At 33.4% G+C, this 72089-nt stretch overlaps 3 protein-coding genes across 5 annotated transcripts in view; 2 read left to right on the plus strand and 1 right to left on the minus strand.

Moving 5' to 3' along the window:
* LOC131992080 (huntingtin-interacting protein 1-related protein-like) overlaps positions 1 to 26742 on the plus strand; it is a 30526-nt gene extending 3784 nt beyond the window's left edge. Inside the window, exons 5-33 of the mRNA XM_059357471.1 lie at positions 975 to 1055; positions 1146 to 1222; positions 1310 to 1371; positions 3235 to 3375; positions 5365 to 5422; positions 5507 to 5582; positions 6779 to 6904; positions 6995 to 7117; positions 8173 to 8356; positions 9375 to 9463; positions 9978 to 10094; positions 10196 to 10297; positions 11598 to 11792; positions 12640 to 12750; positions 12840 to 13034; positions 13125 to 13272; positions 14546 to 14632; positions 14719 to 14826; positions 16875 to 17011; positions 18360 to 18470; positions 18568 to 18626; positions 18712 to 18742; positions 18934 to 18996; positions 19947 to 20047; positions 20132 to 20237; positions 22097 to 22220; positions 22312 to 22373; positions 24218 to 24985; positions 26416 to 26742. Of these exons, the coding sequence (XP_059213454.1) occupies positions 975 to 1055; positions 1146 to 1222; positions 1310 to 1371; positions 3235 to 3375; positions 5365 to 5422; positions 5507 to 5582; positions 6779 to 6904; positions 6995 to 7117; positions 8173 to 8356; positions 9375 to 9463; positions 9978 to 10094; positions 10196 to 10297; positions 11598 to 11792; positions 12640 to 12750; positions 12840 to 13034; positions 13125 to 13272; positions 14546 to 14632; positions 14719 to 14826; positions 16875 to 17011; positions 18360 to 18470; positions 18568 to 18626; positions 18712 to 18742; positions 18934 to 18996; positions 19947 to 20047; positions 20132 to 20237; positions 22097 to 22220; positions 22312 to 22373; positions 24218 to 24985; positions 26416 to 26451 (3678 nt within the window). The 3' untranslated portion in view covers positions 26452 to 26742. The remainder of the gene's footprint in view (positions 1 to 974; positions 1056 to 1145; positions 1223 to 1309; positions 1372 to 3234; positions 3376 to 5364; positions 5423 to 5506; positions 5583 to 6778; positions 6905 to 6994; positions 7118 to 8172; positions 8357 to 9374; positions 9464 to 9977; positions 10095 to 10195; positions 10298 to 11597; positions 11793 to 12639; positions 12751 to 12839; positions 13035 to 13124; positions 13273 to 14545; positions 14633 to 14718; positions 14827 to 16874; positions 17012 to 18359; positions 18471 to 18567; positions 18627 to 18711; positions 18743 to 18933; positions 18997 to 19946; positions 20048 to 20131; positions 20238 to 22096; positions 22221 to 22311; positions 22374 to 24217; positions 24986 to 26415) is intronic.
* A 2877-nt stretch (positions 26743 to 29619) lies between these two features.
* Positions 29620 to 55226, plus strand: rilpl1 (Rab interacting lysosomal protein-like 1). 3 transcript variants are annotated; one of them, XM_059357480.1, is made up of 9 exons: positions 29620 to 30162; positions 38625 to 38772; positions 39982 to 40100; positions 42389 to 42634; positions 43495 to 43653; positions 46169 to 46219; positions 46318 to 46472; positions 48120 to 48224; positions 54504 to 55226. In XM_059357480.1, the coding sequence occupies exons 1-9, from the start codon at positions 29875 to 29877 to the stop codon at positions 54640 to 54642; spliced, it is 1410 nt and encodes a 469-aa protein (XP_059213463.1). In that variant the 5' UTR covers positions 29620 to 29874; the 3' UTR covers positions 54643 to 55226. The 3 variants fall into 3 exon arrangements, with proteins under 3 accessions (XP_059213463.1, XP_059213461.1, XP_059213462.1); XM_059357478.1 differs by lacking the exons at positions 43495 to 43653; positions 46169 to 46219; XM_059357479.1 differs by lacking the exons at positions 43495 to 43653; positions 46169 to 46219; positions 54504 to 55226 and adding an exon at positions 51991 to 52405.
* An 11292-nt stretch (positions 55227 to 66518) lies between these two features.
* The window catches only part of kmt5aa (lysine methyltransferase 5Aa), a 13382-nt gene continuing 7811 nt past the window's right edge, over positions 66519 to 72089 (minus strand). Inside the window, exons 5-7 of the mRNA XM_059357482.1 lie at positions 71819 to 71878; positions 70240 to 70430; positions 66519 to 66869 (exon numbers count right to left, since the gene is read on the minus strand). Coding sequence (XP_059213465.1) covers positions 66659 to 66869; positions 70240 to 70430; positions 71819 to 71878 — 462 coding nt within the window. The 3' untranslated portion in view covers positions 66519 to 66658. The remainder of the gene's footprint in view (positions 66870 to 70239; positions 70431 to 71818; positions 71879 to 72089) is intronic.

Raw genomic sequence — 72089 nt, forward strand, 5'->3', positions numbered from 1 at the left:
GTTGCAAAAAGCATAGTTAACTTATAGTTAACTTATAATAGATGAGCAATAAAGTATATTTTAATATCAATAAGCAAACAAAATAAGTCAAAATTATAAGTCAAAGTTATATATTTATAAATAAGATTAATAAAGGCATGGCAAAGACATAATGGGTGGGTCATGGGTGTTTGTAATGCCATTATTAACACTTATATAAGCTTATAAACACACAATAATGTTAATAAGCATCTTGTAAGGACTTACAAGGGCCTTATTACTTGTTAATTAATGGTTATCACAAGGACCTTAATAAAAAAACGAATTTTTAAATGTTGAATGTCTCTCTTTGTCGCTCTCTTAATAAAAGGATTTTTCCTCATAGGCCTTAAATATATTAAATAAAATATATTGATAAAAATAACATTATAAAAAATATTACAAAAAAAAAAGAGTGGATTGTAAAAAAAAAAAAAAAAAAGGACCCCAAAATTTAACAGAAATATTTTTATTAACAAGAAAAATGCAACATGTAAAAATTGACAGAACAGAATATTTTCTCTTAGGTTATTAAGTTTACTGATATACTGTATTTTTGATGTTTGTTTGTGTCTAGTTTTAGTTTTTATGTTATTTAATGTGTTAAAGTTCTTATTTATTATTGTTGTTTTATTTATTTATTTAGGTTGGTTTTTGTGATTTTGTTGTTGTTGTTCTTTTTCTTTTTTTTTTCTTTTTTACTGTGTTTGTCCATTGGTGACTTATGTTGTGTTTTTTTAATTAATAATAAAACATTTTTTAATTTAACATTATAAATTACATAAATATAAAATGTGAAACACCAGACTTGTTAAACAGAAATTTGAGGAGGAAGGATAATTCCAATCTTCAACTTGGAGAACTTTGCTCTCATTTAATCATCTTTGTCTGTCTGTTCTGTGCAAAAACCAACAAACAAACAAATCAATGATAACTTTATTTTTTTTTTATTCCAGGGAAAATTGCATGATCGATACGGCCACATTGTCGCCTTGTCTGCCAAGTATCTCTGCTCAAAAATGGAATTTCATGCAAAGGTAACATAAATATTAGTTTTATTGTTTTCTATAATGATATGTGACAGACTCTGAATAATAAAAATATTTAATTACCATAAACATTCACAGCACAAAGTGATCCCAGGCAATATGGAGGCCAGTGATGAGACTCTGGACAGGGAGGCAGGAAACGACATGACCAAAGTGTGAGTTTACTTTAATCCACACGTGATTTCAGAGTGTCTCATTAAAGATTAAATGTGATTAATGCATGTTGCTTTAATGTGCTGCAGGTTAGACATGACACAGGAACTGATGGACTGCTGGGACGCTGGGCTGAAGATGGAGGAGACAGGTGAGTCTCTCTGAGTTCTCATGTTCCCTTCTTGGTCTTGAATGTTTGGATTCAGTGGCGGTTCTTCTTCCCTGCTGTGGCCCCTGTGTCAAATTAATAATAAAATTATCAATTTATAACAATGAACAATGGAACAATTCTAACCTTTTTTTTGGTTCAAACAATATCTCATTGTACACAAAAGGAACCCAGAATGTTACATTGTATAATAGTTTAACTCTATGGAGTCTTATTGGGATATTTTGTCCATTTTTGGATCCTTGAATCCTTTGAATCTTTACATGTCTTTGTAAGTCATTTTGTCTTTTTTGGTCATTTGTGTCTTTTTGTGTCTTTTTTTGTGTCTGTTTTAGTTATTTTGTGTCTTTTTTTTGGTCATTTTGTGTCTTTTTTAAATCATTTTTATGTCTTCTGTGGGGTTTTTTTGGTTATTCTGTCTTCTCATTTTGTGTCTTTTTGTGTCTTTTTTGGTCATTTGTGTCTTTTTTTGTTATTTTGTGTCTTTTTTTGTCTTTTTTGTGTCTATTTTTGGTAATTTTGTGTCTGTTGTGTCTTTTTTAGTTATGTTGTGTCTTTTTTTAATAATTTTTATGTCTTCTGTGGTTTTTTTTGGTTATTCTGCCTTCTCATTTTGTGTCTTTTTTGGTCATTTTGTGTCTTTTGTGGTCATTTGTGTCTTTTTGTGTCTTTTTTGGTCATTTGTGTCTTTTTGTGTCGTTTTTGTGTCGTTTTTGTGTCTTTTTTTGGTAATCTTGTGTCTGTTGTTGTGTCTTCTTTAATTATGTTGTGTCTTTTTTTTGTCATTTTGTGTCTTTTTTGTCATTGGTGTCATTTATGTGTCTTTTTTGTGTCTGTTTTAGTTATTTTGTGTCTTTTTTTTGGTCATTTTGTGTCTTTTTTTTAATCATTTTTATGTCTTCTGTGGTTTTTTTTGGTTATTCTGTCTTCTCATTTTTTGTCTTTTTTGGTCATTTGTGTCTTTTTGTGTCTTTTTTTGGTCATTTGTGTCTTTTTGTGTCTTTTTTGGTCATTTGTGTCTTTTTGTGTCTTTTTTGTGCGTCTTTTTTTGGTAATTTTGTGTCTGTTGTTGTGTCTTTTTTAGTTATGTTGTGTCTTTTTTGTCATTGGTGTCATTTATGTGTCTTTTTTGTGTCTGTTTTAGTTATTTTGTGTCTTTTTTTTGGTCATTTTGTGTCTTTTTAAAAAATCATTTTTATGTCTTCTGTGGGTTTTTTTGGTTATTCTGTCTTCTCATTTTGTGTCTTTTTGTGTCTGTTGTTGTGTCATTTTTAGTTATGTTGTGTCTTTTTTTTGTCATTTTGTGTCTTTTTTGTCATTGGTGTCATTTATGTGTCTTTTTTGTGTCTGTTTTAGTATTTTGTGTCTTTTTTTGGTCATTTTGTGTCTTTTTAAAAAAATCATTTTTATGTCTTCTGTGTTGTTGTTTTTTTTGTTATTCTGACTTCTCATTTTGTGTCTTCTTTTGGTCGTTTTGTGTCTTTTTTGTGTCTTTTTTTGGTAATTTTGTGTCTGTTGTTGTGTCTTTTTTAGTTATGTTGTGTCTTTTTTTGTCGTTTTGTCTTTTTTGTCATTGGTGTCATTTATGTGTCTTTTTTTGGTCATTTTGTGTCTGTTGTTGTGTCTTTTTTAGTTATGTTGTGTCTTTTTTTGTCATTTTGTGTCTTTTTTGTCATTGGTGTCATTTATGTGTCTTTTTTGTGTCTGTTTTAGTTATTTTGTGTCTTTTTTTTTTGGTCATTTTATGTCTTTTTTTAAATTATTTTTATGTCTTCTGTGGGTTTTTTTTTGTTATTCTGTCTTCTCATTTTGTGTCTTTTTTGGTCATTTTTTTCATGTCTAAAGTTCTGCGTCAGCTCGATGCCAACGGAGCCAAATCCACGACTCCGGCGGGCCAGTGCAGACTGACTCCTCTGATCCCGCTCATCCTGGACTGCAGCTTCCTCTACCACTTCTCCGTCCTGCTGATGTTCAAACTGCACAGCCGTGAGTGATGCAGAAACATCTTTTCTACTGTCTGAGTATAGGAGCACTTCTTGGATTCAAATTGAGTTTGTGTGAGGAAACATGAGAACACATTCTCACTACCAACTCGTTAGATATGGACACACAAAGGACCCACAAGGCAGCTGTTCTCAACCTTGGGGTCGGGACCCCAAATGTGTTTTAGTCTTTTTGGTCACTTAATGTCTTTTTTTGGTCATTTTGTGGTTTTTTTTAGTCATTTTGTGTCTTTTTTGGTCATTTTGTGTCTTTTTTTTGGATCATTTTGTGGTCGATTTGTGTCTTTTTTGGTCAATTTGTTTCCTTTTTTTGGTCATTTTGTGTCTTTTTTTAGTCATTTTGGGTCTTTTCTGGTAATTTTGTTTCTTTTTGGGGTCATTTTGTGTCTTTTCTGGTAATTTTGTTTCTTTTTGGGGTCATTTTGTGTCTTTTTTGGTCATTTTGTGTCTTTTTTGGTCATTTTGTTTCTTTTTTGGGTGATCTGAACTGTGCGTGTGAGATTCTGTTCAGTGAGCGGGGGTTGCAGACAACATGCATATTAAATTGGGGGTCGCGACTCAAAAAGGTTGAGAACTACTGCCACAAGGGACGGCATTTCAGTTTCCACTCTTTATATGAATTGTGGCTTTTCAAAATAAACCTCCAAGGCTTGATTAAGGTTAGAAAAAAAGAACAGGGTTGGAGTTTAAAAAAAACAATTACTTCCACACTGGTCTACTGGACAAAGTTGACACCAAATAACAACATTGACTCTTGGCTTCACATCTCCCCTTCTACCCTCCTTAAATGGACATTTGCACAATTTGCATTACGCTTATTGCTCAGAATTTCAAATAATGACACAGATTTATTTATATTGGAGCTAACGAAAAGCCTTAATGTGTCTCAAACGGATGCTAAAGGGTGTCTTGTGTGTCCGTATTAGACACAGAGGGCTGTAGCAAAGTGTTGGTTCCTGACCAGTTGGGTGTTGGAAAAAAAAATCCCAAGAAAACTCAGAGACTCTTTCTATCTAAACCAGCTGTTCTCAACCTTGGGGTCGGGACCCCAATTGGGGTTGCGAGATGATTTCTGGGGGTCGCCAAATCATTTTGGAAGTCAGCTCTGTCTCCACTGTGTTAAAGTGTTCATGTGTTAATGTGTTTTAGTCTTTTTGGTCACTTAATGTCTTTTTTTTTGTGGTAATTTTGTGTTTTTTTTGTCATTTTGTGTCTTTTTTGGTCATTTTGTGTCTTTTTTTTAAATCATTTTGTGGTCATTTTGTGTCTTTTTTGGGGTCATTTTGTTTCTTTTTTGGGTAATTTTGTGTCTTTTTTGGTCATTTTGTTTCCTTTTTTTGGTCATTTTGTGTCTTTTTTTAGTCATTTTGTGTCTTTTTTGGGTCATTTTGTTTCTTTTTTAGGTCATTTTGTGTCTTTTTGGTCATTTTGTGTCTTTTTTGGGGACATTTTGTGTCTTTTTTGGGTCATTTTGTGTCTTTTTTGGTCATTTTGTTTCTTTTTTTGGGTAATTTTGTGTCTTTTTTGGTCATTTTGTGTCTTTTTTGGGTCATTTTGTGGTCAATTTGTGCCTTTTTTGGTCAATTTGTGTCTTTTTTTGTCATTTTGTTTCCTTTTTTTGGTCTTTTTTTTTTTTTTTTGTATGATCTGAACTGTGCGTGTGAGATTGTGTTCAGTGAGTGGGGGTCACGTACAACATGCATGTTAAATTGGGGGTCGCGACTCAAAAAGGTTGAGAACTACTGGTCTAAACAATTAAAATGGCTCTATTGTCATGGCCTCGTGGTCATGCAAGACCTAAAAACAAACTCTGAGGCATTGAACCTTCCACAGAGAGTCAGAAACACAAACAAAAATGTGTGAAAGCTTGATGCAGATCTGTATCACAGTTTGATTTTAGGTCTAATATATATATATTTAAACCATTCTGTTTGAACCTTAAATCATAATAATCTTGTCGTCTGAATTATAGGTATCGCTCCAGATGTTCTTCTTGGACATCGAGAGCGCTTCCGTGATCTTTTTAACAGGTACGTTATCTTTATTATTGGGCAGAAACACCCTTTTTTTAATCTGTTATGAGTTCTGTTAATGACTGTGTGTTTCCTCTGCAGCCTCACACAGTTCTTCGACAGAGCGAGAGAAACAGAGTTCTTTAAAAGTATCATCCAGATCCCAGATCTCCCAGATGTGAGTAACTTTATCACAACTGATTTGTGTCATTTTCAGTGTAGGAGAAAATATTCATATCCTGAAAGTAAAAGCTAGAGTAAACATACTTAGTTAATCCAGTGGCGGTTCTAGACCAGTTTTACTGTGGGGGCCAAGGAGGGGCCAGTGTTTAATCAGAGGGGCACATTAGCACATGAAAAAATGGCAAAGATGATATTTAAGCATTCAAAATCTTTGAATGTCTTGAAAAAGACACAAAATGACCAAAAAAGACAGAAAATGAGAAGACAGAATAACCCAAAAAAACACACACAGAAGACATGAAAATGACAAAAAGACACAAAATGACCAAAAAAAAAGACACAAAATAACTAAAACAGACACATAAATGACACCAATGACAAAAAAGACACAAAATGACAAAAACACACACACAGAAGACATGAAAATGACCAAAAAAGACACAAAATGACCAAAAAAAAGACACAAAATAACTAAAACAGACACAAAAAAGACACATAAATGACACCAATGACAAAAAAGACTCAAAAAGACAAAAAAAACACACACAGAAGACATGAAAATGACAAAAAAGACACAAAATGACCAAAAAAAAAGACACAACATAACTAAAAAAGACACAACAGACACAACAGACACAAAATTACCAAAAAAAGACACAAAAAGACACAACAGACACAAAATTACCAAAAAAAGACACAAAAAGACACAAATGACCAAAAAAGACACAAAATGAGAAGACAGAATAACAAAAAAAAACACACACACACAGAAGAGATAAAAATGACAAAAAAAAAACACAAAATGACAAAAAAAGACACAAAATTACAAAAAAAAGACACAACAACAGAAACAAAATGACCAAAAAAGACACAAAATGACTTACAAAGACATGTAAAGACATGAAAAGGATTCAAAAATGGACAAAAAAGCCCAATAAGACTCCATAGAGTTAAACTATTATACAATTTAACATTCTGGGTTCCTTTTGTGTACAATGAGATATTGTTTGAACAAAAAAAAGGTTAGAATTGTTCCATTGTTCATTGTTATAAATTGATCATTTTATTATTAATTTGACACAGGGGCCACAGCAGGGGCCAAAGGCTTCTTCACAGGGGCAGTGGCCCCTGGAGGCCCCTGGTTAGAACCACCACTGAGTTAATCCTACATGCATTTTGTTCATCAAACAGGCTCCTCCAAACTTCCTCCGAGCGGCGGCGCTGGGTGAGTACAGGAGGCCGGTGGTGGTGATGCCCAACGAGGAGCGCCCCGAGGAGGAGGAGGTGGAGCAGGAGGTCAAGGAGGCGCCACAGCAGGTACAGGTTCATCACATCAACACATTAATTATGTATTCCAGCTGTTTCTCAATCATCAGGGCTAATATTTATGTTTTTCCTTCATGACAGTACTATTTGCTGAGCCAAATGGGAGCAAATGAAGTTCCAGTTGAGCCGAGAGAAACAGGGAATGAGAGTCTGAAGAGAGAGCTGGAGGTGCTCAAACCAGAGCTGCAGCTCATCAAGACTGAGGTGAGCTCACAATGGACACATGTACACATTGTGGTGTTAATATTTTTTTTGAACAAGGTCTTTTTATTTAAGATTTTCACATTATACAAATTACAAACATAATACAAACAGTAACTAATCCCTAGTTGCCACCCCCCCCCCTCCCATCCACCAGACCTGCACCGCTAAATCAAAGACAGTGATTTAATGTACTTGTTGATAGGGTGAGTCACGTAAACAAAAATAATGGAGACAGAAAGAACATATGTGAGACTACAAATAAGAGGTTAACATGTATTACAGGGTGACATTTTCTGCTTCCATTTGGTCCACAAAATCCAAGAAAGGCTGCCAGGATGCATAGAATTTCAAAACAGACCCTTGGAGAGAGTATCTTATTGTTTCTAGCTTCAGATGTTGCATCGTATCTCTAATCCAATGGGAGTATGAAGGAGGAAGAGTCTTTCCATCTGAACACAATCAGTCGTCTGGCCAGTAGTGTGCAAAAGGCCACCACATTAGACTTAGAATTATTTAAATTCACAGCCTGTGGGGCGACACCAAATAGAGCAGTAAGAGGGGATGGATCTATCGGCTCCATTAATATTTTAGAGAGAGTATTGAAAATTGACGGCCAGAAGTGGTGTAATTTTGGACATGTCCAAAACGTGTGTAGTAGAGTTGCAGGAGCTTGCTTGCATCTATCGCAGGTAGGGTTTAACTCCGGTCTAATTTTGGACAGCCTAACCTTTGACCAGTGAAGCCGGTGCACTATCTTGAATTGTACGACTGTATGCCTTTGACAAATAGATGATGTGTGAATTCTCCTGATAACTTTCTGCCATATTGCATCTGGGATCTGTTCATTCCCCCCTCTGTGTCGGATGGAGCCTTTGTTGCCACACTGTGCTGTGCCCTTTGCTTTTAAATGTATGCTGTCCTGAGAAAAACCTGACTGTGTGAGAACAATTATCCCTTTGAGGACAATAAAGAACCTAACAATAAATACTTCTCTCCACCTCATATTACCTTAGCTGTGTAAGATGTTGGGTGTTAAATATTGAATGTGTCCTCAGGCTAAGCGGTGCATCACTGAGCTGAAGTCTCAGGTGAACCGTCTGGAGGCCGAGGTGGAGGAGCAGCGCACACACAAACAGATGGCCATGGTGGAGAAGGAGCACCTGAGGATGGAGGTGGAGGCTCTACGCTCCGCCAACGTCGCCAACGTCGGAGCTCAGATCGGATTCAAGGAGGCAGACAGTGAGTGAGCACGCCCAGTGGGGGTTCTCCACAGGGGCCTCCAGGGGCCACTGCCCCTGTGAAGAAGCCTTTGGCCCCTGCTGTGGCCCCTGTGTCAAATTAATAATAAAATGATCAATTTATAACAATGAACAATGGAACAATTCTAACCTTTTTTTTTGTTCAAACAATATCTCATTGTACACAAAAGGAACCCAGAATGTTACATTGTATAATAGTTTAACTCCATGGAGTCTTATTGGGATATTTTGTCCATTTTTTAATCCTTTTCATGTCTTTACGTGTCTTTGTAAGTCATTTTGTGTCTTTTTTGTCATTGGTGTCATTTATGTCTTTTTTGTGTCTGTTTTAGTTATTTTGTGTCTTTTTTGGTCATTTGTGTCTTTTTGTGTCTTTTTTTGTGTCTTTTTTGTGTCTGTTTTAGTTATTATGTGTCTGTTTTGGTCATTTGTGTCTTTTTTGGTCATTTGTGTCTTTTTGTGCCTTTTTTGTGCCTTTTTTGGTCATTTGTGTGTTTTTGTGTCTTTTTTGTGTCTTTTTTTGGTAATTTTGTGTCTGTTGTTGTGTCTTTTTTAGTTATGTTGGGTCTTTTTTTGTCATTTTGCATCTTTTTTGTCATTGGTGTCATTGATGTGTCTTTTTTGTGTCTGTTTTAGTTATTTTGTGTCTTTTGTTTTGGTCATTTTGTGTCTTTTTTGGTCATTTTGTGTCTTTTTTTTAATCATTTCTATGTCTTCTGTGGGTTTTTTTTGGTTATTCTGTCTTCTCATTTTGTGTCTTTTTTGGTCATTTTGTGTCTTTTTCAAGACATTCAAAGATTTTGAATGGTTATTTATCATCTTTGCCATTTTTTCATGTGCTAATGTGCCCCTCTGATTAAACACTGGCCCCTCCTTGGCCCCCACAGTAAAATTGGTCTAGAACCGCCACTGAGCACACCCGTGAGTCCAGGTGGAATAACTGCCAGAGAGTGAAGCTGGATAATAACTGTGTGTCTTGTTTCTCTCTCCGTCTCCAGACAGAGCTCAGGCTGCAGAGCTGAGATTCTCTCAACTCAAAGAGAGACACGCAGAGCTGATCACCAGCCACGCCGACCTCATGAAGAAGGTGAGCTCACCCGTTAGACACAGAGTTTTGTCTTTTTAATGGGAAAAAGGCTATAAATCTGTGTTATGTGATGGGTATCTATGAAATACAGAAGCTGTCAAAATCAAAAGTAAATAAATTAATCCATTAAACCATAAGAACCCAGACCCAAATATCCTTAAAGGAACATTATGGGGGATATACCACAGATTTAGAACACATTTATGATGTTTTAAAAAAAATACTACCCCTAAATATCAAAGATCTGTGATGTGACATAAACGTTACATTGGGCGTTTATGTTATTTGTGTTCATAATATTTCTTATTTTAAATTAAATAAACTAGACAAATTTTCTGCTTACAGAAACACTTTTTCTTTGCATCTCCACAACATAATTATATCAAAATTGTGACATTAATAGTGCTGTTTAACAACAAATTGTTTTTCGATCAAATCAGCATATTTCTGTCAGTTTTACTATTAAAGTGAGTCCTTCTAGTGACTCTGAAATGTTGTGTTTGTGTTTGTGCAGAATGCAGAAACAGTGAAGTTGCTGTCAGGAACAAAACACGGTCAGGATGATTTGGTGAGGAACAAACAGCAGCTGGAATACGAGCTGGAAAATCTACGAAAGGAGAACATGAACATGGTGAGAACTTCTGACTGCAGACATTCCAGCTAATAACCCGACTGATGCTGTCTGTCCCACTACAGCAGCAGGATTGATCGGTGTGTTTGTGTCCCGATCAGATGAATCAGCAGCAGCAGGAGGCTCAGCGTCTCAACCAGGAGCTGCTGGAGCAACGAGCAGAGCTGGCTCTCCTCCGCAGCTCTCTGGATAACAAGGAGAAGGTGAGAGTCAATGCAAAATATACACACAAATATGCACTTATATTTGAAGCATTAAAAATTGCATTCAATGATTAAAAGGATGCACACAAAATCTACGTTGCACTCTGCAATATATCATAAAGATCACTCAAAACAGAATAAATAGGGATGATAAAAAATATAATTGCACTATTATTTCTTTATCAGGCACGGTAGAGCATTTAAAACCAATATATCACTCATAATGTGAATAGAGACTTATTTTAAGTAATTATCGCAGGATTAAACAGTCAAAGCCATAAACAAACATAACAAAAAGTTTCAAAAGCACTGTACTCTGAACAGAGAAGCTACAGTATATTTATAGTAAATTATTTATCATAAGGGAGAGTTAAGAACAAATTTAACATTTATAATCATAAACTAAATTAGTCAAACATCCTCTTTAACCCTTTATCGGGCAAATAACTATATTTGGTAACTTCAGGTAATATTTCGAGAAAAAAGTTGCAAATTTACTAGATTAAAGTGGCAAATCTACGAGAAAAAAAGTTGCAGATTTAAGAGATTTAAAGTGGCAAATCTGCGCGAAAAAAGTTGCAGATTTATGAGAAAAAAGTGGGAAAAAAGCAACTTTTTTCTCGCAGATTCACCACTTTAAATCTCATAAATCTGCACATTTTTTTCTTGTAGATTTGCAACTTTAATCTCGTACATTTTTTTCTCTAAATATTATTTTCGTATGTTTTTACACATTCTGGCAGTATGTAATATCCTCCAATAATTTACTAGATTAAAGTGGCAAATCTACAAGAAAAAAATGTGCAGATTCATGAGATTTAAAGTGGTGAATCTGCGAGAAAAAAGTTGCTTTTTTTCCCACTTTTTCCCCGTAAATCTGCGACTTTTTTTGCGCAGATTTTCCACTTTAAATCTCTTAAATTTGCAACTTTTTTCTCGAAATATTACCTGAAGTTACCAAATATAGTTCTTTGCCCAATAAAGGGTTAAAGAGGATGTTTGACTAATTTAGTTTATGATTACAAATGTTAAATTTGTTCTTAACTCTTCTTAAATCTCATAAACTTTTTTCTCAAAATGTTATTTTTCCTATGTTTTTACACATTCTGACTGTATTTAATATCCTCCAATATTCTCTAGGGTTGAAATTTGGAATTTGCAAGTATTTCAATGAGTGTCCTATTAAGGGTTAATTTGCCTTTTGTTTGGTCCACAGAAAAGTGTTATACAGCTTTATTCAATAAGTCCTTTTCATTCAGGAGCCATCATTTATTAATGAATATATTTCTGTTTTGTGCAGGAGGGATCTCAGGTGAGCAGCAGCCTGGCGGCTCTGCAGGCGGAGCGAGACGTTCTGCTGCGATCAGCCCGAGAGAAAGACTCGGAGCTGTCCTCTCTGAGGCTGCAGGCCCAGCAGCAGCAGGGCTCTCTGGACCTGGAGAGGGACCGGCTGCAGAGAGAGCTGGAAGCTCTCAGAGCTCAGCTGCAGCAGCAGGTACTCACTCACACAGCAACTTTATGCAACATAGAAAGGGAAATATGCACATGCCACTTCTCATAGAGAGCTTATGGATATGTGATGGGTATCTATGAAAGACAGAATCAAAAGTAAATCAATAAATCCATTAATGAATTGATCAAATGTGACATAAACTGACGGTAACACTTTACAATAACCCAGTAGTTCTCAACTTTTTTGAGTCGTGACCCCCAATTTAACATGCATGTTGTCCGCGACCCCCACTCACTGAACACAATCTCACACACACAGTCCAGATCACCCAAAAAAAGAAACAAAATGACCGGAAAAGGAAACAAATTGACCAGAAAAAGACACAAAATTACCCCAAAAATAAACAAAATGACCAAAAGAGACACAAAATGACTAAAAAAGACACAAAATGACCAAAAAAGGAAACAAAATGACCAAAAAAAGACACAAAATTACCAAAAAAAAAGACACAAAATTACCAAAAAAAAAAGACACAAAATGGCCAAAAGACACAAAATGACTTTTATAAAAAACACAAAATGACCAGAAAAGACACAAATCGTCATTAGTAATAAATTAAATATGAAACTAAGTACTGATTCTAGTAATGACAATAAACAGATCAATGATTCAGGGAACATCCAAAAAATAAAAAATTTAAGAAAAAAATAGAAAGAGAGAAAACAGCTGTTAGTGCTCCAACACTTTAAAAATGTTTAATTAAATACATTTAATTAACTATAACTTAAACTATAACTTAACTATAAATTAAATGTAATCATGTACATTTTTAATGTAATTTTTTAATTAAAATACATTTTAAATCAGGCTTAACTTTGCCTTGCTGCAGCTTGCCATCAATGCAGAGCAGAAGCTGGAGATCGACCGGCTGAGACGAGAGCTGGACTCGACTCGAGCCGAGTTAAATCGTGCAAACGGCGCCCTGCAGAGCAAAGAAATGGTGGAATATTTACACTAACTTTTCTCACATCATTTAAAGGTCCTGTTAACAAAATAAAAACACTAACTGATGCATGTTTTGGTCCTCAGAGCGGCACCCAGATGAGCAGCTCGCTGGCGGGGCTGCAGGCGGAGAGGGAGGTGCTGCTCCGCTCCATGAGGGAGCAGGAGGCGGAGCTGAACTCCCTCCGGCAGCAGGTGCAGCTCCACCACAGCTCCCTGGAGCAGGAGAGGCAGAGGAGCAGCATGGAGCTGGGCAGCCTGCACAATCAGCTGCAGCAACAGGTGCAGCACACACTCTACCAGCTGCAGAGTGGACCTGTTAGCAGTGGTGACTTACACATGTGTGTGTGTGTGTGTGTGTGTGTTTATCAGGCCTGTCGTGAAGGAGAGCTGTCCCAGAAGCTGCAGGAGGAGCAGTTCTGTCTGCTGCAGTGTGCCGTGGTGGAGGCTGAGGGCATCATACTGGACGCTGTGGCCAAACTGGATGACCCCATACATGTCAGCTGCATCAGCTCACCTGGTAAAACATCTCACCACACCTAAAGCAACTACAACTTTCATTTTGTGTTGATTTTAACGCCCCTTGTGGACAAAAGCGCATTTGCTGTGAGTCAGTAGTGTATATACATTAAAAAAAATAACTAATTGGATGAACTCAATTCAATTGTGGGCAGAATTTCCATCCAACAAATATATGTAGCCCAAACTCAAAACAAGTGCATCGATGCAATATAATGTATTTAATCTCACTTCTTTTTACATTTGGTCGAACTCAAATTAAAAACATGTATGTATTGTATTTAAATTGAGTTACCTCAACTCATTTATGTCGAGGAGAGCTAAAATTAAAAAAAATTGTGTTCGTTCAACCTAAAAACATAGAATTGGAAAACTGAAAGTCATTCTTTTTGGGTTGAAGGGAAGAACAGGGGAGTCAATTAATACATTTAGGTTACACGTCTTAAACTACTTTTGATTTGATTTTAATTGATATATTTTCATTAGATAAACAATACATTAATGTGTCACATCTAAGAGGGGCTTGAATCATTTTTTTGAGTGTTCTATACTATAGTGTAGTTCTACACAGATGTTAAAGCTTCTCATATGAAGACATATTTTATTTATATTATTACAACTGTGTTTTATTATATTGTCATTCCATTAATGGATGCTTTACAGGGGGAGTTAGAGCTTCTGACAAATACATTGTTAAACACTAAATATACTGGTAACGCTTTATATTAAGGTCCTTGTAATAACCATTAATTAACAAGTAATAAGGCATTGTTCTCGCTTTAGATCCCTTTAGCTGCAAAAAGCATAGTTAACTGTTAACAAGTGCATAGTTAACTTATAATAGATGAGCAATAAAGTATATTTTAATATCAATAAGCAAACAAAAGATTAATAAAGGCATGGCAAAGACATAATGGGTGGGTTATGGGTGTTTGTAATGCTATTATGAAGAATTATAAGATACTCATGAGGCTTTTATTAATGTTCTTATTATACATCTCTTATAGCCTGCTGTTAGCTGTATTGTAATGCCATTATTAACACTTATATAGGCTTATAAACACACAGTAATGTCAATAAGCATCTTGTAAGGACTTACAAGGGCCTTATTACTTGTTAATTAATGGTTATTACAAGGACCTTAATATAAAGCGTTACCTATCATATCATAAACCAATTATTAATTGTTTATATATTGCTTATAAATACTAAATAGAGTGTTAGAATTTAGATTTTTTCATGCAGTTTTTCTCCCCTTCTTTTTCTTTTTTCAGATTATTTGATTAATCGAGCTGAAATCACTCTATCTTCTATCGACAAAATGCAGCAGAGTCACGTTGTGTATCTGGGAAACAGGAACGGTGAGTGAGCTGTTTGTGTTTTTATTCATTAAGTTAGTCTGTGTTTAGATTTGAAGTGTGATCTGATGCTATGATTCTGTTTTCAGATGCCAGCGGTTTGTTGAGAGCCGTCACACAGTTCTCTCACCTCGCTGCTGACACCATCGTGAACGGATCAGCCACGTCTCACTCTGCTCCCACCGACCAGGCCGACCGTGAGACACACACACACACACACACACACACACACACACACACACACACACACACACACACACACACACACTCACTCTAACTCAGGGGGGGCAACCTTTACTAACTAAAGAGCCACTGTTGAAATGAAGATTAAACAGCCTAATAAGTCTAAATGAGCCAACCTGGTCTCACAGGAATCCGTGACATAGCCACGGATTTGCTTAACTCAAAATCCGTGGAATAGCCACGGAATCACTCAAATTTCCGTGAAACTGACATGGATTTCATATCCCGTGGCTATTCCAACATACAATGTGATTATGTACATTCACTGAGTGAATATTTAGAAAATAAAACATATATTTCTCGTAGAAATGTGATCAAAATCCATTTTTATGTAGAAACTAAGTCAAAATATTGATTTTTTTTCACTAAAAATGAGAGAACTGTCTGCCATGTTTTTTGTTCTGACCGCTGGGACCTTGAAAGTCACGTGACTTGGAACAAACCAATAGGAACAAATATCCATGGAATAGCCACGGGATATGACTGTCATTAACTTGCATTGTAGCGAAATCCGTGTCAGTTTCACGGAAATTTGAGTGATTCCGTGGCTATTCCACGGATTTTGAGTTAAGCGAATCCGTGGCTATTTCACGGATTCCTGTGAGACCAGGTTCAAATGAGCCTACCAACATTATTAATAGTCATATTGAGCATTTATTAATATGATTTTAAAAATCTTGGGGAACTCAAAACTAAACTCAAAGTTGGCAAAACTTTAATTTTAAAGCACCGGGCCGCAGACTTTCGTAAGCTATGAAGCACATTTTAGTTGACTTAAATGTTATTAAAACTTTTTAATTTGCTGTAAAAAGGCTATACAATTTTACAATTGAAGATTACAAATAGTTTTTGGTCTACACCATTGATAAATGAAAATTTTAATGTAAAAAAATATATATCATTTTTGGTAACACTTTACAATAACCATCTAAGTGATGTTTATAGATGGTTTATAAACCAATTATTAACCAATTACAAAATTCTATAGATATTTAATCTTTAAATGTTTTCAAACAATTTCTTAAAGGTATAAGAATCATTTTGTAATCATTAACATACTTAATATGGTGTTAAAAATGTTCAAATGAGTGCAAAACTATTAATAAACTAATAATTATAATGTAATTGTTTGTTTATGGTAAAGTAACTATCAACTTACATTAATATACCATCTATTTGGCATTTATTGAGCATTTATTAATACGATTTTAAAAACTAGTCTATCTCGGGGAACTCCAAACTAAACTCAAAGTTGGCAAAACTTTAAGGTTAAGGCGCCGGGCCGCAGACTTTCGTAAGCTATGAAGCACATTTTAGTTGACTTAAATGTTATTAAAACTTTTTTAATATGCTGTAAAAAGGCTATACAAAGCCTGTCATCACATATGTGAGTACCCTCACCTCTCTGGACCCCAACTGAGTTGATCTGATGCATCCAATTTTCATTTATTTTATTAAGGTATTTAAAAAAATATTTTTTATTTTTTATTTTTTTAATGAGCATACTTGGCATCCTGTGTTTATTTATGTATTGGTATTATTAGCATAATTGTTAATGTTTCTGTTTCTCTGCTTTTTTTGCCTCCCTATATATTATTACATATTATTATAATACTATGTTTTTTGTTTTGTTTTGTATTTATATTTTCTTTTGTGGTTCTTTGTTCTAATGTACCCTTTAAAAAAACAAAAATGTGGAAAACAGCTGTGGAATAAGTTATGTCTTGTACTGATGCTTATGAATGCTAGTTTCCAATAAAAAATATATAAAGAAAAAAAAAAGGCTATACAATTTTACAATTGAAGAATACAAATAGTTTTTGGTCTACACCATTGATAAATGAAAATTTTAATGTAAAAAAATATATGTAATTTTTTTGTCTCGGCCACTGGGAGCCCCTGCAGGCGGCCTAAAGAGCCACATGAGGCTCTGGAGCCACGGGTTGACCACCCCTGCTCTAACTGTTAGAGATCTACACTCATTCCTGTCTGTGTGCTGCAGGTTTGACTGACAGCTGTCGGGACTGTGCCAACCACTGCCTCCAGTATCTGAAGGACCTGAAGCTTCAGGCCAGTTTACCGCGAGCCGATCCCTCCGCCGTGCGCTACACCGTCCAACGCCTCCTCGCCCTGGGACAGGTGAGACACCTTCACCTGCATCAGATAACAACAGCACACAGCTGGTTATGTTTTATCAACAATGCATATTACAATATTACAATATACACAATTTATTAGCACATCCACAGGTGACATTGCAAGGGGAACGCTCTTCAGACTTGAGATTAGCAAAAATTTATTTTTTTTAAATTTGCAAGGACTTTCTATTTACTATATTTCTATTTAGAAATTACTTTGATGATGCAGCTGATAAATGTGGATCTCATATTATTATTTTATTTTTATTTTTTTTATATTTATTTATTTTTTATTTTATAAAAATGTATTTATTTATTTTTATTTTTATTTATTTTATATACTTTAAAAACATCACAATTTATTTCTTGTTTATATTTTTTTTGCATATTATTGCATTTTCAGAAAAGAAAAACAATGCATTACTATATCAATAAACATAAAAAATATATAACAAAATAAAGCAGAATAAAAATACACAAAAAGTGTTTAAATATATCAAATAAAACATAATAATATTTAAAAAATATATTTATAAAAACATTAAAAATAAAATCTGTAATATCAATAATAAACAAATAAGAAATGTAGTTAAAATACATGAATGAAAAATGCACAAATGGATGTAAAAAATAATAAAATATTAACAATAATAATAATAATATACAATAAATAATAAACGATTTGCACAGAGGCATGTGTATGTGTGTGTGTGTGTGTGTGTGTGTGTGGATGAGGGGCAGATGCTACAACATATATATAAATATATATAACATGCCTCACTTATATTTATAACACAATGAAAATAAATAGGCAAACAAAGCAAGAAGAGGGAAGGGAGAGGGAAGAGGAAAGAAAGAGAGAAAACAAATAAACAAGAATATATAAAATAAACAATTAAATAAATAAAAAATACAAAAAAAAATAATATTAAAAATAATAATAATAATTATATATATACACATACATCTGTACATAAAAAAATATAAATAAACAACATATACTATAATATATAATATAATAACACAGCGGGAGGATGGGAGACCACCACACAATATAACATGTGTATGTGTTTTTATTGACTGGAAAAAATAAAGTTTAATAAATAAATAAATACATGAATGAAAAATACATAAATGAATGTAAAAATGAATAAAATATTATTATTATTTTTTTTTTTATTATTAATAATAATAATAATAATAATAAAAAAAAAATAATAATAATAATAATATAGTAATAAAAAATAAAATAATAATAATAAAAAAAATAATAATAATATATAATAAATAATAATAAATATCACTTAATCATCACGGGGTAAAATAAAGTGTTGTGTTCCATGTGTTAGGATCTGCGTCCTAAAGGCCAGGACGTGCTGAAGGAGGAGCTGGGACACATGGTGGACAAAGAGATGCTCGCTACATCGAATGCTATAGAAGAGGCCGTGCTGCGGATGGACGTAAGGACGCATCAGGACAGAGAAACATGACAAAATCTGGACTTTACACACTTTACATGATGCTGAATATTTGTGTCTTTATGTTTATGTGTCTCAGGAGATTCTGAGTCAGGCAAAGAAAGACACATCTGGTCTGAAGCTGGAGGTCAACCAGAGGTGAGATGAACATAAAATCATTATAAATCGTCAGTTTTTAAGCTTCTCTTCTTCACTTTCTAACCTGCAATCTGTTTTTCCACAGTATTCTGGGATCCTGTTCAGACCTGATGAAGGTGAGAAGTTTCTCTACTTTTAGAATGAATGTCTGTGAACATCTTTGTTTCATTTCCACTGAGTGTATAGCTCTTATTGCACTATACCCTGATTGTTTGCTTTTATTCTTCCTGTAAGTCGCTTTGGATAAAAGCGTCTGCTAAATGCCTAAATGTAAATGTAAATGAGTGTTTGTTGTGTGTCTCTGCAGGCTGTTCACATGCTGGTTACAGCAGCCACCGACCTGCAGAAAGACATTGTGGAAGGAGGACGGGTGAGTTTAAACTATAGTTTAAACTACAAGGCAGTTTAAAATGTTCTCCTGGGCCCATATTAATTATACTCTATTTAATTTGTATTTTATTAAGTATTTGCATTTATTTTATTTTATTTAATTTTTTTTATTTATTTATTATTTATTAATTTATTATTTCCATTTTCCCGAACTTATTTATATATTTATTATTGTCTTTATACAATTATATATCAATTTCTTTATGCTTTATATATTTTTATAAATAAATAGATTAATATGGGAATGAATACAAAGCTTAACCCTTTATCAGGCGAAGAACCATATTTGGCAACTTGTAATATTTAGAGAAAAAAGTTGTAAATTTACTAGATTAAAGTGGCAAATCTACAAGTAAAAAAAAAGTTGCAGATTTAAGAGATTTAAAGTGGCAAATCTGTGTGAAAAAAGTTGCAGATTTACGAGAAAAAAGTGAAAAAAACAACAACTTTTTTCTCCCAGATTCACCACTTTAAATCTCATAAATCTGCGGATTTTTTTCTCGTAGATTTGCCACTTTAATCTCGTAAACTTTTTTCTCAAAATATTTTTTACACATTCTGGCAGTATGTAATATCTTCAAATATTCTCTAGAGTTGAAATGTGGAATTTGCAAGTATTTCAATGAATGCCCTATAAAGGGTTAAAAAAGGCAGTTTATTAATGAATCATATAATATCCATATTAAAATATAGATTAAATTAATTGTAATGAATGCAAAAAAAACCAACAACAATAAAATAACAATTTAAAAAAATCTATAAACTCTGAAACTACTTTGTCCACAGAAATTCACCTGATCATCTGATAAATATTAATCCTTAATCTTAATTTTAACTATAAATCATACAGAAGATCTGCGTCATCAAGGAGCAGAAACCACAGTCTGTTGTTGTGTTCACTGACACATTTTTTAATCGTCCTTCCTGCAGGGTGCAGCGTCTGTGACAGATTTTTATGCCAAAAACTCTCGCTGGACAGAAGGACTCATCTCTGCCTCTAAAGCTGTGGGCTGGGGCGCCACTCAGCTGCTGTCAGTATCTAACAAGAGTCATATATTATTAATTACATGAACTGAATATCAAACTGGATGATTAACTTACTTGTCTGCTGTCAGAGGTTCGGCTGACCGTGTTGTGGGTGAAAATGGAACCTACGAGGAGCTGATCGCCTGCTCGCACGAGATCGCTGCCAGCACGGCTCACCTGGTCGCCGCCTCAAAGGTACGAACTCAGTGGCGGTTCTACCCAGGGGCCTCCAGGGGCCACTGCCCCTGTGAAGAAGCCTTTGGCCCCTGCTGTGGCCCCTGTGTCAAATTAATAATAAAATGATCAATTTATATAATTTTTTTTTGTTCAAACAATATCTCATTGTACACAAAAGGAACCCAGAATGTTACATTGTATAATAGTTTAACTCTATGGAGTCTTATTGGGCTATTTTGTCCATTTTTGAATCCTTTTCATGTCTTTACATGTCTTTGTAAGTCATTTTGTGTCTTTTTTGGTCATTTTGTTTCTGTTGTTGTGTCTTTTTTTGTTATTTTGTGTCTTTTTTTGGGAATTTTGTGTCTTTTTTTGTCATTTTTATGTCTTCTGTGGGTTTTTTTTGGTTATTCCGTCTTCTCATTTTGTGTCTTTTTTGTGTCTTTTTTAGTTATTTTGTGTCTTTTTTTGGTCATTTTGTCTTATTTTGTCATTTTGTGTCTTCTGTGGGTTTTTTTTGTTATTCTGTCTTCTCATTTTGTGTCTTTTTTGTGTCTTTTTAAGTTATTTTGTGTCTTTTTTTTGGTCATTTTGTCTTATTTTGTCATTTTGTGTCTTCTGTGGGTTTTTTTTTGTTATTCTGTCTTCTCATTTTGTGTCTTTTTTGGTCATTTTGTGTCTTTTTCAAGACATTCAAAGATTTTGAATGCTTAAATATCATCTTTTTTTTTTGCTATTGTGCCCCTCTGATTAAACACTGGCCCCTCCTTGGCCCCAACAGTGAAATTGGTCTAGAACCGCCACTGTACAAACTACAGTCACAACATTTTCCTGTTGCTTCCTGAAGCTCTCTCATCACTTTACAGGTGTTTTTCACCACAGATGTTGCTGAGAAACAATATTCTTATAAGCATAACTGGACCCATATCCACATTCATAAGCATGAAGGTGACATGAAATTTATAGAGGACGCAGGCTGGAAAAATAAAAAAATAAAAAAATAAATTAATGTAATATAAATAGAAAAAATTAAATGGAAAAAAAATTATAGATTAATTTAAAAATAATTTATATTTAGAAATAATAATTATAAATATAAATTATAAAATTATATTATATAATTATATAAAATAATTATAAATAATGAACTTAATAGTAGTGTTAATAAATAGGGTTAATACAAATAATCTAGACAAAAGTAAATAATAGAAAAGCAAATTAAAACTGAAGTATTAATTTATGTTACATTTTATTAATTAATTAATTAATTAATGGCTACTAAAAATATATAAAGTGACCCCTAGTTAGTTAGTTATTTAGTTGGTTAGGTTCTTGGTTGGTTGGTTAGGTTCTTGGTTGGGTTCTTGGTTGGGTTTTTGGTTGGTTGGGTTCTTGGTTGGTTGGTTGAGTTCTTGGTTGGGTTCTTGGTTGGTCAGTTGGGTTCTTGGTTGGATTTTTGGTTGGTTGGTTAGGTTCTTGGTTGGGTTTTTGGTTGGTTGGTTTGGTTGTTGGTTGGGTTCTTGGTTGGTTGGTTGGTTGGTTAGGTTCTTGGTTGGTTGGTTAGGTTCTTGGTTGGGTTCTTGGTTGGTTGGTTAGGTTCTTGGTTGGGTTCTTGGTTGGTTGGTTAGGTTCTTGGTTGGGTTCTTGGTTGGTTGGTTGGTTAGGTTCTTGGTTGGGTTCTTAGTTGGTTGGTTAAGTTCTTGGTTGGTTGGTTGGTTAGGTTATTGGTTAGTTAGTATTCTGATGAAGAGGGTTTTTTTTCTTTATTTCCCTTTTTTCCCCAGTAACTAGTGAATCTAAATGTGTTGTCTGTATAAAAAGCCAACTCAACCTTTGTGAATCATCTTTGTTTATTTTGCGACTCACTCTGACTTCAGGTGAAGGCTGAACGCAACAGCAAGAAGCTGCACACGCTGAAGCAGGCGTCACGCCACGTAAACGACATGGCAGCCGTGGTCGTCACCTCCACCAAACACGGACAGATGCAGATCTCCGACCACGGTGAGAGCTCCAGCTCAGATGTGTTTTCTATTTCAGTCTGGCCCAAAGTGTTGCGGCGACTAACATCTCCATAACTGTGACATGTTTGCAGGTATGATGGACTTCTCTGGCATGTCTCTGATCAAACTGAAGACAGAGGAGATGGAAGCTCAGGTCAGTCTGTTTAAAACATTACCAGCCTGTTTAACTCACTGAAGTCAAAGAATGTGTATGTATACCTCTTTTTATTACTTCAGAAACTTAGAAAATAGTTTAAACAGCCATAAAAATAATTTTCTCTCATCTTTTTAGGAGTTAATGTTGTTTAAATCAGGCTCTGAATGATTTATGAACAAACTTCTCTGTGAAAACCTTCAAAATAAAGATGGCAAATAAAACTCAACAGTTCTCAACGTGAAACTTTCCCACTCGATGACTAACATTAAAAACTATTTTTTAGGGCCACGGGGCAATCGCACCGAGCACTGGTCCCATCCAGCTATAGCTGAAGGGACCAGTGCTGCACTACTGTTATACTGTGGATTTTTTCTTCTTCCTCTTCCGGACGCAATTTCGTCCTACAACTTGAAGAGTTGCAGGACAAATAATATATCAAAACGTGCGGTTTGATCGGGATCGGTGTGCTATTACTTTTCTCTACAGAATATGAATTTTTTGCGACGTAAGAAAAACTGCCCAAAATTTTGCATTGAAATGAATGGGACGGCCGAAAAAAAATGAGCGAAAAAGAACAATAATTGGAGATTTTTAAACGTCTACTTCTCCGGCATAATTTCACCTAGAGACTCCATTTAAACTTTAAACAGTAGACACAAGTCTCGTGTATCGGTGTATTAATCCACGTTTCGATAGGTCATACAGTTTTTTATCAATCCCTGTTCAATGACCATGATCATTTTGGGAGAAATTCTGAGATTATAATGGGTGTGTATTGCACGGAATGTTCGTGTCACAGTGTGTGACATCATCGCCAGAGTGTAGAGGGAGAGAAAAAACTGTCAAAAAATTAATTTTAAAACTGCACTCCAGGCCGCAAATTCCACTCTACAGAGATAATTTATACATAAAAAAGTAGGAAAATTAGTCTTCTCCCTCACAATCCTCTGGTAAAGCTGTCAGAGTTATAGTTTGGGCGTAGGACGCACAGATGATCCACCAACACCACCAACAGCCTCATTGGCTCCCATATTAAAAACGCAGGAAGATTTCTGAAAAAGGGAGATGTAACAGTTTTTTTAGATTGCTCTAACAAAGCTATTTTTTCATTTTTCTTAAAAAAAAAAAAAAAAATGCAGACGTTCAGGAAGAACTCAGAATGCTCAAAGTGGGTCGGATCAATGATAAGTATTATGGTTTTGCCAAAAATGCTTTCTGTTCGAGGCCAGAAATTTCAGTCTGTCCACCTCTGCTGTTACTGTGCAGGAACAGGTGTCAGTTAATTCTGTTGATTGCTTTGATCTGATTGCCTTTGATCTTTGATGTGATTACAGTTACAGATACACACACACACACACATGCTCGTAAGCGTGCACACTCCTCACACATGCATACATATGCTTCAAACACACACGCACACACACACACACACACACAGGTAACTTTATGAGATTTTCGCTACACACACACACACACACACACACGAATGTGCGCGTAAGCGCGCACACTCCTCCAGATACACGTTTCACACACTCACTCACACACACAGAATTAACACCTAAATGTGTAATTTGGATGTTTTTTTTCCAACTTGTCAAAAAAAATGTCAGAAAAAAGCCCAAAATCAAATGAAAAATCAATATTTTTGCCTGTAATTTTAACTTACATACTTCTACTGAAGTAACATTTTCAAGGCAGGATTTTTACTTGTTGATTTTTACAGTGTGATATTAAAACCTTTACTTCAGTCAAGGAGCTGAATACCTCCTGCACCCTGATATTTTCTGTTCAGTATAGAGTTGAGGTGTGTGTGTGACGCTGTAGTGTGCTGTGGCTCTCAGGTGAAGGTTCTGCAGCTGGAGACTCAGCTGGAGCAGGAGAGGGTCCGTCTGGGGGAGCTGAGGAAGAGACACTACGACCTGGACCGCCCCGAGGGCCCCGGGGGCCCCGCCGACGGAGAGGACGGCGCCGACAGCTTCCCCCCGCCGCCGCCGCCCACGCTGCTCGACTCCACGCCGCCGCCTCAGACGCAGCCTTATCTCGCTTCAACCAACCCGTTTGCACCAACAGCAACACCAGCACCAGCACCAGCACCAGCACAGTCCTTCTCTGTGGCTCAGTCCTACACACCAACAAACACCTACACAAACACTTCCTACACCCCGTCCCAGACCTACACCCCGACCCCATCTCAGACCTATACCCCCACCCTGTCCCAGACCTACACCCCGACCCCGTCCCAGACCTACACCCCGACCCCGACCCCGTCTCAGACCTACACCCCATCTCAATCCTACACCCCAACTCCGTCTCAACCCTACACACCATCTCAGACTTATACTCCACCTCAGTCCTACACGCCCTCGCAGCCTTACGTCCCCGCTCAGCCTTACACTCCACCTACAGCCTACACTCCGACTACGAGCCAGACTTACTTGACTCCTCAGTCCTACTCGCTGGCTCCGCCCTCCACCCAGTCCTCCAGCCTCTCCCGTCCTCAGTCTCCGTCTCTGCAGCGGGCGGCGAGCCCACAGAACGCCACCGAGACCAAACCCGCCACCAGGAGATCCAACATCTTCACCAAATCGGGAAACTTATTGAAGAATGCGGTAAGTGCTGAAAATCCCTCTATCTCTTTACTTGAGCTGCATATTAATCATCATATTAATCATGATATCGTTAGCCTTATCGCATAATTGCCTAAGTCATTTTTTGGCCAAATTGTGATATCTGCCTAACTTTACTCTCCTACCACTGCTGCATCTTTCTATGTTCTCAGCCTATCAGAACACTTGTTAGAGTCCAAAATCACTTTCTGCCTTAGTCATCTCTGTGACTTAGGCATTTTTGCCGCTACATACAAACCAAACTACATTATTTATATGTAAGAGAAAAATTGCCTTAGTCAGGGCATATTCTGCCTAAGTCACTTTTATCTGTTATGAAATCCATGTGTTTAATTTTTTATGCAAACTTGTTCACACTTCTATTTGAACTTACTGTTACAATATCAGTTAAGAACACCAATGGGCTTACTAAAAATTGTGTATTTTCTTGTTTCCCGAAAACGTTCAAATATGACTTAGGCAAATATGCTATGAGGCTAACAATATATGCTAATTGGAATACTTCGCCTCCAAAATGACCATTTTTATATCAATTATTCACCCCGTGGAGCCCCATTCCTGCACAGGGTAATGCTTTATAATAAGGTCCTTGTAATAACCATTAATTAACAAGTAATAAGGCATTGTTCTCGCTTTAGATCCCTTTAGCTGCAAAAAGCATAGTTAACTGTTAACAAGTGCATAGTTAACTTATAATAGATGAGCAATAAAGTATATTTTAATATCAATAAGCAAACAAAAAATTAATAAAGGCATGGCAAAGACATAATGGGTGGGTTGTGGGTGTTTGTAATGCTATTATGAAGAATTATAAGATACTCATGAGGCTTTTATTAATGTTCTAATTATACATCTCTTATAGCCTGCTATTAGCTGTATTATAATGCCATTATTAACACTTATATAGGCTTATAAACACACAGTAATGTTAATAAGCATCTTGTTAGGACTTACAAGGGCCTTATTACTTGTTAATTAATGGTTATTACAAGGACCTTAATATTAAGCGTTACCCTAAAATATAATAAAACCCCAAATTGAAATAATTTGACTGATATTGTTGTAACATTTTGACTGATTTGAATTTGAATATTCTCTTGAAAAATGCCTGATTTCCAACATAATCTGACGTTTCATCTACACAATCACTCAGGTTTTTATTTAGTAAATAATCCTGATCAAAACTTTCAATCAAAGTTATTATAAACAGCAGGAAGTTGTTGATTTAGGATCCTTGAAAGTGCTTTAAAAGTGCTTGAATTTGACTCTTAAATAGCTGTATGAACCCTGTTCCTTATAGAATAATTGTTATACAAATAAGCATTTTGGGGGTGAAGTGTTCCTTTAATTTAGAGGATAGTTTGAGTATGTGGTATTATTTATAAATTTATTTTTTTTTATTTTTTTTACAGTTCAAACGAGGTGAAACAGGAACAGGAGAATCTTGAAGCTGCACTGAAGAAGAATCTAACAAAACAATCACTGTTCAATCAATGTTAAAAACACAAATTCTATTCAAACGTTATCTCTGGCTCTGTAAAAAAAAAAAAAAAAGTTAATGGAGCTTAAAATAAATTGTTTCGTCAGTTAAATGTGCAAATTAAAAACATCCATTTATTTTTGTAATCATACTGAAGCCTATATTGTAGTACTGATTCTTGTCTTATAAATTGATTTATTAAATATCATTAAATCATCTAAGACAAAATATAGTCGTATGTTTCCTCTTGTTTCTGCTAAATAGTATTTACATTATTTTAATAATAAATACAGAGTTATTAGACAGGATGTGAGATACTGGCAGTATAATTTTTTTTCACTTTATTAAAAATCCAGGAAACATATAAGATACATAAATATATCAATATTTAAAACATATACGACAAATTGTAAATAAATAAAAATACATTAAAATGCATATATATGTATATATATATATATAAACATATATATATACATATATATATATTCATATAAACATATATATATATATAGACAAATTATAAATACATTAAAATGCATATATATGTATATATATATACATATATGTGTGTGTATATATATACACATATATATACATATATGTATATATATATACACACATATACATATATATGTATGTATATATATAAATATATATACATATATATGTATATATATATAGACAAATTATAAATAAATAAAAATACATTAAAATGTATATATATATACATATATGTGTGTGTGTGTGTGTGTGTGTGTATATATATATGTATATCTGTGTGTGTGTGTGTGTGTGTGTGTGTGTGTGTGTGTGTGTGTGTGTGTGTGTGTGTGTATAAACCTGAGAATATATATTGAAAGTCTGAATATATTTATTGAAACCTGAGTTTATATACTGAAACCTGAGAATAAATATTGAAGGTTTTAACTGAAGGTTTTAATATATATTCTCAGATTTTCAAATATATATTCTCAGACTATTAATATATATTCTCAGACTATTAATACATATTCTCAGATTTTCAATATATATTCTCAGACTATTAATATATATTCTCAGATTTTCAATATATATTCTCAGACTATTAATATATATTCTCAGATTTTCAATATATATTCTCAGACTATTTATATATATATATTCTCAGACTATTAATATATAGTCTCAGACTATTAATATATATTCTCAGACTATTAATATATATTCTCAGATTTTCAATATATATTCTCAGACTATTAATATATATTCTCAGATTTTCAATATATATTCTCAGACTATTAATATATATTCTCAGACTATTTATATATATTCTCAGACTATAAATATATATTCTCAGACTATTAATATATATTCTCAGATTTTCAATATATATTCTCAGACTATTAATATATATTCTCAGACTGTTAATATATATTCTCAGACTATTTATATATATATTCTCAGACTATTAATATATATTCTCAGACTATTAATAAATATTCTCAGACTATTAATATATATTCTCAGACTATTTATATATATTCTCAGGTTTTCAATGTATATTAGATATTATACACTTACTCTCTTTTTTATTTTTATTATCTCAGTGTGTTATTAGTAGTGTTGATGAAGTGAAGCGTCTGAATCCTGTGAGAGTCTCTTCCTGCTGGAATAAATCCTCACAGCGACCTCATCTGTCTGTTATTTGTGTCATGCGCATTACAAACTGCAGTCTCACCACTATGGAAGAGTCCACTGGAGAATCCCGGAGGACCGGAGCGGAGCTGCGTCAAGCTACAGGAAGGTCACAGGGACACACACCGGAACTACAAATCAACTCCATCAAAATAAAGGCATAGAATGTGATTTTAAAGTATACTGATATTCTGGAAGAAAATATCAAAACACTTATGAAACCTAGGTGACACTCTGTAAGGATCATGTTTAATAACAATGACAACATATTAACCGAATAATAATAGGCTGAAATATAAATTATACTATGGTTGAAGTGTAAACACATCTTCAGCAGGTCAATGCATAAAAAAAAATCAACATGAGCCTGCACACTGGTGTAATGCTCCGTCAAAATTTAAGTTTTGGAAAAGTGAATTTACGCTTTGAATGCACTTTAATTTATATTAATTTATTCACATTATACAGGTAAGAAGAAAACACACATTTTTTATTTTCTGCTGACTTTTTAATCATCATAATGCAAAAGAAAATAAATACGTAAAATGCCTTGAATATTTTACAAAAATATACAAAAGCAACAACACAGAATAAATGTCTTAAATAAACTGGATGCTTCAAACATTAATTAAAAAATTTTATTGTAATTTCCTTTATGAGGAGTATTGTAGTGGCCATTTGACATGATGACATGTAATGTAATGAAATGATCACCAAAAGTGTAACATATGACATTTATTGATCATTTCACTCAAAAATGATGTAACAAAGGATGGCTATTGGCATAGTAATAACACTGTGTGTAAATTATGTAACTTAAGGGAAATAAATGACTTAGGCTATTTTTTGAACATGCCTTTGTGACTTAAGCAATATATGGTAACACTTTATTTTGAAGGTGTCTACATAAGAGTGACACAAGCCTGTCAGAAACATGACATGACAAGTATCATGAGCATTAATGTTACTTCAAAGTGTCATTAATGTTCATGACACATCTCATGTCATGTTTATGACACGCTCATGTCACTCTTATGTAGACACCTTCAAAATAAAGTGTTACCATATCTTGCTTAAGTCACAAAGGCATGTTCAAAAAATTGTCAACATTTTATTTTGACTTAGGCATAATAAATCCGCTTAAGTCACACACTTGACATAGGCCATTATCTTAAAAATCACATGATCTGATCAACTGAGGATGTAGGTGATTTTACCATAGGTGGTCGGCTCTATGAGGAGATGATTTAGGCAAAAAAAACAACTATTTTTACAAAAAATGACTGTCTTAGGCGATTATTTTAACAGTGTGACGAGTTCAATGTTGAAAATTTTAATAAAAGAAATTGGTGCGACTCATTGTTCAATCAGATTTTATTTTGAAATGTCTGACCGGACGTTGGCTGTAACAACATGGCGGACTTGACGGCTGCCGTTGACTAACAGCGGGGACAGCAGCAGCAGGACAGCGATGGGCCACAGCAGATATTTACCCCAAACAAACCAAACTACCGGCCGGACTCCGCCGCTAGTGATGGATAAACCATAGTTACCGTGTTTTAACGCTGGTTTCCGGTGTATTTGTCGGTAGGTTTTGACGGTACGGCGGTAGACTTTAGCTAACTTAGCAGAATTGTTCTTCCAGCGGGAGGAAGTTTGCGGGCGCGGAGGAAACAGCAGAGGAAACCGGGGAGGGCCGGAGCGCGGCCCCGACATGGAGGACTCCGGGTCGGCCCTGGAGAAAAATGTCGCTGACCTCACGGTGATGGACGTGTACGACATCGCAGCGGTGGTGGGCCAGGAGTTCGAGCGGATCATAGACCAGTACGGCTGCGAGGCTCTGTCCCGGCTCATGCCCAAAGTGGTGCGGGTCCTGGAGATCCTGGAGGTGATGGTGAGCCGCAACTGCATCAGCCCGGAGACCGAGGAGCTCCGGCTGGAGCTGGACAAGCTGCGGCTGGAGCGGCTGGACCGGCTGGAGAAGGAGAAGAAGCACAGAAAGGTCCAGAAACACTGACAGGCCCGACCTGTCAATCATCCACAGCCTGACACTTAGAATAAATATATTAATAAACACATAAACAGACTCATGCAACAGGGCCACAAAGTTTCTGTGATTTAAACAAACAGAGCTGGAGGGAATTAAATGTTCAGATTATTTACTCAAATCATCACCCTGTTAAAATGTTTTTTCAAGTTTTGCAGGAAACACAAAAAACTTCACCAAAAGTGTACACTGTAAAAACAATAATCTGTTAAATTTACGGTAAATTACCGGCAGCTGTGGTTGCCAGAACTTCACCGTAAAAAAATACAGTGAGGGGGTTTTCTGCTGTAAATTTAAATATCAGCAAAAACTAATTTAGACTGAATATTCTCGTTATTTTTAAGGTAATTGTGTCATTCATTCACACATCATGGCAAATCTCCATTAACTTTACATGAAAATGTTATATTTTTACAGCAAAACTGTGCGTCACCTACAGTTTATGACAGTAAAAGTAAAAATTGTGCTATTCCTTGATTTATGGTAATTAAATGTGCCTACTACGGTGATACACAATTTTTAATTTTACGCACCATTCCTGATGCAATTTGACAGTGTTTTACTGTAATTTCGACAAACATTTTTTTACAATGTAACATATGACATTTATTGATTATTTCACTCAAAAAGGATGTAACAAAGGATGGCTATTGGCATAGTAATAACACTGTGTGTAAATTATGTAACTTAAGAGAAATAAATGACTTAGGCAATTGCATTTACGCTTTGAATGCACTTTAATTTATATTCATTTATTCACATTATACAGGTAAGAAGAAAAACACATTTTTTATTTTCAGCTGAATTTTTAAGCATCATAATGCAAAAGAAAATACAAAAATACACAAAAGCAACAACATAGAATAAATGTTGAAATGACCCAAATACTGATGCAAAATACTCTATTACAGGTGTTTAATTGACAATGTTACCTTGGTATAAGTATAATTACCACTGTAAAAATACTCACAACTATAAGCCCTCCATTAAAAATGTTACTTAAGTAAAACTACCAGTCCAGTTCTATTCTAAAAATACTTAATAACAAGAACTAATTTTCAACTGGAAATCTTAAGTAAAACAGACTAATGTAACAGGGCCACAAAGTTTCTGTGATTTAAACACAGCTGGAGGGAATAAAATGTTCAGATTATTTACTCAAATCAGCACCCTGTTAAAATAAACGTATAAGTAATTTTTTCAAGTTTTGCAGGAAACACAAAAAAACTTCACCAAAAGTGTAACATATGACATTTGTTGATCTTTTCACTCAAAAAGGATGTAAAATAGTAATAACACTGTGTGTAAATTATGTAACTTAAGAGAAATAAATGACTTAGGCAATTTTTAAATAAATAATAGGCTGAAATATACATTTTACTATGGTTGAAGTGTAAACACATCTTCAGCAGGTCAATGCATAAAAAAAAATCAACATGAGCCTGCACACTGGTGTAATGCTCCGTCAAAATTTAAGTTTTGGAAAAGTGAATTTACGCGTTGAATGCACTTTAATTTATATTCATTTATTCACATTATACAGGTAAGAAGAAAAACACACATTTTTTATTTTCAGCTGAATTTTTAAGCATCATAATGCAGAAGAAAATAAATACGTAAAATGCCTTGAATATTTTACAAAAATACACAAAAGCAACAACACAGAATAAATGTCTTAAATAAACTGGATGCTTCAAACATTAATTACATTTTTTTATTGTAATTTCCTTTATGAGGAGTATTGTAGTGGCCATTTGACATGATGAAATGAAATGTAATGAAATGTACACCAAAAGTGTAACATATAACATTTATTGATCAGTTCACTCAAAAAGGATGTAACAAAGGATGGCTATTGGCATAGTAATAACACTGTGTGTAAATTATGTAACTTAAGAGAAATAAATGACTTAGGCAATTTTTTGAACATGCCTTTGTGACCTAAGCAAGATATGGTAACACTTTATTTTGAAGGTGTCTACATAAGAGTGACACAAGCCTGTCAGAAACATGACATGACAAGTATCATGAGCATTAATGTTACTTCAAAGTGTCATTAATGTTCATGACACATCCCATGTCATGTTTATGACATGCTCATGTCACTCTAATGTAGACACCTTCAAAATAAAGTGTTACCATATCTTGCTTAAGTCACAAAGGCATGTTCAAAAAATTGTCACATTTTATTTTGATTTAGGCATAATAAATCTGCAAAAATCACACATTTGACATAGGCCATTATCTTAAAGGGGTAAAATCACATAATCTGATCAACTGAGGATGTAGGTGATTTTACCATAGGTGGCTATGAGGAGATGATTTAGGCAAAAAAAACAACCAATTTTGACCAAAAAAATGACTTTGGCGATTATTTTTACAGTGTGATGATATAAAACTACTGTACAACACCTTATAAATACTCCATTACAGGTCCATCATTAAAAATGTTACTTAAGTAAAAGTAAATATTATATAAATATAATATATATATAAATAGTAAATATTCATGTACATGTAAAAATCCTCCAGTGAGAATGTTATGCAAGTAAATGTACCTGTACCACTATAAAATACTCAATACACGTCCTCAATTGACATGCAACTTTGGCTAAATTATCAAGTACTACTGCTAAAATACTCAATTACATGTAAAAGCCCTGAATTGAATATTCAGTGGTATCGGTAAGTAAAAGTAACACCAGCGCCAGAAACGGTCCATTGCAGGTCCTCAAATGACAACGTTAGTAAAATGCCACTTCAAAAATTCACCATTAAATATCCTCAATTAAAAATATAACTTGAAAAGTATAGATTTGCCATTTCAAGTAAAAATCCCCCAGTGAAAGTTTTATTCAAGTAAATGTACCAATATTTCTGTAAAATTACTCCATTAAAGGTCCTCAAATGACAATGTTCCTATGGTAAAAGTAAAAGTCCTCCAATGAGAATGTCATTAAATAAATGTGCCAGTTTCAATGTAGAAAATACTTAATTACAGGTCCTCAATTGAAAATGTTGCTTCAGTTAAAGTAAAAAATACTCCATTAAGTAAAGAGTACCACTGTAAATCACTGTATTACAAGACAAAGTCCTGAATTGGATGTTCAGTGTTTTTAGTTAATAAAAGATCCAAATTCTGATGCAAAATACTCTATTACAGGTCTTTAATTGACAATGTTACCTTGGTATAAGTATAATTACCACTGTAAAAATACTCACAACTATAAGCCCTCCATTAAAAATGTTACTTAAGTAAAACTACCAGTCCAGTTCTATTCTAAAAATACTTCATAACAAGAACTCATTCTCAACTGGAAATCTTAAGTAAAATTTCAAATATTAATCTGAAAACTAATTAAAATAACATGAATGCAGTGGAGTAAAAGTATAACCACAAGTACTTTTAAAATGTTTGTGAATTATTATATTTCTATTCCACTATGCATGTACTCCATTACAATTAAAAGTCCTGCAGTTTCAGGTAAAGGTATGTGAGTATTACTAGAAAAATGTGCAAAAAGTATCAAAAGTAACATGACTCAATGCAGAGTAATGTCCTCTTTCAACATATATAATAATATACTGAATATATGCTATAATGTTTATGTTAGTTTATTGTTTCCTGTGCATTTATTAAAATTTGTAGACATATTTTTACTTGTCTAGTTGGTTGAGATGGAGCTTATCTTTAATTATTAGTTGCTGGAAATAATTTGCTGGTTGTTTTTTTTGATTAATTAATTCATTGTTTGCGTTTTAAACGTTAGAAAATAGTGAGAAATGTTCATCAGAGCTAGCTGGAGCTCAGAGTGAAACCTCCTGATGTCTTATTCTGTCTGAACAACTTTCTAAACCTCCAAACTATTAAATCTTCTTTCATTTAACCCATAAGAACCCAAAAATATTTATCCTTGAACTAAAATTATGGGGGATATACCAGAGACCAAGTGAACATTTCTGATGTTGTTTTTTGAAAATACTACCCCTAAATGTCAAAGATCTGCGATGTGACATATATGTCACATTGGGTGCTTATGGTATTTATTTTTTATGATATTTCTTATTTTAATATAAATAAACTAGACACCTTTTCTGCTTACAGAAACACAAATTTGCCTTTTTCTCTGCATCTCCACAACATATATTTAAATTGTGACATTAATAGTGCAATAGTGTAACAACAAATTATTTTTCAGATTTGGTTTTTAGTAACAAAATAATAATAAATCAATAATAAATAAAAACAAATAACAAACCCTTATGGGGTTAAATGCAATAAAGGACACTCTAACGGATTAGAATTGTTAAATGGGTTTAAACTACTTTTTTAGATTTCTGTTTCCAGTCACACCCAGGGTGTTAAGTATGTGTCGCTTTGGGATTTAATGAGTTTAGGTGAAGCATAAAGCTGAATATGGGAGATTATAGAAGATTTAAAGTGTTTGTTACACCCGTGTCACCATAGGTTCTTATGGGTTAAGACAAGAAAATGCATCAGATTGCCACATTTGAACTCCCAGTCTAGAGGTTCCTGTTTGTTTAGCTTCAGATGATGACAGCAGACGGGAAGTTTGTTGCCGACTCAGCAGGAAACTCTTCACACTCCAGTTATATCAGTCAAATGTGTGATTGTTTCCAATTAGTCATCGACTTCTAACCAAGAAAACAAACAGACGAGCTGAGTGAACCTGCATATGAATCATTTTGACTAGAATAATACAGATTAGATTCAGAGAATAAAAGAAAAAAAAAAAAAAAATATATATATATATATATTTATGAAAAAAAAAAATATATATATTTATAAATATATATATACATATATTTATATATATATATAAATATATATATATTTTTTTGTAAATATATATATATATATTTATAAATATATATATATATATATATATATATATATATATATTTATAAATATATATATATATATATATATATATATATATATATATATATATATAGGACTGTACCTTGTGATTATTTTTATTAGCCTTTAATATGTTTATTTATTTATTTATTATTTTTACTGTATCTCCTCAAAGCCTTCAAAGGTCGCCAAAAAATAATTTAAAAAAAGGTAAAATTTTAATATTAAAATATATATACATTTGCTGGAAGCTGGAAACAGATTTGGGGTACTTTTTCTTAATAAAAAAAAATTATTATCAAATTAACTTAATTGAAAATTGTGTTTTAACACATATATTTTGCCTCCTGTTGTCACATTTGACCCAGTTTCAGCTGGTTTTATATCAGACACATTGCTGTTTTGCATGCATTATCAATTTGATGCATTCTGTTGTTAGCTACATTTTACACATACAAAAGTACAATTTATTTCCCTTTGAAATGTATCAGAGTTTAAGTAAAAAGCTTGAAATGAAAATACTTAAATACAGTTTAAGTGTATTACAATGGTTCTTTAAATATATGTATATATATAGGACTGTAACTTGTGATTATTTTTATTAGCCTTTAATATGTTGATTTATTTATTTATTTATTTTTTACTGTATTTCCTCAAAGCCTTCAAAGGTCGCCAAAAAATAATTTAAAAAAAAGTAAAATTATAATATTAAAATATATATACCTTTGCTGGAAGCTGGAAACAGATTTGGAGTACTTTTTCTTAATAAAAAAAAATTATTATCAAATTAACTTAATTGAAAATTGTGTTTTAACACATATTTTGCCTCACATTTGACCCACTTTCAGCTGGTTTTATATCAGACACATTGCTGTTTTGCATGCATTATCAATTTGATGCATTCTGTTGTTTACAAGTTACATTTTACACAATTATTTCCCTTTGAAATGTAGCAGAGTTTAAGTATAAAGCTTGAAATGAAAATACTTAAATACAGTTTAAGTGTATGACAATGGTTCTTTAAAAGTTCTCTGTTGCTGGTGACATCATCACTCTGAACTCTGTTGAGTCTCAGTCCCAGTTGGAACATGTCAGAGGTTTTAAATCAGGATTACAGCTCAGAGTCAGTCTGCTGCTGCTGCTATAAAAAAGTTGATGTGTAAGTTTCCCGTGACGGTGAGCACTGATTAACGGAGTCTCATGAGCGTGATAAAGTCTGTTGGTGCCGTGACGGACTGACTGAGGTCACAGACAGTTTACATGTTTCCACAGAAATACAGCAGAAATACAGCAGAAATACAGCAGAAATACACGCTGCTACTCTCTCCCACACAGTGTTGGATTGTTTGTACTTACTGATTCAATATTCAAAGATATTATTTGTCACATGCTCAAAAGTATGCATGCACACATGCTAAAAAAGCAGCTTTCACACAGCAAAATCTGTAGTGTTGAGTCTGAGTTAGATTCACTTCAGCTGGAGTTGATTTTCAGATTTTGTGACTCGTATGTTCGGCTAAAGACAGAATGCACTTTTAATGTATCGTAAAACAAAACAATGAATGTTAATTATCACATGAGTGAAAGGAAATAACATGATTTTAGGGTTAAAAATACACTTTGTGTCATAAAATAACACGATGTATGTTAAAAATTACCACTCAAAGTGAAAAGGAATAACACGATTTGGAGTTAAAAGTGCACTTATGTGGTGCCATAAAACAACACCAAGTGTGTCAAATATTTAACACTTTTAAAGAGTGAAAATATAAAAATAAATTTTCATTGTGTAGTTTTAACTCAGAATCCGTGAGAACTATATCAACTCAGAAAAAGTGTTAAATTTAACACTCTGTGAGCTGAATTAACACTCCTGATTTTAGAATAATGATTAAAAAAAGAGTAAGAATGAAAGTTAGAGTTAGAAAAAGCAATAATGAATGCTTCGAATGCTTTATTTCGGTTACAAAAAAACAAAGACAACAAAATAAAATCATGTTTTTACAAAAGAATCCATCAGACAGCAACCGAAAAAGGAATAGGCTGAAGCCCCAAGGCTTATTCAATATAATAGATGAGATGGATATAATAAATATGCTATGGCTGTAACTCATGCTAATTATTTTATTAGCATTTAACATGTAGATAATTAATTTATAAAAAAGTTTTTAAAAAGTAAGGAGAATACTTACAGAAGTTGAGTATTATTTTAATATTTTAAGTTTATTTTTCATGCATAACAAAAGACAGTGAGCCATGTCTTTATGCAGATTAAATATCAAACAATACCAACTTGAATTAATTAAACAAACAATAAATAAGTTTTTTTTTTAGAAAATAAGTGTTAGTTGTGAGTCAATACAGGACATTTTCTGTTTACACTAAATCATTTTTCCTTTCTCTCAGTCTTCAGGGCAGAGAAGCTAAAATAAGAGACTATTTATGATTATATTAAGCCTAAATTAATGTAAATTACTGTTTCAACTGAAGCAGTTTCCAGCTCCTCCTGCTGCTGACTGATTTACTGTCGACATGGTGTTTAATCAGAGCTCTGCTTGTCTCCACAGACGTGAAATGTCGTCATGTGTGAGACAGAATCTGATTTAAGGGACAATCGAGCTTTTCTTTACATACAGAAGAGCGACAAATTACAGGAAAAACATGAATAAATGCAAAGAGAAACACAACAAATGCTGACGCTTCTATGCAGCACGAGATGTTTCTGAACTATGATGGAAAGTATTCTGACATGCCTTATTCCAGCTGTAAATTTTGTTTGGAGCAGTCCTCCTCCAGTTGCACAGTTCAAAATATTGATTTTTATATCAATATAGAAAAATACTTAAAACAAAACACAACATTATCAACATTATCAACATTATCAACGCTCAGCAATATATGTATAAATAAAATATACATCTAAGTAACAATGTTTTTAAAATAATAATAATGAATAATAATAATACATTTTATATATTGCACTTTTCAGGGTATTCAACGAAACGCATAAGTAATATAAGACATAAACAGTCATGATTTCTAAAATCATCATCACAATCAATTAGTATTATTAATATTAATATATTATTATTAATAGTATTATTATCTCCAGATGGCCACAAATCTGTCTGTTCTTCTGTGAAAATATGTCGTCTAAAAACATATTCCTCATCCATAAATCTGGTCGATTGGTACAAAAATATATATATAGATATATCTATATATATATATATAGATAGATAGATATGCCTCCGCTATAGTCGTCTTCCTCCATGATTTCAAAGTTCTGGAAAAGTCCCATGTTGCATTGCGACACTCCCACATGTATTCTGATGCATTTCATTGGCCAAGAGACCGAAAATATGTGAAAAAACTACAAATACTACTAAACGACGTATCCGCTGTCCCGGCCTTAATGGTAGAATAACACAACATCGCTCCTGGTTTTAATGGTAGAAATGTGGTAATGCTTTCCCGCCTTAAATGTATTAATATAACAATAAGGTTGTATGTGTTGTGTTGTCGTGGTTCCAGGAGCTGGAGCTGGTGGAGGACGTGTGGAGAGGAGAAGCTCAGGACCTCCTCACTCAGATCGCTCAGCTGCAGGAGGAGAACAAGTCCCTCCTCACCAACATGTCCATCAAAGACCCCATGAGTGAGGAGGACCTGCAGAGACACGAGGGTGAGGACGTTGATCACAAACAAGGGTATAACATAAATGGCACAGCAACATAATAGCACTAATTCAGTTTTTAGACATTAAATCAAGAAAAGGTTGCCATATTTTAAAAAAGATATCCTCTTTAGTAGATATGATGTACCTGATTTTCTCCAAGTGTAATACATTTCCCAGCTCTCTTGACCACATTTCAAATGTAGAAGCCCTTTCAGATTTGCAAGATTGTAGAATTAACTTTCTGGCTAACAATGTTGAAAGGGAGATAGCCTTTATTAGCTTCGATATCACAAATTTAAGCTCAGATTTTGTATATTTTTCTGTCTGAAATTTATGATTGTTCAGGTTTTGCAGAAATTTTCCCTGACACTTGCTATCTCTTACTCCCCCTACTCTCTGTCTCACTGTCTCACACACACACACACACACACACACACACACACACACACACACACACACACACAAAGGAGTCCTTCTCTGTGTCTGACGGAGAGCCAGTCTTCTCTCTGCATCAGAGGCTCTTTCGTAGCTTCAGACAGAGGACACAGTCATCCTGACACACTGGACAGACCAGCCTCAGTGTACAGGCACACCTGCTGGACTCACACACACACACACACACACACACACACACACACACACACTCACACACTCAGGGTGTGGGCAACCTTTACTAACTAAAGGAGAAAATCGCGGAATGGAGCTGCAAACCTTATATTGAGCCTAAAATGAAGATTAAACAGCCTAATAAGTCTAAATTAGCCTACCAACATTATTAATAGTCATATTGAGCATTTATTAATATGATTTTTAAAAATAGTTCAACTAACTAACTCAAAACTAAACTCAAAGTTGGCAAAACTTTAAGGTTAAAGCGCCAGGGTTGCAGACTTTCGTAAGCTATGAAGCACATTTTAGTTGACTTAAATGTCCAAACTTTTTTAATATGCTGTAAAAAGGCTATACAATTTTACAATTGAAGAATACAAATAGTTTTTGGTCTACACCATTGATAAATGAAAATTTGAATGTAAAAATATATATATCATTTTTTTGTCTCAGCCACGGGGGGCCCCAGCCATGTCCAATGATTTTTCCTTTCCAATAAAAACGGATGATAAAGATCTGAAACTATTTCTGATAAAATCTACTCTTGCCTGCTTGTTTCTGGTTTCTCATGCTCTCTCCCTCACCGTCTCCTCTCTGTGTCAGCAGGTATGACAGAACGAGAGCGGCAGGTGATGAAGAAGCTTAAAGAAGTGGTGGACAAGCAGAGAGACGAGATCCGAGCCAAGGACCGCGAGCTCACGCTGAAAAACGAGGACATAGAAGCAGTAAGGAAACATTTAGCAGCAGTGTTTTCTGGATATGGCCAAACTAGCTATTAGGATTTGTCCACTGACAGATATTAATATTTGCCAACATTATCTTTATTGAGTTTTCAAAATGTTTCCAAAATACAGAAATATACAGAAATAAGAGTGCAGGTGCAACTAAATTATTGTCCAGCGTTCAGATTGTCCTTCCTTGAAAATCAGGAATTTATGAGATAACATAGAGCAACACTTAGCTGAAAATACAAATATAAAATACAAACAAACAAAAAACAAAAGAAACAACAACCAGAATAATAATAATAAGAGTTTCTCCATCTTATTACCAGTTAGCCCAGGTTATTTTCACTATCTAGCATGGTTCAAAAATACAAATGCAGATGTACAATTCACACAGAATAAAGAAATCACATATCAAAATAAAAAATATTTTAGATCAAGAATATTAATCTTCACATATTTGACATTGTTTTGTCTTTTTTAAAGCAAAAATATTCTCTAGGTCCAGCATCTCAAATGTGAATATTTGAATAATTCTAATACAACATCTTTAACCCTTTTTGCCTCACTAGGGACATTTTTAAATAAATACATTTTGACCTCAGCTCCATAAACGTCTATAGCAGGGATAAATGCTGCAGGGGGCCACAATTTTTCATGTTCACTACCACAGGGCCACATATAGGACCGTTCACTTAACCAGATATGATGAAACTGCAATTTTAAATCTCTTAACAGTGCAGTAATTTAACATATTTTATGCTGAAATGCATGTTTAACAGTATAAATAGGAATACAAAAGGTTTGAAGCAAATAAAAAATAATTACTTACTGTGATTTCTTTTTTTTTCACTGCAAGAACAGCAGACCAACATTAATTACAAGAAGTAATTTTGTGCATTTTTACACTGCACTGTTAAGATTTGCTTAACAGTGCAGTGCAAGATTTGCTCAAATGCATGTAGTTGTACTGAGGGCCACTTCAAGTGAGGGTGCGGGCCGTATGTGGCCCCCGGGCCTCCAGTTGCCCATCCCTGGTCTATAGCAAACTGCTCCTTAAGGGTAAAAATATTGCAACTAAAACCCATTAAAACCACAACCTTTGATCCTATTACAGCATTAAATTATGATTATATCAGCATTTTTTCAGGCCAGTACATGCTATTTTTCTAGTTTCCTGTGTTACTGCTCTATTATGGAGCACTGCAGTGAAAGCATGGTTTTAATTTGTCACCACAGGTGGACTGAGAATATTTTGCACAAGTGGCCAAAAAAACGTTCCAAATTCAACTTTAAAATGTAAGAATGATATGTGAATATTCGTGCATCTTTTTGAATTAACACTCCCGATTTTGCTGTGTATAAAGAATAATGATTAAAAAAAGAGTAAGAATGAAAGTTAGAGTTAGAAAAATCAATAATGAATGCTTTGAATGCTTTATTTCGGTTACAAAAAAAACAAAGACAACAAAATAAAATCATGTTTTTACAAAAGAATCCATCAGACAGCAACCGAAAAAGGCTTATTCAATATAATAGATGAGATGGATATAATAAATATATATATATATATATATATATATATATATATATATATATATAATGAATGAAAGAAAAAAAGTAAGAAGAATACTTACAGAAGTTGAGTATTATTTTAATATTTTAAGTTTATTTTTCATGCATAACAAAAGACAGTGAGCCATAACTTTATGCAGATTAAATATCAAACAATACCAACTTGAATTAATTAAACAAACAATCAATAAGGTTTTCTGTTACAAAAAAAGAAAGTATATATATATATATATATATATAAAATATAATAAAATAAAAAGCTAGATAAAAAAGATAAAACAATAAATAAATAATTAAGAACTAGAGCATGATGCTATATATATATATATATAGCTATATATATATATATATATAGCTATATATATATATATATATATATATATATATATATATATAGCTATATATATAGCTATATATATATATATATATATATATATATATATATATATATATATATATATATATATATATATAGAAATAGACTCATAAATAGTAGCAAATAAATAAATAACTAAAAGAGAAGATGTAAAAACACTAAGATACATGAGCAGAAAACTCTCTAAAAATGGTTCAGGTAAAAGCCAAGATAAAAAGATAAGTCTTCAGTTTGCTCTTTTTTCTATTTCATCATTCACATCTGCTCTATAAATCACAACTGCTCTGTTCGTGCATCTTTTTGAATTCATCACCAACTACTGTGTGTGTTTGTGCAGCTCCAGCAGCAGCAGTCTCGTCTGATGAAGATCAACCACGACCTGCGGCATAAGATCTCGGTGGTGGAGGCTCAGGGGAAAGCTCTGATCGAACAGAAGGTGGAGCTGGAGGCCGGCGCCCAGGCGCGGGGACAGGAAGTCACCGCTCTCCGGCAGGAAGTCACTCGCTTAAGGGAACGGCTTCAGGGAGAACTTCCTCCACAGAACCCTGAGGAACCCCCACCTCAGCCCCCGTCACCTGCAGAGGTAACAAACAGCACAGCAAACAACAAGAATATCTGGTTTAATAGATTCTGTTATTGTGTAAACTTGTCGGCTAAGTTTAATATCTGGTTCATTGTAATCCTCTTTTTCTTACAGTCTTTCTTTATTGAATTTTATCTAAAAAGGTTAAACTTCTTTTTTTTATAATTCAAGTTTTTATTGAACTTTTCAACTCTACAAGGCTCAGGTACATGGTAAAGTTGGTACATATCTCCACACAGAAACAGGTAGTTATTATTATTATTATTATTAATAAGAGTTTACAGTGACAGTCTCAGCACATCTTTGTCTCTCAAAAAATAAATAAAATATATATATATATATATATATATATATATACATATATATATACACATATATATATACATATATACATATATATACATACATACATACATACATACATATATGTGTATATATATATTTATATATATATGTACATATAAAATTATACATGCAGCTACACAAAAAGTTATATTTTGTTTCATATGTTCCGGTTTAAAAGAAGTCTAATCACTTTTATGTGCAACTTTTTTTTAATAACCAATAATTTTAGATAGTAGAGCTACTTGATTATTGCAGAAATCAATATAATGATGGTTTCGGTCAATATTGAAATTACTTATTATTTCACATGATTCATTGAAGACATCATGCATTTACAACAACAAATTAAAATCATGTTTTTACAAAAGAATCCATCAGACAGCAACCGAAAAACTTCCTTACTATTACCCACATCACTGGTGCATGAATCAATAAAAATAAAACCATCAGATAAAAACAGATAATAACTAGGAAGTCTTTGTAAAGAGATATTAAAGTGTCTTTCACTCCACCAGCGTGTTAAAGCTGCAGCAGGGCTGTTGGGGGCTGAGGGCCCCTCTGAGCTGGTGCTGGGGGGGTCTGACCCGGCCCCGAGGCCCCTGCCTGGGTCCCTCAGCCCAGAGGGCCCCGAGGAGGAGGAGGAGGAGGAGGAGGAAGAGGCCGTGTTGCTCTGGGTAATACAGACGTGCTCGTTAGAACCCCAGAGTGCTGTGATTGTCCTGAAACCTGCACTCCCCTCCAGGAAGATGAGCCGTGTGTGTAGAAAGCTGGTAGACTAACATTATTAACATTAACATAACATTATTAACATCAGAGCAGCCATGAGAAGACTGAAGAGCTTCAGCATGGCTCTTACACAACTAACAGTGTCAGTAGGATTTTACGCTCCTTTGCCAACTGGGTGAGATTTTGTGGACGAATGCACCGACGACCTTTCTAAAGATAGCTCGGCCTCTAACAGCACTTCAAGTAGTCCTTGAATGCACCGTGATCCTCAAACACACAGTAGAAACGCTAGTTTGAAGTGAGTACAACTGAAATGATGATGCTTTTTTCTATTTCATCATTCACATCTGCTCTATAAATCACACCGGCTCTGTTCTGCTAAGAGGAGAAGACCTGAGTCTACTAGACTGAATCAGATTTATTTTGCTTCGGTTGATTCATGTTCAAACCATATTTGCAAGTGGAGAACACATTTCAACAAAATTTCCTTCATATTCTTGCATATCCTTCTTGGAAATGCATGTTTTCATCCACTACTGTTGGTGTAATGTAATATACTGCAAATATTAGGAGACAAACAGCTAGTGGCAATATTTATTTATTTATTTATTTATTTATTCACTGCAGAAGAGGAGTCCAACTGAAATTATTATTATTTTCTCTCATATCTGCTCTGTTTTGAGAAGGAAAACAAAACAGATTCTACTAGACGAATTAGAATATTTTTTATTCTTGGTTTCATGATGAATATTTACATTAATAATAATTCCACTACAGAAGAAAAGTCCAGCCGAAATGAAATTGCTTTTTCTGCTACATCGTTCAGATCTGCTCTGTAAATCACATCTGCTTTGTTCTGCTTAGAGAGAAAAAATCAAAAATTACTGAATTTACAGAATCTGTTTTTTTTTTTTTGGTTTCATGATGGACCTTTTCATCGATTCATTCAACAGAATTTGCTCTTATGCAGCTCGTTTTTAAACCATATTTGCATAAAGAAGTAAAATCACATTCAAATCAAGTTTCTATTCAAATGTAGAAAAAATGTCCACAACATTTCCCGAGCATTGTTGGTGGAAAATGCAAATTGCACGCATTTCATCCACTACTATTTCGCAAATATTAGTCTGTTGATGTAAATAATAAAGCCATTAAACAGACACTTTTTCATTTTTTACATAAAAACAGCTTTGCTCCAGGTTGGTTTCTTTGTCTCTGGCTCCCTGCTGGAGCTCAGCCTGCCAGCTGCTGTCTGCTCTTATATTAGTCCTTTAAAGTTAACACTTGACAATAAATTACATTATTTTTTTAATGCAAAAAGGAATATTTCAGTTGGACAGGTGCATAGAATATACACTACTGGTCAAAAGTTTTAGAACACACCAACTTTTCCAGAATTGAATTGAAAATGATGCAGTTTAATGTCTCAGTGTACTCTGAAATTAATGCACATTTGCAACATTTAAAATTCTTTATTGAGCATGATAGTGTTTTGAAAGTAAAAAAAAGATTCAATCACATTTTATGTTGGACTAAAGGACTAAAAAAAGACACAAAATGACCAAAAAAAAGACACAAAATGACTTAAAAAAGACACAAAATGACAAATAAAAGACACCAAAAGACACAAAATGACCAAAAAAAGACACAAAATGACCAAAAAAAAGACACAAAATGACCAAAAAAAGACACCAAAAGACACAAAATGACCAAAAAAAGACACAAAATGACAAATAAAAGACACCAAAAGACACAAAATGACTTAAAAAAGACACAAAATTACCAAAAAAGACACAAAATGACAAAAAAAAGACACAAAATGACCAAAAAAAGACACAAAATGACAAATAAAAGACACCAAAAGACACAAAATGACAAAAAAAGACACAAAATGACAAAAAAAAAAGACACCAAAAGACACAAAATTACTTAAAAAAGACACAAAATGACCAAAAAAGACACAAAATGACTTACAAAGACATGAAAAGAATTCAAAAATGGACAAAATAGCCCAAGACTCCATAGAGTTAAGTTGTTAACCCATTTCTTGTTCCCTGAAAAAGGCCTACTTGTATAATTCTGAAATGTACATTATTTTCCAGTTTTGGTTCAGCTTACCTTTTTTTATTTACCTCTGGCAGTTCACCACTTACCTTTGTACCCTTTCAAGCTGTTCATTTGACTTGAACTGCTTGAATTTCAATACAAAACTGGAAAAATTGGGGTGTTCTAAAACTTTTGACCGGTAGTGTATATTAATAAGAATAATGGTTTGTTTTTTGCTCGGTGCATGAGTAACGTGTGTCAGCTGCATGTGTTGGGGTTTTCTAACTGACAGTGAACGTCTCGTGTGTGCTGAGTTTAAAAACAACAGAGTTTTAGCTTTAAGGGAGGAGGGAAGGGTGAATAAACGTATTGGAACAAGGCCCGATGTCTGACTTAGAGTTCACCGTTTGCCACCAGGAGGCGATGTGCGATGACGACATGCCGGCTGTGTTCCAATATTTCACCAAGGTATCCTCACTTCCTTCCTTCCCGCCCTCCTTCCTTCCATCCCTGCTTCCTTTCCTCTGCTTTTGTTTCCTCCTTGTGATGCTTTTGTCTCTCTGCAGGAGGCGCTGTGTGAGGAGGAGTCAGGAGGTCTGGACCCGAAGGACCCCAACCGGCCCCGCTTCACCCTGCAGGAGCTGAGGGACGTCCTCCACGAGAGGAACGAGCTCAAGGCCAAAGTGTTCCTCCTGCAGGAGGAGCTGGCCTACTACAAGAGGTACGCACACACTGCAAAAAATATCTGTAGATTTTACGGTGAAAAACTGCTAAACCATGACAGTAAAAGACCATAAAATGATAAACGGGTTAATTCAGTTTCAGTAACAATGAAACACCGTAAATGTATATATCAGCCAAAACATTATTTTTTACATTTTTATTTATTTTTTAAATACATTACTCCACTGTAAAATGCACTGGCACCATGTTTGTAGCGAAAAATATGATGTACAAACCATCATTTTTGCATTCATTTTTTGTAAAAAAATTTTTTCTCTCTGTTAAATGTACTAAACACCATATCTCCAACAGAAATAAACTGTAATATTTAATGGTAAAATCTTTAATTTATGCAGCATTTATAAAGTATTCTCTTGTCAATTATATGGCAGAACTACGGAAGCCCTGAACCGCAAGTGAAGAAATTTTTTTTTGAGATGTTATCTTGTTATTTCAAGATAATATCTCATAATATCTCATTATTTCAAGATAATACACCTATGTAAAAAAAGAAATAATTTTTTTTTTTTTTTTTTTACATAGGTGTGTTATCTCGAAATAACGAGATAATATCTGAAGAAGAAAAAAATTTTGGAAGATTTTTTTTTTTTAAATTCTTATTTTTTTTTTTTTTACATATGTGTATTATCTCGAAATAATGAGATATTATCTTGAAATAACGAGATAACATCTCAAAAAAAAAATTCTTCACTTGCGGTTCAGGGCTTCCGTACAGAACAAAGTTTCTTTTGATGGAAAAACTTTTTATTTATACGGTAAGATATGGACTAAAATGGCAATCAGTAAAAAAAACGTGAAATCAACAGTGCTAATATCATTATACCGTAATGTTACAAAAAGTTGCACCGTATTTATTACGGTAAAGTTCTGGCAACCACAGCTGCCGGTTTTTTACCGTAAAAACAATTTACTTTTTTTTTACAGTGCAGGCTGATCCATGTCCAGATCATGAGATAAAGCAGGGGTGTCAAACTCTGGCCCGCGGGCCAAATTTGGCCCGCAGTGTAATTTTATTTGGCCCGCGAGGCAATACCAAATTATTATCTTATCATTGTACTATAAAAGCTGACCCGCCGGTATTATACGGCGCATTTACCGCTAATACTACAAATCCCACAATGCCCTGCTGTTGTTTTGGCGCGTCTATCAGGACAGGACCCAGAAACGCTCCTCTGTGACAGTCGTCATAGCAACCTCAAGCTAGAGCTGTCTCCCAGCTACCCCTTCCCAAAAATGGAGAAAAGAAAGGCAGAATTTATTAACCTGTTGAAAAAGTTTATTTTGATATTTAAATCAGAAGGATGCAAATTGAAAAGAGGCATACGATTTTTATTTAATTTTTATTTAATAAAGTAATGACATTGATGTGTTTTTTATTTGAAATTTGATTTTGCATGTCTGCACTATTTAGTTATATATTGTATGTTTATAAGCGTTGCTGGTTCCATATTTAATGTTAAAGCAAAACATGTTTGGTATATATTAAAAGGTTTATTTGTTCAATGTTGGCTCGCGATTTTATTCAAGTTTTAAATTTTGGCCCCTTGTGTATTTGAGTTTGACACCCCTGAGATAAAGTCTTCTAACAGCGAGCATGTTGATGATATTTCCTCTGTTTCTGCAGCGATGAGACAGAAGATGAGATGGTAACTCCTTCTCCGTCTCCTTCCCCTGAACTGAGGAGTCGTTCCCGCTCTTCTGCCCAGCCGGAGTCGGGAATCAAACGCCTGTACGTCCTCCTCACACATCACACTCACTCACACACACTCACCTGTAGGAAACACTCACCTGTAGAAAACACTCACCTGTTAACCCTCTGGACCCCAGGTAGCTTCAGGGCTCCGGTCACGTTTTAAGTCCTGCAGCTCTGTGGAATCAGCTCAATCATGGCTAGAAGTGGAGAGAACTGAGAAATGTCTTTTTGTTCTGCTGAGAGGAAAAAAGACCTGAGTCTACTAGACCAGCTGTTCTCAACCTTGGGGTCGGGACCCCAAATGGGGTCGCGAGATGATTTCTGGGGGTCGCCAAATCATTTTGGAAGTCAGCTCTGTCTCCACTGTGTTAAAGTGTTCATGTGTTTTAGTCTTTTTGGTCACTTAATGTCTTTTTTTTGGTCATTTTGTGTTTGTTTTTTAGTCATTTTGTATCTTTTTTGGTCATTTTGTGTCTTTTTTTGATCATTTTGTGGTCAATTTGTGTCTTTTTTGGTCATCTTGTATCTTTTTTTGATCATTTTGTGGTCAAGTTGTGACTTTTTTGGTCATTTTGTTTCCTTTTTTTGGTCATTTTGTGTCTTTTTTGGTCATTTGTTTCTTTTTGGTCATTTTGTGTCTTTTTTTGGTCATTTTGTTTCTTTTTTTGATCATTTTGTGGTCAATTTGTGTCTTTTTTGGTCATTTTTTCCTTTTTTTGGTAATTTTGAGTCTTTTTTTGGTAATTTTGTTTCTTTTTGGGGTCATTTTGTGTCTTTTTGTCATTTTGTGTCTTTTTGGTCATTTTGTGTCTTTTTTTTGGTAATTTTGTTTCCTTTTTTGGTCATTTTGTTTCTTTTCTGGGTGATCTGAACTGTGCGTGTGAGATTGTGTTCAGTGAGCGGGGGTCGCAGACAACATGGATGTTAAATTGGGGGTCACGACTCAAAAAGGTTGAGAACTACTGTACTAGACTGAATCAGAATATTTTGCTTCGGTTGATTCATCTTCAAACCATATTTGCATTTAGCAGTTACACCATATTAAGAAGTCAAGTTTTCATCCAAGTAGAAGACACATTTCAACAAAATGTCCTTCACATTCTTGCATATCCTTCTTGGAAATGCATGTTTTCATCCACTACTGTTGGTATAATGTAATATACTAATAATATTAGGAGTTGGTTGATGGAGACAAACAGCTTTTTGTTCAGAATAACACAGTTATATTGGCTTACATTTTAGTTTAGTTGAGTTTTTCCAGTCATTTATACACAGTGCAGTCAATTGAACCAGCAATTACCATTATTGGGGAAAAATGTTGGCTCTACATGCTTTACATATTTATACTTTTTATATTTTACCAACCTCTATTTCCAGCCTGTCCTCTCCTCTCTGCTCTGTGTAAACAGATTTTCAGTGAATATTTGTCACATGACCGTTCCTCAGTTTTGTACAGAATCTTTTTAGTGCAAACGCTTTATTTTTTGCACAATTTCAAATGAGACATGTAGAATATAGTGATTTGGACAGAAATCTCACTATTTTAAGGTCAGACTTGGTTGTTTTTTTTCTGATGGAAGCGTTTGTCACACATGATTCCTTCAAGGAATGTCAGGAATGTGAAAAGCTGACAATGACGGTTTCTAGCTATGATAAAAGTTGTAATTTCTATACTTTTTTAAAAAGAAGACATACCTTTCAAACCTGCCAATTTGTTGTGGGGTTCAGAGTGTGAGTTGAGATTGGTTAAAGTCAGAAACACTCTTTGCATGTGCTGAGTAAAAGCTTCTTAAACTGGTTCCTGCATGCTCAATATTACTATTACTATATATTTTTTTTTTTATAGTAGAATGAACATATTTTCACCAGCACTATCAGACATTCGGGGCTATTTCAGGCTTTGTGATAATAATTTCATGCCTCTCTCATTTTGAGAGAATTTGTCCAACAGGATGACTTCATACTGAGTCATTTGTTATTAATGAAGTTAAAGCAGCTTTACAAAATGTCACCACCCGTAAAAGAAACACATTTGCACCAAACTGAAAACACAACTGCTGAAGAATAGTTTCAGCTTTATCCACTAAAACAACTTTCTGAGATTATAAATGGAAACAGCTCCGACTGAACGCTTTCACTTCACTTCCTGCGTTTGTCTGGCCCGTAAAAACAAACCACAGATAACAAAATGTGTCAAACTCTGGTTTTAACTTGCTGTCAGAGGAGTTCATTTAACATAAGACATTACATGTATTACTTTATTATGTATAGTAGGGCTGGCATGATGTCAGATATCCACTGCATGCTTATTGTGGCCAAAATTATTAATAATAAGGATAATATCATGATATCTGTAGAAAATCTGGGGAAAAATCAGATGAAATTGATCTTATATTCTTTGTTTATTGTGTGTGGGAGCTGAGAGAGTCTGTAACTATAACTACATTAAGCAAAATAGGAAATAAATGGAAATTATTGAGGAAAATGGGGAAATTAATATATTTTTAAAAAAATATCACTGGTATATTGTGACACCCCTGATATCGGGCTCTGCTCCAATAAATGACTGCAAAGCAGATATAATAATAATATAATAAATATAATATAATATTAATATAATTATAATAATTATAATACATAATAATAATATATAATATTATATAATAATTGTATTTTTTTTACACTATACTATTTATACTTTACTTTTTTTGTTTTATTTTTAAATATATTTTATAAATCTATTTTATTTCATTTTATTATTTTATTTTATTATCTCACTCTGTATCAGTAAAGGAATATCTTATAAAATGTGAACAAACAATCATTCTTCAGACTTGGATATCATCAAAAATCATTTTAGGGCTGCATGATTTTAATTCTCAGCTTATTTTTTTGATTATTTTAACAAGTAAAATATTTGTTTAGTCTATAAGCTGTCACAAAATATTGAAAAATGTCTCTCATGACTCAAATAACTGAAGAAAAGCAGCAAATCTTTACAGTTTGAAAAGCAGCAAATGTTTTGGCATTTATACTTTATACTATTATCCCCATTTTAGATGTTGTTGTGTTTTGATGACACAAATTTCTCACTTCTTCCACTTTCTGACTTTCTAACTTCCACTTATTCTGCACATTTTGTTTGAAACATAAAGTAATCATGCAACAAAAGTGACGAAACAATCACATGATCCATCATGTCACCAGTGATTTTCCTTTAAAAACACTTCTTAAACTCATGGTTTCATAAAGTCTTTGTGCACTGAGGCTCTTCTGTGCACCCCCTTCTATGTCCCAACTGTGTTGACGCACCCCCAATCCCCCACACCTTCAAGAAAACCAAAATGCAATAAGCTTTTTTATCGCCATATTAAAGGCAGCATGTTTAATCATGCTCAAATGAGAACACACATATAATTAAATAATCACCATCACAACAATGCGCTCTCGCATTTGAATTAATCTGAAACACAGTTTCAGATCATCATAGAGGGATCATCATCATTATTTATTATATAAAGGGGCACCTTAGAGGGCATCCAATCATTTTTTTCATGTGGCAGCCAATAAGGCACTTCCTCTTGTTTTCACCACTCTAGAGGCACTTTAGCGCACTTTTTCAACCATGGAGGCACACTTTGGGAACCCCTGAACTAGAGCATGACTTGTTTTGGTTTGAAGGAAACGTTGATGAGGTTTCATGGGTCAAAGGTTGATGTGGTCCTTGTCTCCCCCTCTGTTTGTCTCCCACTCCCCCTTCTCTACCTATCTCTTCCTGTTTGTGCGTGTGTGTCTTTACCAGGATCTTCACAGCCATTATGCCGATGGTGGCGGCTGGTTTGATCCCCGATGACCCCACTTTACAGCCAATCAGACGCCTCGTATCGCTTGTATGACTCTATATTTGTTGGCTTCAGAGTCTCTCAGCTAACAGCCTCCCGCTCCCTGCTTCTGCTGGCTTTTTCAGCCTTTTTTTCCACCTTTGTAGTATTCTGATTGGCTGATTGTGGGGCTGTCTTATTATTATTATTATTATTATTGTGGATCATAAATAAATCAGCCAGTCAGAATTTCCGTGTAGTCTCTCTGTCGTCTCGTCTTTCCCCCCACTGACCACAATAACAACATAATAATAATAATAATTCTGTTTTATTTACAAACTAAAGCGCCTTTAGCTTGTTTGCAATAGTTATTAATTAAATACATTTTAACCGAACATGTTTTTATTCTACAGTGCTGCACTAATCCGTTTTTAGTCAAGTAATAATCTAAAAAATGTATATTTTATGTACAAAAATACAACAATGTATTAAAACATAACTTGATTTATGTAATCCCTTCTGAGTTTTGGGCTCACCTATATGACTTGATAATTATTTTCTCACTTTAACTTACTGGATTAACATTTTGAACACAAAAAGACATTAAATATGATTTTGAAAAAGCTTTATATAGGATGTAAAATGAGAAGAACATATAGTTCATATTGTTTCATTAAAGAAAAATAGTATAAATAAATAAATAAAGGGTTTAGAGAAATTACAATAGAATAAAAATAACAACATATATCAAGAAATAAAAGATTTTCCATTACCAAATATTTTAAAAAGTAAATTTAACGAGACAAATTTTAGTAAAATTAAAAACAAACTGTAGTGAGAAATAAATAAAAAAAATCCATTAAAGAAAAATAGTAGATCAAAAAAAGTATAAACTATTTTTTCTTCTTCTTTAATGGATCATTTTTATTTCTCGCTACATATAATTAATAATAATAATAATAATAATAATAATATTAAATATTTTTTAAAAATACTTAAAATGTATAGTCAAGATAAATATTACAAATAATTTGCCAAATAGTACAGTTTTTATTTATTCAGTTTTCAGTCACAAGAACATAGAACAAAGAATTGCCACAAACTGCTATTAATAAATTAAATATGAACACAATATAATAGAGATTAAATACATACATACTGCCAAATAATACAGTTGTGCTGTTGCCAAAACTGCTAATAATGCTTTATAGATCAGTAGTTCTCAACCTTTTTAAGTCACGACCCCCAATTTAACATGCATGTTGTCTCACTGAACACAATCTCACAGTTCAGATCATACAAACTCAGTCGATACGATGAATTTTGGACAAATAATGAAGCAGAGAACAACTGAAACATCTCCCTGTCTGTGCTACTTTGGGATTTGTCAGAAAAAAAACAAAATTGCCAAAAAATTACATAAAATTAAGCAAAAAAGGACTCAAATTGACCACAAAATGACCACAAATGACCACAAAAAGACACAAATTGACCCAAAAAGACACAAAATGGCCAAAAGTATGACACAAATTGACCAAAAAGGAAACAAAATGACCAAAAAAAACACAAATTGACCACAAAATGATCAAAAAAAGGACACAAAATGACCAAAAAAAGACACAAAATGATCAAAAAAAGACACAAAATTACAAAAAAGACATAAAATGACCAAAAAGACGCAAAATGACCAAAAATAGACACAGAATGATCAAAAAAAGGACACAAAATGACCATAAAGGAAACAAAACGACCAAGAAGACACAAATTGACCACAAAATGATCAAAAAAAGACACAAAATGACCAAAATAGACACAAAATGACCAAAAAAAGACACTAAATGATCAAAAAAAGACACCAAATGACCAAAAAAGACACAAATTGACCACAAAATGACAAAAAAAGACACAAAATGACAAAAAAAAGACACAAAATGACCAAAAAAGACACAAATTGACCACAAAATGATAAAAAAAGACACAAAATGACTAAAAAAAGACACAATGACCAAACAAGGCACAAATTGACCACAAAATGATAAAAATAGACACAAATTGACCACAAAATTACCAAAAAAAAGACACAAAATCACAAAAAAAAGACACAAATTACCAAAAAAAGACACAAAATGATCAATAAAAGACACAAAATTACCAAAAAAAAGACACAAAATGATAAAAAAAGACACAAAAGATCAACAAAAGACACAAAATGACCCAAAAAAGACACAAATTGACCAAAAAAGACACAAAATGACCAAAAAAAGACATTAAATGACCAAAAAGACTAAAACACATGAACACTTTAACACAGTGGAGACAGAGCTCCCCCCAGAAATCATCTCGCGACCCCAATTGGGGTCGGGACCCCAAGGTTGAGAATAGCTGCCATAGATGACTGATATCCGCTACACACTTTATATAAGCTGCTATGAACCACACATCGGTCCCTGGACGTCACATTAAACTGAATCTGGTTTCTCTTCTCGTCTCTCAGGTTTAGTTTCTTCTCGCGGGACAAGCTGCGCGGCTCGCAGCGCCAGCTGGACGACGGCGGCGGCGGCGGCCTCGGCCCGTGGACGGGGAAGGACGCGGTGTACACGGAGCAAGCCCAGGAGGCCTTACAGCACATGTAGAGTCACGGGGACACTGAAAGAACTCTTTAACTCTCCATGTCCATCACAGCGAGGCCCGGCCCGGCCCGGCGCCACCAGCTCCCACCGCACGCCAAAACACCAAAACACCACTAGAGACTCCCGCCGCTCTGAAAGAATCCTGACTGAGGTGAGGAGGAGAGAACCAGGCTGCAGCTTAGAGAGACTTAGTTTATTTAAATACCTGAGGATACTTTATATATATATATATATATATATATATATACTGTATATCTCAGTGGTTGATGGCACATACTGACTTTAGAGAAGAAAGAAGAAGAAGAAGAGGGGACGGTAAACTCAAGTTGTTGGGTGGAAAGTGGAAAGTTGGTGATTTGAGGGTGGAAATGAAAGTTTGGGACACAAAAATGTGCTTCACCAACTCTGATGTGGCAGCGTTTGATATTCAATGAAACATGAATAGTCTAGACGGATTTCAGAATAAAAGCCTCCTATAAGAAGTGAGGAGCATTTATGGGTACAAGTCAGGAACCGGCCTACCTTACATATCTCAAGGGTGCTGAGTCCAAAAAAAATGGTTCCCAAGTGAAATTTTGAGTTTTTGACCTTCTAATTTGTATCAAATGGCCACCAAATTGCCCATCTTGCTCAGTCATTGGACCATTTCCCCTTAGTTTTTTTGTAAGTAGGCAATCAAAGATGAGGAAATTAAGTTTCTGGATCTATAGTCTAGGGTCAGAGCAAGAATATAGTGGAGGCTCAGTGTCTTTTATATGTATATATATATATGCAAAATACCAACTGGAACATTTAAAAGTGATATTGATTGAATATTTATGTCGGCCTTAAAAAAAACACACAAATAATGCTTAATTTCACCTTAAAAGTTGGTATTTTGCATACATACACTACTGGTCAAAAGTTTTAGAACACACCAACTTTTCCAGAATTGAATTGAAAATGATGCAGTTTAATGTCTCAGTGTACTCTCAAATTAATGCACATTTGCAACATTTAAAATTCTTTATTGAGCATGATAGTGTTTTGAAAGTAAAAAAAAGATTCAAAATCACATTTTATGTTGGACTAAAGGACTAAAAAAAGACACAAAATGACCAAATAAGACACCAAAAGACACAAAATTACTAAAAAAAGACACAAAATGACTAAAAAAAAGACACAAAATGACTTACAAAGACATGAAAAGAATTCAAAAATGGACAAAATAGCCCAAGACTCCATAGAGTTAAGTTGTTAACCCATTTCTTGTTCCCTGAAAAAGGCCTACTTGTATAATTCTGAAATGTACATTATTTTTCAGTTTTGGTTAACCTTACCTTTTTTTATTTACCTCTGGCAGTTCACCACTTACCTTTGTACCCTTTCAAGCTGTTCATTTGACTTGAACTGCTTGAATTTCAATAAAAACTGGAAAAATTGGGGTGTTCTAAAACTTTTGACCAGTAGTGTATATATATAAATATACATAAAAAAGACACTGAGCCTCCACTATATCCTTGCTCTGACTCTAGACTATAGATCCAGAAACTTAATTTCCTCATCTTTGATTGCCTACTTACAAAAAACTTGGGGAAAATAGTCCAACAACTGAGCAAGATGGGCAATTTGGCCGCCATATTGATATGCAAATGAGAAGGTCAAAAACTCAAAATTTCGCTTGGGAACCATTTTTTTTTGGGATTCAGCACCCTTGAAAGAAGTAAAGTAGGCCGGTTCCTGACTTGTACCATAAATGCTCCTCACTTTCACTTTTTTGGACAATTCCGTCTAGACTATAAGGTTTTTCAGTATTTTCTGATCCCCGTAGAAGAAAGAAAAGGCACAATTACAGCAGTTTTCTCAAAGAGAGGAACACTTTTGTGTCCTGTTAATTTATTTAAAATCTCATGTGAGCAGCTGGATCAGTGGGTCCGTCACCAGCACGTTCAGCTCATTCACAAGCAGCTCAACAAGTCTAAAGAGTTCAAATCTACACAGTTCAAGGCTTTGTGTGTCAAATGTTGCATAGAATCACATTTTAAAACATGTACAGCAGAAAATATTTTAAAAAAACACTAACAAAATGCTTTTTTGTATAATATACATCATGCAAAATGCAGTCAGTATGGAAGCACAATGAAAAAATACATAAAGGGTTTGGTATGATAAAAGTATTATTTTATATATTATATTTATAGCCAGTGATAATTCAAAAAATTTGAATTTCATTTTGAAGTAGTGTCTCTTAAATGTGACTTTGTAAGTCATCATAGTTTTATTTTATTTTTTTACTCACAGCACTGAGTCAATATTATCTCATAGTTTTGACTCAATTACTCTCAATAACTAAATAATTTTGATTTAATAAGTCATAGTGTTGAGTTTGTCTCATAATTTGTACTTAAAAAGTGCAACAATTTATCAAAAATACAAGAATATTTTCTATTTACCAAGTCAAAATTATGAAACACTATCTTATATTTTTTGATTATCATTATTATTATTAATAATAATAATAATAATAATAATAATAATAAAAAGTCATTGTTATGACTTAATTACTTGTATTTTTTACTTAATAACTAATATTTTGACAATAAAATAAAATCAATAAAATTAGAAAATTAAAAAAAATTAAAAGTAAATCAAAGTTTTGACTTTTGACTCTAATCATTTGTATTTTCCATATCAAAACTATGATAATTTATGGGCTCAAAATTATTAGAATGTATCTTATATATTTTGTTATTTCTAATTATTTTATTTTATTACATTTTAATAACAGTAAATCATCGTAACATGTAATTATGACTTCACAAGAACTTTTTTTTTACTTGACTCAAAGTTTTGGGAAGTCTTTGGGACTTAATACCTCACAATATTGTTTCAAATACTTTTATTGGAAGCATTTTTGCAAATTTGCAAATTTAATTTTTTACAGTATGCCCAAAAGGACATAAAATAATAAAAAATATGAGCAAGAGAAAGGAAGCGGTGCGGATAAGCGCTTAAGGATAATTAATTAATTAATTAATTAATTAATTAATTAATGAAAATGAGTATTTACCAAGTCGAAGTAAGGATGACATACTGAGATTTTTATTAATAATAATAATAATAATAATAATAATAATAATAATAATAGTAAGACATCCTAACATCTTTGACTTTGTAACATAGTTACTTGACTATTAATTAAAAAAAAGTATTTTTAACCATGCATAATTTTTAAAAAATCAGTTTTTATTCTTGTAATCTTGAAATGGACATCTTTAAGTAAATATTCAACTCTGTTATTACATTATTATACAGTATTATTATTAAAAGCAATAGTTGAAAAGCAGTGTGTGAATCCTCACTAATATCCAGCATCCAGAGATTAAACTCTAACAGTGCCAAAGCTTTTAATTGCACATCGTTCATATATTTAAAATTACAGTTTTACTCTCTAACAGCAACTTCAGAGTCACCAGCTGAACCAGAGCAGGAGAAAAAACAATAAGTAGAATATTAACAAGGAAATAAGTTACTCAACTGTTTGTAATCTCTAATCTGTGCAGATACCTCATGACCTTTGACCTCTGTAGGAGACAGTGTTAAACTCCAGAAACAAGATGTCTGTGGTTTTTATTTTTTTATATAACTAATTTAGGTAACGCTTTATATTAAGGTCCTTGTAATAACCATTAATTAACAAGTAATAAGGCCCTTGTAAGTCCTTACAAGATGCTTATTAACATTATTGTGTGTTTATAAGCTTATATAAGTGTTAATAATGGCATTACAAACACCCATGACCCACCCATTATGTCTTTGCCATGCCTTTATTAATCTTATTTTGTTTGCTTATTGATATTAAAATATACTTTATTGCTCATCTATTATAAGTTAACTATAAGTTAACTATGCTTTTTGCAACTACCGGATCTAAAGCGAGAACAATGCCTTATTACTTGTTAATTAATGGTTATTAAGGACCTTATTATAAAGCGTTACCATAATTTAATGACCCTGTCTGTATTAAGAGCATGCTTAAAGAATAAACTGGAAGTTTGGCATGTATATAAACTACTGAACTGGAACATGTTTAAAGTATTTTTTTCAATAAAAATAATATATTACAAGCACAAATATCTCCTGTGAGGTACATATTTTTGGAGCGTGGCAGGAAAACTGAGCTAAAGAACAAAAATATAATATTCAGATTGATCTTCTGAGAGTTTTGCCGCATTAAATCATTTTTTTCTTAGCTGTATGTGTCAGTATTTAACCAAATATCAAATTTTTAACACACATCATGTAGTAATGAGTCATCTGCAATATAAACCTGTTCAGGAGGACGGAAACTGCCTAAAAATGAATATATAAGTAAATATTAATAGGTAAATATGCCATGAAATGTACCAAACAGATTATTACAAATAAATGTAGACATTACTAATAAATTGTGACATATATTGATATTTTTGTTTTAATTTGCTTATATATAAAAATCAATTAATTCCTTTATGCTTAGAGAAATGTATCAATAATTTATATATTTATATATAATAATAATTAAATAAATATTCCAAAATAATAAATTAAATATTAAATATTATTAAAACTATATTGTTTGCATTGCATATATTTTTAGACTTTATTTTTTATTTTATAAATAATAAATATTCAAATAAATTACAACAAGGAAAATACAAAAATAAGGGAATTAATACAAAGCTGAATAAATAAAGAATCTAATTAAAAAAAACAAAATATTAATTTATGTCACATTTCATCAGTTAATAAATGCCTACATTTACTATTAATATATATATATATATATATATTTTTAAACATTTGTTTATTGATTTTTCAGCGACATAACAAAATCAAGAGATGACATTACGAGAGTCAAAACAGTGTCAAGTGTAACAAGTAAAAAAATAATAATAATAATAAAAATAATACATAAAAATAAAATGAAATCAGATAAGGAATAACTAACAGTAAGAAGAAATTACCAAAAAAATAAATAAATAAATAAATATTAATATTTTTGATACTTTTTGATGGCATATTAATTCACGATTAATTCATTTTTTATTTTTTGGCAGCTTCTGTCTTCATAATAAAGTGTGTACATGTTGACTTGTGCTTTTATGCATCATTTCTACAAAGCCTCAAATAAAAAAGGTGGTTTCAAAGTTATTTTTTCAAATTGCACAGCCGAAGAAAATCCATAAAAAGCATTTAAGTCTTCCTCAGATTGAGTTCAAGAAGTTAGAAACGACAGAAAGTTGGTAAAAGCTGAAGTGTGGTTTTCATTTTTATTTTTAAAAATGCTAATCGCTGCTAGCAGCTTCTGCTTCTACGGCTCAGCTTTGTGTTTAACAGCTGAGGTGTGTTTTTAATAGTAGTTTATCTTTATTTATAGTCACCTGACCAGGTGGAATAAATGAATGTAAAACCACAGAAATACTATGAAGAGTGTCGAAGCAGCTTCCTGTTTTTTATATTCACAGATTATAATAAAGATGAGACAGACAGAATTATATTCCAGATTATATCTGGAAGTCAAAGGGATAAATTCAGGACAATTCAGACACATTAAAAGGGAAATCTGGTGAAAACAACAACAACAACGTGCCCAAACACTCGCAGCACATTATTTAAGTCATCTCCTGTCTGTTTCCCTGATTAAAAAGGATATTTAAAAGATTTAATAAATGGATATCAGTGCTTTATTAAATGAGCTGGCTTTTATTCAAACATGTCTCCTAAATAATAAAATATTCTGTCATGTTTCACGTGTTTGTCTGATGTTTTTTTTTACGGTTTTTACAGGTTTTAAAGATTAAAATTCAAGCACTTTCAAGGTACCGAAACCAAGAATTCCCAGACTATTGAAGCCTTAATCATCACATATAAATTAAGAGCCTCGCTGATATGTTTTTTTTTAAAACTATACAAATTTTAGAGGTGTTTTGAAAATGTACTGCTTACAATTTGGGCCAATTTTGGAAATAATGTGTGTTTTATTTGTAGATTGTGCATCGATGCAGGTCCTCAGAGGTCTGCTTTCTTAAACAGATAATTTATCAAAGAATATTTAACATTTTATGCATAATTATACATTATATCAACTATTTCCAGAGGTAAGAAAATGGATAGCAAAATAAGACAAATAACTGAATAAACATCAGCACGTTCAGTGCATGTTCAGTATCAGTTAATTGCTGATCATTTCAATAAATAATCAATAAAAAAATAACCATCAGTTATAGCATTTATAAATCTAACATAAAAAATCCTCTAAACTGCTTCTAAGTCTTTGAATTGATAGCAACTTTGCAGACTTTGTTTTATAGGAAGAAAACATGATTAAATTTTGCTATACAAAATGTTTTTTGCAATTTTTTGGCATATATTGATATATTGAACTAGATTAAAATGCCAAATCTACAAGAAAAAAAATGTGCAGATTTAAGAGATTTAAAGTGGCAAATCTGCTCGAAAAAGTCGCAGATTTACGAGAAAAAAGTGGGTAAAAAGCAACTTTTTTCTCCCAGATTCACCACTTTAAATCTCATAAATCTGCAAATTTTTTTCTCGTAGATTTGCCACTTTAATCTCGTAAACTTTTTTCTCAAAATATTATTTTCGTATGCTTTTTTTTTTTTACACATTCTGGCTGTATGTAATATCCTCCAATATTCTCTAGGGTTGAAATTTGGAATTTGCAAGTATTTCAATGAGTGCTCTATTAAGGGTTAAAGTGGTGAATCTGGGAGAAAAAAGTTGCTTTTTTCCCACTTTTTTCTCGTAAATCTGCAACTTTTTTAGCGCAGATTTGCCACTTTAAATCTCTTAAATCTGCGACTTTTTTTCTTGTAGATTTGCCACTTTAATCTAGTAAATTTGCTACTTTTTTCTCAAAATATTACCTGAAGTTACCAAATATAGTTATTTGCCTGATAAAGGGTTAAACACTCTCAAGGTACCAAAACCAAAAACTTCCTAACTCTAGAAATCTTTATCATCACATCTAAATTATTACTACCAATAAAAAGTGTGGAAAACAAACTTTACACACTCATTTATGCCTTTTTTTTTACCGGTTGTTTATGTTTACTGACTGTGATTATTGGTAATTTAGCTAGCTTTACGCCACCAGAGACAAAGTGACAGGCTACAAGCTGTTTTCAGATAAAGCTGGTGGCACAGAGCTGCATCCTGACCGCCCACAGCTCCCTACAGGTGAGGCAGAAACACCTGCATCGCCCCCTGGTGGTGGGCTGCAGTACAGAATATAAACCCCGCCCCTTCAATGTTAATGGATGGGACATGAGCCAAACTAAAAACTCAAAGTAGAGGTCAAATAAATGTTTCCCAAAGATGATTTCTGTCAGTTTAGGTCGTTCTTATCACAATGTTTGTTTTTCTGATCAGTTTGGTTTTAATTAGTTATTTGATGCTTTAAAACAGGGCTGTGACATCATGATTGACAGCTGTAACTGACTCCTGATTGGGCGGGAACTTGATACCACATTGTTTGATTTTCAAATACTAAAAGATTTTTGATCTTTTTACATTTTGCAGCCAAACACCAGCTTTTTTTCTCTCCAAGAAGTAGAAAAAAAGCAATCCCTAATTTTGAAAACATAAGTTGAATTTTACTACTGCCATAGTATAAATTTAAATAAGTAAACACAAGAACAAATGAGATGCGTACCTGTGTTATTTGCATATCACATCTTTATTCGTCGATGCCTGAACCCCAGCATTAAGATTTATTCAACGCTACAACAGCAAAGATCTAGAAGTCCTAAAAATGGCCAACAGGTCAGTTTTGCTCCTCTGGTTTTATTCCAATACAATAAAAGTAAAAAAAGGAATAATCCAAAAATGACTCAACATGAAAACATTGAACACATGAAAAACACAATGCTACTGTTAGTGTTGAGAAGGTCAAAATGTCAGTGTTTCCTGAACTTTATCACATAAATACATGTATTTATGTTGACTGGGCTCTATGTATTAACACTGATTGTTTTTTATTGGTCTTTGAATCACAATAAAACAGAATCAAACAAATTCAATAATATAGTGAATTATAGCTGCAACGACAAGTCGACTACTATTTAAATAATTGATTATTAAAGACATTTTTTCATGCAAAAACTGAAGAAAATTTTGTTTTTCAGAGTCTCAAATATAAAGATTCCCTGCTTTTTTTTTTATTTCTTTAGTATATATATATTAAACTTAATATCTTTGGGATTAAAAGAAAACAAAATTTTAAAGACTATTTACTGATATTTTATAGATCAAATGATTAATGAGAAAATAATTGGCAGATTAAACCATAAAGAAAAGTATTTTTAGTTGCAGCCCTATAATGAATATTTTTTGGAAACTCCTTTAATCCTTATATGATTTTTTAAAAACACTTTATGGACATATTTTACAACCTTAACAGCTACAGAGATGCATCAAGAGATGATGGATAACATTTGGTACAGCAGCCTCATTCTCATCATTATTTCCACATTAAAGCTCATAAACAGATTGAAGTCTTGGAAATAGGATTATCTGAGGAGCGCCTGAATGCACCACGACACTCTGCAAATACATAAAACGTTCCAACTATTCCTTTAAGACTGAGCCTCAAAATAAAAAGCCCAAACTCTTATAAAAAAAAAAGACAATAATTTAAAATAATACTACATATAATAATACAAACAGCACCTTTAAGAAGAGAATGTGCTGCGCAATAAAATAAATAAAAACAAATAAAAATGTGTTAATGCAAGAAAATTAATTGAAAATTAAGTGGAATATACAAATCACAGGAGGTAAAATATTTGTAAAGGCTAAATATGTGTTAAAATAAAAAAAAAATAAAAAAAAATATCACTACAGTTTCAAGAAAAAATGTTTGGATCCTTGCAACAACAACAAAAATAAATCATGCAGCTGTGTTGATGATGATGATGATGATGATGCACATCGTATGTTCACTGGTAAGATATTTGTTTTAATATTGCTACTTAATTCATAAAAATAAATGATTTATTGTGTTAAAGCCTGTCCTGTTACTGCATTTAAATTTAAAAATTGTATTTTAAGCATTAGAGATATTGTATGTTTTTATTTTTCTCAGTAAAGCATCAACTAACAATTATTTTGTGTTTTAAAGTGTAATATATCTTTTTTTTCCTCTAAAAAATAATCCCCATTTCATGGGATTTGTTGACAGAAACCAAAACATTGAACATCAGCAGCTTAATGCTTAAAAAATATTTATTATTCTACCATTTTTCTGTGGTACATGAATTATTGATTTGACCAAAGTATTGTGATAACTAAAGCTAAAATACAGTAAATTAATATAAGATTTGGTATCATAAGTTGGATATATGGGGTGCCACTTATACGGACAACATTTACTGACATGAGCAAATTGGAAATGTATTTAAAAAGAAAATACTGTACTTACTTAAAAAATAATTAATCATTATTTGTTTCTCTGTATTTTTTTTTTTTTAGATGAGAGTAAATCAAACAAGAATCAAGATAAATATGATACATTTGAGTATTTTGGGGATACATTTGACCTTCTGGCTACAATTAATGGAAAACACATTTTTAAAAAAAGATATAAAGTAAACAAAAACAAACAAAAAAAAAGACCTGTTGGCAGTTCAGCTGTTAAATACTTTCACATGAAACAATATGAACAATATTTTTATGAGCGGGAAGAACAGATGTGTAGAAAACCTGCAAAGATCTACAATATACAGTCGGAGTGTAACAGTTCACCAAAGACACGGAACGTGTGTGTGTGTGTGTGTGTGTGTGTGTGTGTGTGTGTGTGTGTATAAAACATTAAATGCATGTTTCCCAGCAGACATGTTTGTTTGTGTTTTAAAGTAAGAGTTTTGGGACAATGCTGCAGAGAGTTAGATAAAAAAAAAAGATTAATATCACCATTGTGTCTGTATGGTAAATACAGGTTAGCTTAGCTTAGCATAAACACTGGAAATAGAGGGAAACTGCTAGCATGGTTCTTTTCAAGGGTAACAAAATCTGCCATTATTGTCAGACTGAGCAGTTTAACACTCAATTATGTTCCCTTTTTTTTTTTTTGAGGACTTTAGGGCAGCCTTGACCATTTTGCCCAAGTTGACATGTTTTTGTGCAACCAACATATTTAGGTTTAAAACTAACGCTGCACAAATTTATATGATTTTTCATTTACAGTCATTGCAATGTCAAGTTGCATATTAAGTGCATCATGACACTGTGATATTGCACACATGGATTTTGTTTTTGTAAGTTTAAAGAAAATGACAAGAAGCTACTATTTTTCAGTAGAAAACAGAACTTTAAAATGCAACTTTAAAAAAAAAAAAAAAAAAATGGTGCCTTTTGTGTCCTGTTACGTGTCCAATTTGTTGAATAATAGAATGCTGGAAATAATTTGTTGCATTTTAGCAGTTTACTGAAAGTAGCAGAGCACACTTTTATCTAAATTTATCAAAAGAAAGATCACAATATTCAGCAACATTATCGCACACTTTGCTGATGTCCTGCAGCCAGATTTAAAACACAATGACTGAAAACTGATAAAATAAACATTTCATGTCATTACAACAAAGCTGGGACCATTTTATTATTAGTTGGTCATAGATTTGTGATATAAGTATTGTAAAAGTTTATTTCTGCTGATAAAAGTTTGGCCTTTTCACATTATAATGCATCTTTTTTTGAGGATTTTTCTGCTTTTCCTTGTAATTTAGCTGCAGAACATGTCAGTGAGGTTTAAATCGCCCTCCCTGTATTTAATACAATTCAGTGAAATTCAGTTCATGTGCTCACTGTCAAAAAAAGGGAAAAATGTAAATTAAAATGAGGCCCGTTTACTGACAAACTGAGTGATTATCTTTGATATTCAACAAATACATGAGTGATCTTTTTATCTAACTCTTTGCGTAAAAAGTAAAAACAAAAAACGATTTCCCCAAAATGTGAACCTCTTCCTTTAAACCCCCCTCTGATTTGCAAAGCCAATAAATATATTTACACAGTGCAGTGAAATAGACAGTGTGGTGAGTTTTAAGTGAAAAGATAATCATGTAAGCCACTCGAGTACATGGAGAAATTGCAACTCTCCTTTTCTTTTTTTTTTTAATTGTTTGATTCTATTCATATTCGTAGATCTTCACCTAAGAATATACATTTGTATTTGAACAGACATAACAGAATATACTGTAGTTGTTTGCAGAACATGATAATTCAAATGTTTTGTGCATCTTAAATATTAAAAAATACAATATAGGTTTAAAAAAAAAGCATGAAAAAAGATTCCTATGTCGTCTGTTTGTTCAACACTTTGTTATTTTACACTTGAGAAGAAGTAAAATCCTCCCGTGTCGAACCATGTGGTGATAAAGACCCAAAAACGCCAACTGAACCATGAGTTTGGTAAACGATTACACTTCCATTAAACATGGGTAGATTGTGTGTTTGATGGCTGAAATCAAATGTGAGATTTTGTCATTTTTGCATTTCATAGTTCTCGCCGATTCCAAAAAAACAAAGGGCTCCGGGGCCGTAGAAGTATTGCTAAGTATCTAACTGGTAATTAAGAAAAAACGCAGTATAAAAATGCAGAGCGTTAACTACATTAACCTGCATGCTGTAGAAGCATTGGTCTAGAAGTAATACAAAACGTACAAAAGAAATGTGCTGCAAAACAACCAGAATGTTTCATATACACATAAATAAAAGTACAGACGTCACCTGACGAGGCAGAGTGACGAAATGTGAAACCCCGCCCCCGACACGTGTCATAACACGTGTCATAACCCCCCCTCCCCCCCGCGTCATAACCCTCCCCCCCGCCTGCTCGATATCGGAACAAAAAGGGAACACATTCTGTTTCTAAGGCATTTTGTACACTAGCTAATGAGAAACACAAGGACGTTTCCCTTTTCTTTTCTTTTGTTTTTTTTTTTGTTTTTGTGTTTTTTTTCCGCCGCCCTCCCGAGGATCAGTACTTGAGCCAGGGGTGAGCAGCGATGGAGGCTTTACTGCGGTCTCCGTAGTCGTAGAGCAGCTCCTCGCCCTCCTCGATGTCCCGAGAAGCCACGAGGATGAGATGAGGGACCCCGTTGATGTCGTGGAGTTTGGTTTGGCAGTTTCCGGTTTTACTGTGATTGATCAACCGACCCATCCGACCAGACTCTTTAGTGGCGTCCACACTGTCGGGAAAAAGAAAAAACAATCAGTCTTTATATTAACCCATAAGAACCCAGATCCAGTTATCCTTAAAGGAAAGTTTTGGGGGATATACCACCATTTTTGATGTGTTTTCAAAATAAATGTCAAAGATCTGTGATGTGACATAAACATTACATTGGGCGCTTATAGTATTTATGTTTATAATATTTATGTTTATAATATTTCGTATTTTAAAATTTAAAAAAACTAGACACAAATTTGCCCACAAAATTTGTTTGTTTTTATCCTCGCCTTGTGTAAAAACAACATTTGAAGGCAATATCTCCATTTTAACCAGAAACCAATGATGCAACTGAACATCTTCACAGACACTTTGACTACAACTTTAACTGTAAATGTGATTTTTTTTTTTTTAAATAACTCTAATTCAACATTATTGATGCAATAATTCCTATAATATAAATACTTCATGTATATAAATATAAATACAATACAATATAAATACATCAAAACATTTTGGCAATGTTAGTTGTTTATCAATCAATCAAACTTTATTTATATAGCGCTTTTCATCCATGTAAATGCAACTCAAAGTTTAAATGATGATTGTTTACTGGGATTTTTCCTTGAAAACACTTCAATCAATCAATACTTTATATAAATTAAAATCTTCTAGAAAACAGTAAAAAAAAGTTAGGAACACAATTAATACTGATTAGTATTCATATATGACCAAAGTGCTCTGTGCTTTTAGGCAGATTTCTGGACAATTTTGACAAGAACATGGATTTATGTCAGCTTGGCTGTAAAAAGTTATTTTAAATGCTTCCTTTCCCCAGAAATAGCAGATGATTGTTTATGTGACTGCGGTGCGTTCAATGTCTTCAATAAGCTTGTAACAAAGACAAGATAGTGAACTGACGAGGAAATGATGCTGAATCTTTTGATTACAACTACATCTTATATTTATTTAGTTTGGGCAAAATAAAGCTGGAGATGTCATGTTTTCAAAACAGTAAAACTCTAATTTTTGCTTTGTACTAGAACATGTTTGTATGCTTTAATGTTGAAATCTCCGTTGTAGCACCCATCTGTGACCATGTGTCTGTGAACCCCAAAAAACTACAATACAGGTTTCCCTGATGTTACAAACATGCACTGTCTCTCCTTGCAGCGTATGAAGATCTTAATATATTCATAGACCCCTAATTGTATGATGTATTGACCTGTTTATCTCCTAATTTGTATTCTTTATTTTTTTTTATTTAAGCTTTTGTTTTTTTAAATGTATTTTTCTCTTCTCTATATTATTTTATATATATTATTTATTATGTGCCCTGCTTGTTGTTAATATGTCATGACATTTTGTACATGATTCTTTGTCAATAAAAAAAAAAAGAAAAAAAAAGGTTTCCCTGATGTTAGCATGTAGCTACATGTAGCAGTGTGTCTAAATGAAACACTGCAGTAGTAACATGGCTGCAGGCTAGAAAATATATACTTGGATATTCAGAACAGTGTGAAAGCTTTTTGCTCACAGGGATTATTACTTTTACATACTTTTATATACATTATTTGACACTTTGGCCATGTTTAATATGAATATCTGACATTATATGTATGACAGAAAATACAATCTGTACACACTGGACTCCCTCTGGCCTTTTCAACCCTGACGGACCAACTAACCATCCTGTAATAGTTGCAATTATCTTCAATTACCTTCTTCATTCAAACATGTGTTTGTTTGGCTGCTCTGTAAAACAGATGCACCATTTGCGTTTCTCTTCTCTCTCTGACGGAGCAGCAGCTGCTCAGTAGTTTGCAGCAGCATCAAACCGGACTTACCACTGTTACTGCAGTAAACACAGTAAACACGGGCGTGGTGCCAGCAAAAATAAACCACAACACACATCTCAAGGATTACAGCAACATTAGTTCATTTAAAGTCGTCAACAAAGACAAGAACAGACGTTTGAACAGTACAAATACATAAAACTATGAATTTGCCGTCAACTTTAAGCACTTTTTAAAGGCTTAAAAAGCAGCTGCAAACTTTTAATATGGCAGAAACTTGTAATTGTTTGAAATGAAACTTTTACGTGCCAATGTTTCGAGTAATTTGGGAGCTTTTTGTTGGTTGACTTGATATGAAAGAGCTTAAAAAAACCTCAATATGATGTAGAGAAAATGCAGAAACCTGCACATTTCTGGCTGTTTTATAATAACTTCCAGAGGGCATTTATATGCATGTTTAGTTTTATTTTATTTTATGTGTATTTCTCATCATGTATGAACTGAACTGGTAAAGGTCTCTGCTGCAAAATCAGTTTATATATGCAATTTATTTATATTCTAGAAGTATTTATATATACGTGCTTGTGCTTAATAATGTTTGTAGTTTGATGTTCTGTGCAAGTTTGACTATTTTTAGCAATAGCAACAAGTTCCGACTCTGCTAATCAGGAAGTACTCATTTGAAAACGAATAGACTTTTACTATCATTCTTCAAATGAGAGGGTGTAAATGTAAGGAAATAAACAGTTTTATTCACTGGTGAAGTAATTGTGTTATACAGTAAAATGAACCCATTGTTTTTTTTTCAAAAACGACTTCCTGTTCAAAGACAATGCTTAGTTTTTGTATTTATCAGGTCCTACAAATCCAAAATATCTAGGAGAAACTAACAATACATACCAAACAAAAGCTTGGCTCTAAGGAGGTTAAATTAAGTGAAAAAACGTTGTTGTGCAGAAATGCAATGTACAATACAATCTCTATCAATACTGCAGAAACGAGCCATAAGAATAATTCATAATACGGGTTATAGAGACCTCACAAATTCACTATTCTTAAAATCAAAAACTTTAAAATTCACTGACCTGGTTCATTTCCAAACAGCACAAATCATGTACAAAGCAATAAACAATCTACTTCCTGGGAATAATCAAAAATTGTTTTTTTACAGAGTTGGGGGTTTTCATAAATGATAAATTATTCATGTATTTGTTTATGTAATCTATTTATTTTCAATTTTTTTTATATATTTTTTGTAAATATGTATTATTTAAATATGTATGTTTTGGGGAAAAAAAAAAAAAAAGTGTTAATTGAGTAGTGGAGAAGGGGTAGGTTTAAATAAGCATATTATGCTTCATCCTACTCCTTTTCGGACATGTTGCGTTCACATTACAGCGTTTGTTTTGACTATTGCTATTGTTTTTTTTTTTTTTGATTATTCTCATTGAATGTATTTGTTTTTTTGTGTTTACTTTGTTGTGTTACTCGCACATGTTCGAAATAAAAGCTGAACTGAACTGAACTGAAACTGAAATGCATAGAATTGTGGTGGTAATTGATAAAAAGTGGACATGCATGTGTTTGTCGTACCAGTAAGTTTTGCAGAGGTACTGGAAGTAGTACATGTAGCAGCCGGTGGCGGGGTTCTGAGCGTATTCAGCCTCCCTCTGTTTGGCGTCGGTGATCTGCAGCAGGTCTCCGTGGTACTCCACCACGTACTCGCCTTTCTGGAAACACCGAGTGGCAAAGATGGCTCGGCCCTTTCCTTCTATATGCTGCACCTGCAAAACAACAGCAGTGTGATTACAACTACATCTTATATTTATTTAGTGTGCGCAAAATAAAGCTGGAGATGTCATGTTCTCAAAACAGTTGCTTTGTACTAGTACATGTTTGTATGCTTTAATGTTGAAATGTCTGTTGTAGCAAACATCTGTGACCATGTATCTGTGAACCCCAAAAAACTACAATACAGGTTTCCCTGATGTTAGCATGTAGCTACATGTAGCAGTGTGAGAGGTTTTTTTTTTTTACAATGACACAAACCTTAAATATGTACAAAGCAGAAATAATTGAATTTATTCTAAACATTTGATGAGGTGTGTAACCACTTGCATTATTTCAGGTGTTCAAACAATAAGAATTAAACTGCCTTTGATATTGATTTGCAATCATTTTCCATACACCAAAACTCTGATGTGCAAACTGTAATCTGGCTTTTTTATGTTTCTTTTATTCTCTTCCTGATATCTTGGCTGATTTCTTTTTACTTTCCCATGATGTTACACAAAGAAGCAGAAGCTTCCAAAGACATGACAGCATCATCTGGGCTTTCCCAAATTGTTTCAAGGCATAATAATGTTAGTGTATGTAAACTTCTGACTTTGAAGAAAGTCATAAAAAACTGTCTAAAAAAATCCTTCTCTCATTATTCTGGCATTTAGCAAATAGAAATAATTTTGGTAATCCTAACGGACCTAAAACAGGAAAAGTGATTGTCTGATTTCATGTCAGACAGTGAGAAAAAAAGCATATGTGTCTTTTTATATAGTGTATGTAAACTTCTGGTTTCAGCTGTATCTGTCTACTAGCAGCAGAATTTATTTCCTGTTCCATTGTTCGCTTTATTTCTGTCTCCCTTTTAGTCCATTTCCGGTTGTATAATCTCCATTTATTAATGTCTGTTACACATAAGTAATATATAAAATTTGTTGCTACTATAATGTGTTTTAAGGAAAACATTTTTTTAATTTAATAAAAAGGTTACAATAAAAAATGTCTTTTCCAAATATAAACAATTGAAGCTGGCAAAATAAAAAATAGTTTACTCGATAGAATTAGAAAATAAACAAGTAATTAATAATATGCTATTAAAAATGTACTAAATATAATAAATAAATGCAGCATTGATTATTGATCAAATTGATTTTTATTTACCTTGTATTAATTATCCTGTTTATTCATTTTTCAGATTCCCTGTATTATTTATTTTATGAATTATTCATGCTTTTATTTTTCACATTACATTTACATTAAAATGCATTGATGTATAGTTTTTTTTATTGATTTTCCTTTTGCATTTTCCCTGTTTATTTCTGTATTATTTTCTTTATTGCTCAACAAGCCTGAGCCATGAAATGTATTTTTAAGTGGGTCGAGCAGAACAAACCTCCATTCCTTCTTCTATTCCCTTTGTGATGAGGTCATCGATGAGCTTCTTCTCTTCACACTGGGAACAAAAAGACACATGAGACGGAGTTTTAGACAAAGAGCAGGTTGGATTTCTCTCTCACACACAAACAAACATATAGTGTATATACATCAGAAGCATCCACACTGGAACATAAACAATGAGAAGAATCAGAGGATATTGTCTAAAAAAAACCCATCCATCTGTAATACTTTATTACTTTATTATCGTTGAATAAAACATAAGTTAT

Source organism: Centropristis striata, chromosome 19 (assembly GCF_030273125.1).
Source record: "Centropristis striata isolate RG_2023a ecotype Rhode Island chromosome 19, C.striata_1.0, whole genome shotgun sequence".
Lineage (NCBI taxonomy): Eukaryota > Metazoa > Chordata > Actinopteri > Perciformes > Serranidae > Centropristis > Centropristis striata.

What these genes read in the sequence shown, in the direction of transcription:
- rilpl1 (XM_059357480.1), top strand. Translation starts at nt 29,875, where the DNA reads ATGGAGGACTCCGGGTCGGCCCTGGAGAAAAATGTCGCTGACCTCACG. An exon ending in AGGAGAAGAAGCACAGAAAG is followed by an intron (nt 30,163 to 38,624) that starts GTCCAGAAACAC and finishes TCGTGGTTCCAG; the next exon opens with GAGCTGGAGCTGGTGGAGGA. An exon ending in AAAACGAGGACATAGAAGCA is followed by an intron (nt 40,101 to 42,388) that starts GTAAGGAAACAT and finishes GTGTTTGTGCAG; the next exon opens with CTCCAGCAGCAGCAGTCTCG.